The sequence below is a fragment of the Cryptomeria japonica genome, chromosome 1, assembly GCF_030272615.1.
Source record: "Cryptomeria japonica chromosome 1, Sugi_1.0, whole genome shotgun sequence".
In the NCBI taxonomy this organism is placed as follows: Eukaryota; Viridiplantae; Streptophyta; class Pinopsida; order Cupressales; family Cupressaceae; genus Cryptomeria; species Cryptomeria japonica.
In genome coordinates, this window is record NC_081405.1 from 381188987 (window position 1) to 381261075 (window position 72089).

At 35.5% G+C, this 72089-nt stretch overlaps 1 protein-coding gene across 2 annotated transcripts; it reads left to right on the forward strand.

Annotated features, from left to right (window-relative positions):
• Window positions 1-30588: 30588 nt before the first annotated feature.
• Window positions 30589-32179, forward strand: LOC131070863 (uncharacterized). Of its 2 annotated transcripts, none has more exons than XR_009112415.2 (2): window positions 30589-31173; window positions 31272-31354. XR_009112415.2 is itself a non-coding variant. In XM_058006528.2 (2 exons), the coding sequence occupies exons 1-2, from the start codon at window positions 31006-31008 to the stop codon at window positions 31810-31812; spliced, it is 582 nt and encodes a 193-aa protein (XP_057862511.2). In that variant the 5' UTR covers window positions 30589-31005; the 3' UTR covers window positions 31813-32179. The 2 variants fall into 2 exon arrangements, 1 of the variants encoding a protein (XP_057862511.2); XM_058006528.2 differs by having other exon boundaries at window positions 30589-31046; window positions 31272-32179.
• Window positions 32180-72089: the final 39910 nt, after the last annotated feature.

Genomic DNA, 72089 nt, shown 5'->3' on the forward strand with positions numbered 1-72089 from the left:
TCCAAGAACGTAGGAGACGGGCTTGGATGAGTGTATACGAGGAAGTAGACGCAAGGAACCTTGAGGATGGAGGTATGTGAGGCTGTGAAAACAGCTAAGATCCACTACCTACCTATGAGTGGTGACTATCTCTTGGAGGCTAAACACCTTACACAACAAGGGATATTCACGGGGGACTTGTATGGAAGGTGGCACCGCTATGGTGTACCCTAGCACCATCAAGCCCTTGAGTGAGATGATGGATATTTGTTGATCATGTATGTATTCTGAGAGCAGACATAGAGATGTGGATCATATATGTTACCTTTGACTGAGCATTAGACATGCTCACATGTGGCCTATTGTGTTGTACAAACCAGTATGGTGGATGGATATTATGTGTAATCATGGATTAAATGGTATTAACTTGTCACTATGTTATGGGGCATAGTCATTGGGAAGGATCTTGTATGTCTGAAAAATGTAAACAATTGAGTTCTTATGTTGTTCTTTTTGTTGAGAAGTTAACTTGACCCTGGAAATTGTTTTATGTGAAACTAGTTCTATGTGATAAAATCTTGTGAAAAAGAGGAATTGATGGAAGAAATTGACCTTGAGAGCCTGTTTTCTTGTCATGATTGATAAATGAGAAGGATAGCTGTGTCTATGTGTATTTTAATTGCTTTAATTTGGTGTAATAAGGAGGGAAAAGTCTCGTATCTTTGCTATAATTGTGTGAAAATTATAGAATATTTGAAGGTGTGAATGATGTTAGATGCATTTTTACTGGTGAATAATGTTTTAAGTTGTTGACAGAATAGTTGTTTGTGTAAATTGATAATTGTTAATTGAGTTTAAGGACTAATAAGTGTTGCAGGACTTCCGTTTAACTTTGCGACTTCCAGGAGTAAGTCGGAACCTAGGGGGGGAGAATGTAATGCCCATACCCTAGTCGGACTTTTAAAACCCGTTTAACCTTGATTGACTTCCTATGTGGCATTCTTGAATGGTAGAGTAACTGATATGCAATGTGTAGCTTAGATAATATAAATAAATTGTGCATGCTTATTATTGTGCTTTTGCATCGATTTTCGTGTAAATGTAATTGTTTCCTAACCCCTATGATAAATCTTGAGCTAACGTCTTCATTGAATATGTATTTGTATATGCATGCTTGAATGAGTTCATGGGTGCAGGAGATTGCAGGTACAACACCGCTTAGGGCAAGGTTCACCTCCTTTGGAACTTGCAAGGTTGAGTATGCTCTTTCATCTTTTGAATTCGGAATTAGTGGTCATATAACGCTCGTCTTGCCTTAGCCATGGTTAGGTGAGCATCGTGCGTGAATTCGTGGAGCTTGCCTTTCATTGGGATGCGTGTCGAGAGATTTGGAGGACTACCTCGATTTGCGTGCCTTGCACGAGGTAAGTGAGGTTTGTTATCCTAAGTATTAAATTTAAAATTATGATTAAACGTACACATTAGAGATATAGAAATTTAAATAGGTAGCTTCTTTATACGATTAATCAGTAATTAAAGAGATTTGCTTTAAATTATTATTGTAGCAAGTTTAAGGTATTTAACTGAGGTTAGTGTGCTCATTTACGCATTTGTAACTTTTATGCATTTGTAGTCGAGAAATTAGAATAAATTAAACTCTTGCATTAGATTAGTCATTTATTTAAAAATATCGCTTTATTATGTTGTAGCGAGTTAATTTAATAGTTAATTTTAATAACTGCGATTTTAATAAATTATGCATTTTAGAAAGGAAAATTTTTAAAGTCGTTTGGGAGATAGTAATAAATTACTCATTTTCGCATTTTGGAAGAAAGGGGATAAATTATTATTATTTAAACGAAACTATTTCTTTTTTTCTTGTATAGTTGACATAGTATAAAAAGATTGATTCTTAGAAAATTAAAAAAATTAATTAAAACGCCTTACCCGGTAAGTAGTCCCAAAACATAAATGTAGGCCTAAATCGATATTAAGAAATTAAAAATTTAAAACTCAATAAGAAAAAGAAGCATTTTAATTTTAATAAGGGAAAACAAATAAGATTAATAAGTAATGGAAAGAAATGACTTCCATTTGGGACTTTCAATCATTTTATTCTTAAAAATAAATACCTAATTTCGAAATTGAAATTAGGGCAAAAAATTAGGGCTTTCTTTTTAATCTTGTTTGGTAAGCATTTTGGGGGTCTTCTTGGCCTTTGGTTTTTTTTTTGGAAAAACATGCTTCTTGCAAGGGAGATTGGGGGATTTTGGAGAAGGATGAGGAAAGAGAGCAGCTGATTTGGGAGCTCATCTTCATCAAAACCTCTTCCCAGAAAGCGTTTGGAGGTAAGAAATTTTATTTCAGTTTGGTTGTTTTTGGTTCTAAGATTGGCCATGGTTTTTGGGCTATTTTGAGAAAGAGAAAACCTTTCCCATTCTTAGTTTATACAATCTGGAAATTCTTCTTATGGCTGTTAAAAAAAAGGGTATGGGGTTTTTACATTCTTGTTTTGTCAATCATTTTGGTTCATTTCAAAATTTTGTTACAAAAAAAAAGAAAGAACTGGCTGAGACTATGTTTGTTTTCAAAATAAAGAGAGAGGGCTTGCTGGAAAATATTGCAAGGTAGTGTTTTCAAACTGTGTGATTGAGGAGTCAAACTCCCTTTTGAAATTTTTACATATCATGTTTTTTTTAAAAAAAATATATATATATACATTTATGCAGAAATTTTTTGAACTGTTCTGGGTCTGGTTTTATTTCTTTTACCAGTGAATTCCTTTTTTTAGTTAAAACCAGAGACCTCTGTTAAAAAAAAAATGAAATAAAACAAAAAAAAAATATAAAAAAAGTAACATTTTATGCCCCCCCCAATCGCTGGGAGGAGGCACCGCTACCATGGTAGCTACTGCTACCAGCTGGTAGCAGCGCTACCAAGGGTAGCGGCCTGCTACCAGTTGGTAGCAGCGCTACCAATGGTAGCGTGGCTACCTAGGGGGCCCACGTGGTATTCCACGTGGGTAACCCCACTTCAAATTATGCATTTTGTTAAAACAAAAAAAATAACTTCGTTATTAATTAGATTTTTTTTTAAATTTATTTTCAATTGTTTTAAAAGAAAGAAACAATAAAGTAATAAATTCCGGATATGCTTAATAAATTAATAGAACAAAAAAAAGGGGAAAATTATATTGGTTTTATTTGAAGTTCCCTTTATTATCTAAATTTAGACTTTTCTCTTTATTTAGTTAATATTATTTACGCTGAGTAACAATTAAAATATGGCATTTAGAATATTGGAAGCTCAAAAAAAGCATATAGAGATACATGCTTTCTTTTGCCACATTCGGATTTATATATCTGGCATTGACAATTACTGATCATAAGCTATGGTTAATCGTGGGGTTTATTTCTAACTTGGCTAGTAATGATTGGGGTTCCTGTATACTCGTTGTTCTATTTATGCAAGAATCGTAGAGCATTGGGGGGTGTCTTCTTTTCATTTCAAAGGTCCCTTTTAAAGTATTTTTCCCTTGATTTGGGTGCCAGTGTAAAGACCCAGACCAACATGTTAGTGATGTGTATCTAAGGAGTTAGTAAAATACCCGAATGAGAAATGCTTACATTTATGTGAACTTAGTTGGAAAACCTGTAGAGTTGTATTTACTGATTGAAATTGTCATTTGTAGTTGGTTGTGATCGCCTAAAAGGCGAGATTGTAAAGACATGTAAATTTGTAACCTTAACTATATTATATACCAAAAAGGGTCTTGCAGTTGAGCAGACCCGGAGATGTAGCCCATCCGGGGTGAACTCCGAGATCATATTCTGTGTCATGCGATGTTTATAGCGTACTTTGTTTTATGTTTTAAATTATCTTGAATGGTTGTATTCTTGCGTAGTGTAAAGTGTAAATTAAATGAATTCAACTTCAAATGTATAACATTTTTCATATGGATAAACGTAGTTATTCAAGTTCATAAAACATTGTGAATTATGAATATGGCATGGTACTTATATATTGAAAATTAAAGTGTGAAAAAAAAAAAAAAGGTAAATTGGAAACGTTAATTTAAATGGTAATAGTGGCAGAAATCTAATTAGAATTACTTTATGGGATCATCTTGATATTAAATATATAAATGGGATGGATGTAAAAAGGAAACAAAGATAAAACTATGTCACTATTCTTTAATTGAAATCTAAAAGATGAACATAATAGAAATATCTATCCTTTACCTTAGTAAACGAACCTCGCCATGTCAATTATGTTTCATTGCATTGGGTAAATTTGTTAAGTTATTTCACGATTTAATCTTAACAATAAACCTCACCAAAGTAATTCGATAACCGTGTGGGCTTAATTAGGTATTCATGTTGTATAAGGGATGCATATACTTAGTAATCCATGTTGTAATTAAAAAACTATAATCCTCACTAAATTCTCTTTATAATTGTGTGAACCCAACTAGAAAACCCGTATATTAATCTTATAAAAAGGAATCCCTCATGCTTGCTAAGATTGAACTAGAATGGGAAATGTCATGTTAATTATGTTTCAATATATTGGATATAGTTGTTTGGTCAAATACGTTTAATCTTAACAAATCAACCTTACCGAAATTTAACTTGATAATTGGTGAAACTCATTTAGGCATTTACCATCTTACCCTTGTAAATGAACATCGCCATGTTTATTGTAATTCACTTTATCAAATGAAATTACTAGTTGTTTACATTTTAATCCTAACAAATATGCTTTATCAGATTTATTTTATACAAGAGTGAACTCAACTAGTATCTATATTTGTAACCTTAAATAACGAATCCCTTATGAATGCTGAAATGGATCTAAAAAGGGAAGTTTTGGTATAGTTATTTAAACCTTAATCTTAATATATGTACCATCTCATATTAACTTCGTTTATAAGAAGAGATATGCAAAAAGATAATTGTATTCTAATCCTAATAGAAGAACATCACTATGGTCTGATTACTCAAACCTTGAAATGATGAATGTAATCTCGTTAACGATACTTTAAATTGAAGGATGCTCTCGGGGGTTCTAATGCATATCCAACTTAATGAAGTTAGTCCATTTATTGCATTATAAAAAAGAAAATTCAAATGAGATCTATGGCTACTCATAACTTACCCTTCGTATAAGCACTACAACTCATTAGTTGAATATGCATGAAACCAAATGAGGGGACTTCCCTCTATTAATTGTGGTTAATCCTTAAGAAATGAATTCCTCTCATCAACCATGCTTTTAATATTAAAAAAAAAGGGGTAACAAATGTGGGTGAATATCTTAAAATCAAATGATGGCATCCTTGTTTTACTAATCGAAGTATAACCCTACACGAATGAATCTCGTAAAGCATATTTATAGTATTAAAGGATGATGTCAAGTGTGGATGGTCATTTTAAAACTCTAATGAATGAACCTTGTTATATTTATAGGCGCTTGAACCCATTTGGAGACCTCCTAATGTAATTATGAATTTAAAGTGCAATGAATAAATAACTTCTCAATGGCTCCCTAACCGTCTAAAGTAAATGATCTCTTCCTAAAATTATAAGACGTCAAACCATTGAACACATTTGTAATTAAGATCTATGCATTGTCCTCGTAATTAAGTTATCCAGTTTAATGGATCAAATGACGCAAGTTGAGTTAGGTGTAAAGTTGTGTAATCGCGTTAGGAAACTCCTTAGGATTGTTTGAGCCTTCCGCTGTGTTATCTAGATAGAGATAACTTGAGATCACTTCAATCTATCTTAATATTGTAACCCTTTTGTTAACGCACTTAATTATATTTTAAAAAAAAAAAAAATTACACTCTATTTGAGTGTTTTTAATTTAAACCCATAGGGGTTTCCTGGCGGGGCATTACATTTGGTATCAGAGCCCATGTTGCAACACTGGGATCTCTGGTTTCGCTTGTGCCCTTAGTTGTTATGTATGTGTCTATCATATGTTGTATGCTTGTCCACCTTGATGTGAGGGTGTGATTTAACAAACCCTATTTGTGTGTAACATGTGTGTTCGCACTTTGCTTTCACCTTATTGATGTGGGTGTTTTGGAAATAATTATGGGTGTTTTGTCTGCTTATTGAGGTCTCGGTCTATGACTTCTCTTACTTTTAAAAGGATTCGCATGTACCTTCGTTCTTGCTTGGTTTTACTCTTTGACTGATCCATCTAAGTTGATTGTTAATATCCTGAACCTAAAAGTACGAATTGTGTTTGTTTGCGGTTTTGGCTCTATCTTAATGATTGCCCACTTTAAAAACTAGTATGGCAAATATTGATGCTTATTATGTAGAAAATTTAGAAATTATGACTCTTCCTCTTCTATCTCTGGAAAAATTAAAAGTAATTGCTATGTGTAGTTACCTCTTAGTTAAGTTTTCTAATTGCAAGAGAAAGGATGATATTTCTTGAGCCTTGTGTGAGTTTCATAATGTTTTTGCGCTTTAGATTGTGTAAAGGAATGATTTGGGAGTTGACTTTTGGTTAATGATAGGAAATTGTATATTTGCATTAAAAGGTTCTCCATGTGCTTGGTAGGAGTAATATAGTTAAATTTTATCTTAAGCAAGGTGCATCAATATGCGTATAGTTGACTTTGTGAAAATTGCTTGATGTGGAAGGAAAACCAAAGAGGACATGTTGTAGTAGTTTCAAGAGTAAATGGATGTGCTCCTCAAAAGATTGTTTTATGTGCTTATTCAATTAGTGTGATTAGGACCTATTAAATGACGCACCATTTAACTTGTTTTGGAATTAGATAATTGCCTTGTTATGTTTCGAAAGGAGTAAATAAAAGACTTGTGGAATTGTATTCACTAAATGTGTAAAATCTAGTAGATAGCTCTTTATTTACCTCCTTATCATATTATGAAGTTTCAATGTTAAAATTGAGGTATTATTGTATTGTAACGTATTACGAATAGTGATTGTGCTTTAGAGGACTTGTATTACAAAAGAAAAATTGATTGTTTTGAATTCTTGTTCGGAAAACTAGAACATTATAGTGCAGCAATAATGATTAGAAATGTCATGTTAGGATGTTTTGGAACCTTCCTAAAGGATAGAAAATGAAAACCGTGCAACTCAAATGATAAACTTATGTCCGAGCATATGGAGTGATGTTGAAATTCTTGTGTATTCGTAGGAAATAGTTGATTTTCCAACTCTCTTCCTCCTCTCATTTAAAATATAGGAATTGTTGTTTTTGAAACACTATATAGTATGCAGTGATTTAAGAAGAAGTTTTGCTATAATGCATGTGAAATTTTATGTTGCTTTGGGCTTCTAATTGGAAGGGGAAAGTTTTTCATCTTGAAAAGGGAAATTGCATAGTTAATAATGTGAATGAAAATACTTAGGGAAGATTGAGAAAGATATTAGAATGATGTTATCTCGTTGTGTAAATTTGAATTGTTGAAAATTTTAGTATGTGGATCAAGAGTAAACATTGTTGGTGATTCATGTGTAAAGCATAATTAAAACTTCCCTTAAGTATATGTTAGCATAATGTAAAGTGCTCCCCGTAAGTGTGACTAAACCAGTAATAGTGCTATTCGGTGTGTGTCGTGAGAAAACCCGTACTTGCTTTGTGTGCCCATGGGATGGTGAAGTAATCAACCATGGGGAATGTGTTTGTTTATGAGTATGGGAAACCATACCTATCTATGTGATGTTGCTTGTTTGTTTCCCTTACTGAGTGCCAACCCACGGGTTGTTGATAAGTCAGTATGTGAAGGGGTAGTAGTAGAAGTCACCATTCCTTGAATAGAATGAACAGCGTACGAGTAATATCGACGCGAAGCGACTTTAGCTTCCCTATTTCGAGGAAAAGCATGGTTTTGTAACGAAACTATAACATAGGTGTACTCAATACTTCCCCTTGGGATGAACCGATTTATGAGGTTCATGTGTGCCAGCCTTATTCCTATCCTTTATCTTGAGCATATAGATGACAGTTTTTGAGCATATTGTTGGATTCCATTGGAGCATTTGTTGCCTTGTCTTCATGAGAGGCGTGGTACTTTCTTACATGTTGGAGCATTTGTTGCCTTGTCTTCATGAGAGGCGTGTTATTGTTCTACATAAGTTACCAACTGGTTAGTGTTGGTAGACTTATGGGTAGACCTTAGCCATGTATACCTCTGGCTTACGGTGAATATCCTGAGAGGAACATCGCTATGCGGAGTGTGACCAGCGCGTGCCTTATCCGCGGGATACACTGCCATGCGGGATACGTCCATTGCGTGCTTTGTCCGCTTGGAGTATTGCCATGCCGTGCTGAGACACGATGCGGGATGTAGTAGACATTTCCATGCGGTCTACCGCTATGTATTGGGTAGAGCCATGCCACGTGACGACGTGATGCGGGGTGATGCCGAGGTGCACACTGCCATGCCATGTGGATGTGTGACTTGGTCACACCACATGATGAGCTACTAGGATAGCTAGACGATTGTTCCTTCCTTCCTCGTTGGTGGCTAGCTATTAGTCACATAGTGATGTAATGTGCACTTATGAATTTCTTATATTTATTTACTTATTTATTTATTTGTGGGCCAGCAAATTTATTTTACTTTGACCTCGACAGTTTAGCCACGATCTTGCGATCTTGAATTTTACTTGATTTGATGTTGCAAATCCGGAAATTATTTTCTTGTTTTATTGTTGGAATTGACAAATATTACCCTTAATCTTTTGTACTTTGGTGGCTAAATCGGTTAATTCTTGTTGTTTTTGAATGCTGGTCTTGTGTTGTGATGTGAATTCCTCTCCAAGAACGTAGGAGACGGGCTTGGATGAGTGTATACGAGGAAGTAGACGCAAGGAACCTTGAGGATGGAGGTATGTGAGGCTGTGAAAACAGCTAAGATCCACTACCTACCTATGAGTGGTGACTATCTCTTGGAGGCTAAACACCTTACACAACAAGGGATATTCACGGGGGACTTGTATGGAAGGTGGCACCGCTATGGTGTACCCTAGCACCATCAAGCCCTTGAGTGAGATGATGGATATTTGTTGATCATGTATGTATTCTGAGAGCAGACATAGAGATGTGGATCATATATGTTACCTTTGACTGAGCATTAGACATGCTCACATGTGGCCTATTGTGTTGTACAAACCAGTATGGTGGATGGATATTATGTGTAATCATGGATTAAATGGTATTAACTTGTCACTATGTTATGGGGCATAGTCATTGGGAAGGATCTTGTATGTCTGAAAAATGTAAACAATTGAGTTCTTATGTTGTTCTTTTTGTTGAGAAGTTAACTTGACCCTGGAAATTGTTTTATGTGAAACTAGTTCTATGTGATAAAATCTTGTGAAAAAGAGGAATTGATGGAAGAAATTGACCTTGAGAGCCTGTTTTCTTGTCATGATTGATAAATGAGAAGGATAGCTGTGTCTATGTGTATTTTAATTGCTTTAATTTGGTGTAATAAGGAGGGAAAAGTCTCGTATCTTTGCTATAATTGTGTGAAAATTATAGAATATTTGAAGGTGTGAATGATGTTAGATGCATTTTTACTGGTGAATAATGTTTTAAGTTGTTGACAGAATAGTTGTTTGTGTAAATTGATAATTGTTAATTGAGTTTAAGGACTAATAAGTGTTGCAGGACTTCCGTTTAACTTTGCGACTTCCAGGAGTAAGTCGGAACCTAGGGGGGGAGAATGTAATGCCCATACCCTAGTCGGACTTTTAAAACCCGTTTAACCTTGATTGACTTCCTATGTGGCATTCTTGAATGGTAGAGTAACTGATATGCAATGTGTAGCTTAGATAATATAAATAAATTGTGCATGCTTATTATTGTGCTTTTGCATCGATTTTCGTGTAAATGTAATTGTTTCCTAACCCCTGTGATAAATCTTGAGCTAACGTCTTCATTGAATATGTATTTGTATATGCATGCTTGAATGAGTTCATGGGTGCAGGAGATTGCAGGTACAACACCGCTTAGGGCAAGGTTCACCTCCTTTGGAACTTGCAAGGTTGAGTATGCTCTTTCATCTTTTGAATTCGGAATTAGTGGTCATATAACGCTCGTCTTGCCTTAGCCATGGTTAGGTGAGCATCGTGCGTGAATTCGTGGAGCTTGCCTTTCATTGGGATGCGTGTCGAGAGATTTGGAGGACTACCTCGATTTGCATGCCTTGCACGAGGTAAGTGAGGTTTGTTATCCTAAGTATTAAATTTAAAATTATGATTAAACGTACACATTAGAGATATAGAAATTTAAATAGGTAGCTTCTTTATACGATTAATCAGTAATTAAAGAGATTTGCTTTAAATTATTATTGTAGCAAGTTTAAGGTATTTAACTGAGGTTAGTGTGCTCATTTACGCATTTGTAACTTTTATGCATTTGTAGTCGAGAAATTAGAATAAATTAAACTCTTGCATTAGATTAGTCATTTATTTAAAAATATCGCTTTATTATGTTGTAGCGAGTTAATTTAATAGTTAATTTTAATAACTGCGATTTTAATAAATTATGCATTTTAGAAAGGAAAATTTTTAAAGTCGTTTGGGAGATAGTAATAAATTACTCATTTTCGCATTTTGGAAGAAAGGGGATAAATTATTATTATTTAAACGAAACTATTTCTTTTTTTCTTGTATAGTTGACATAGTATAAAAAGATTGATTCTTAGAAAATTAAAAAAATTAATTAAAACGCCTTACCCGGTAAGTAGTCCCAAAACATAAATGTAGGCCTAAATCGATATTAAGAAATTAAAAATTTAAAACTCAATAAGAAAAAGAAGCATTTTAATTTTAATAAGGGAAAACAAATAAGATTAATAAGTAATGGAAAGAAATGACTTCCATTTGGGACTTTCAATCATTTTATTCTTAAAAATAAATACCTAATTTCGAAATTGAAATTAGGGCAAAAAATTAGGGCTTTCTTTTTAATCTTGTTTGGTAAGCATTTTGGGGGTCTTCTTGGCCTTTGGTTTTTTTTTTGGAAAAACATGCTTCTTGCAAGGGAGATTGGGGGATTTTGGAGAAGGATGAGGAAAGAGAGCAGCTGATTTGGGAGCTCATCTTCATCAAAACCTCTTCCCAGAAAGCGTTTGGAGGTAAGAAATTTTATTTCAGTTTGGTTGTTTTTGGTTCTAAGATTGGCCATGGTTTTTGGGCTATTTTGAGAAAGAGAAAACCTTTCCCATTCTTAGTTTATACAATCTGGAAATTCTTCTTATGGCTGTTAAAAAAAAGGGTATGGGGTTTTTACATTCTTGTTTTGTCAATCATTTTGGTTCATTTCAAAATTTTGTTACAAAAAAAAAGAAAGAACTGGCTGAGACTATGTTTGTTTTCAAAATAAAGAGAGAGGGCTTGCTGGAAAATATTGCAAGGTAGTGTTTTCAAACTGTGTGATTGAGGAGTCAAACTCCCTTTTGAAATTTTTACATATCATGTTTTTTTTTAAAAAAAATATATATATATACATTTATGCAGAAATTTTTTGAACTGTTCTGGGTCTGGTTTTATTTCTTTTACCAGTGAATTCCTTTTTTTAGTTAAAACCAGAGACCTCTGTTAAAAAAAAAATGAAATAAAACAAAAAAAAAATATAAAAAAAGTAACATTTTATGCCCCCCCCAATCGCTGGGAGGAGGCACCGCTACCATGGTAGCTACTGCTACCAGCTGGTAGCAGCGCTACCAAGGGTAGCGGCCTGCTACCAGTTGGTAGCAGCGCTACCAATGGTAGCGTGGCTACCTAGGGGGCCCACGTGGTATTCCACGTGGGTAACCCCACTTCAAATTATGCATTTTGTTAAAACAAAAAAAATAACTTCGTTATTAATTAGATTTTTTTTTAAATTTATTTTCAATTGTTTTAAAAGAAAGAAACAATAAAGTAATAAATTCCGGATATGCTTAATAAATTAATAGAACAAAAAAAAGGGGAAAATTATATTGGTTTTATTTGAAGTTCCCTTTATTATCTAAATTTAGACTTTTCTCTTTATTTAGTTAATATTATTTACGCTGAGTAACAATTAAAATATGGCATTTAGAATATTGGAAGCTCAAAAAAAGCATATAGAGATACATGCTTTCTTTTGCCACATTCGGATTTATATATCTGGCATTGACAATTACTGATCATAAGCTATGGTTAATCGTGGGGTTTATTTCTAACTTGGCTAGTAATGATTGGGGTTCCTGTATACTCGTTGTTCTATTTACGCAAGAATCGTAGAGCATTGGGGGGTGTCTTCTTTTCATTTCAAAGGTCCCTTTTAAAGTATTTTTCCCTTGATTTGGGTGCCAGTGTAAAGACCCAGACCAACATGTTAGTGATGTGTATCTAAGGAGTTAGTAAAATACCCGAATGAGAAATGCTTACATTTATGTGAACTTAGTTGGAAAACCTGTAGAGTTGTATTTACTGATTGAAATTGTCATTTGTAGTTGGTTGTGATCGCCTAAAAGGCGAGATTGTAAAGACATGTAAATTTGTAACCTTAACTATATTATATACCAAAAAGGGTCTTGCAGTTGAGCAGACCCGGAGATGTAGCCCATCCGGGGTGAACTCCGAGATCATATTCTGTGTCATGCGATGTTTATAGCGTACTTTGTTTTATGTTTTAAATTATCTTGAATGGTTGTATTCTTGCGTAGTGTAAAGTGTAAATTAAATGAATTCAACTTCAAATGTATAACATTTTTCATATGGATAAACGTAGTTATTCAAGTTCATAAAACATTGTGAATTATGAATATGGCATGGTACTTATATATTGAAAATTAAAGTGTGAAAAAAAAAAAAAGGTAAATTGGAAACGTTAATTTAAATGGTAATAGTGGCAGAAATCTAATTAGAATTACTTTATGGGATCATCTTGATATTAAATATATAAATGGGATGGATGTAAAAAGGAAACAAAGATAAAACTATGTCACTATTCTTTAATTGAAATCTAAAAGATGAACATAATAGAAATATCTATCCTTTACCTTAGTAAACGAACCTCGCCATGTCAATTATGTTTCATTGCATTGGGTAAATTTGTTAAGTTATTTCACGATTTAATCTTAACAATAAACCTCACCAAAGTAATTCGATAACCGTGTGGGCTTAATTAGGTATTCATGTTGTATAAGGGATGCATATACTTAGTAATCCATGTTGTAATTAAAAAACTATAATCCTCACTAAATTCTCTTTATAATTGTGTGAACCCAACTAGAAAACCCGTATATTAATCTTATAAAAAGGAATCCCTCATGCTTGCTAAGATTGAACTAGAATGGGAAATGTCATGTTAATTATGTTTCAATATATTGGATATAGTTGTTTGGTCAAATACGTTTAATCTTAACAAATCAACCTTACCGAAATTTAACTTGATAATTGGTGAAACTCATTTAGGCATTTACCATCTTACCCTTGTAAATGAACATCGCCATGTTTATTGTAATTCACTTTATCAAATGAAATTACTAGTTGTTTACATTTTAATCCTAACAAATATGCTTTATCAGATTTATTTTATACAAGAGTGAACTCAACTAGTATCTATATTTGTAACCTTAAATAACGAATCCCTTATGAATGCTGAAATGGATCTAAAAAGGGAAGTTTTGGTATAGTTATTTAAACCTTAATCTTAATATATGTACCATCTCATATTAACTTCGTTTATAAGAAGAGATATGCAAAAAGATAATTGTATTCTAATCCTAATAGAAGAACATCACTATGGTCTGATTACTCAAACCTTGAAATGATGAATGTAATCTCGTTAACGATACTTTAAATTGAAGGATGCTCTCGGGGGTTCTAATGCATATCCAACTTAATGAAGTTAGTCCATTTATTGCATTATAAAAAAGAAAATTCAAATGAGATCTATGGCTACTCATAACTTACCCTTCGTATAAGCACTACAACTCATTAGTTGAATATGCATGAAACCAAATGAGGGGACTTCCCTCTATTAATTGTGGTTAATCCTTAAGAAATGAATTCCTCTCATCAACCATGCTTTTAATATTAAAAAAAAAGGGGTAACAAATGTGGGTGAATATCTTAAAATCAAATGATGGCATCCTTGTTTTACTAATCGAAGTATAACCCTACACGAATGAATCTCGTAAAGCATATTTATAGTATTAAAGGATGATGTCAAGTGTGGATGGTCATTTTAAAACTCTAATGAATGAACCTTGTTATATTTATAGGCGCTTGAACCCATTTGGAGACCTCCTAATGTAATTATGAATTTAAAGTGCAATGAATAAATAGCTTCTCAATGGCTCCCTAACCGTCTAAAGTAAATGATCTCTTCCTAAAATTATAAGACGTCAAACCATTGAACACATTTGTAATTAAGATCTATGCATTGTCCTCGTAATTAAGTTATCCAGTTTAATGGATCAAATGACGCAAGTTGAGTTAGGTGTAAAGTTGTGTAATCGCGTTAGGAAACTCCTTAGGATTGTTTGAGCCTTCCACTGTGTTATCTAGATAGAGATAACTTGAGATCACTTCAATCTATCTTAATATTGTAACCCTTTTGTTAACGCACTTAATTATATTTAAAAAAAAAAAAAAATTTACACTCTATTTGAGTGTTTTTAATTTAAACCCATAGGGGTTTCCTGGCGGGGCATTACATTATCAAAACCAAAAGCCGCCAAAACCTTGAGAAGAAAATTCTAGTTCGCTCTATCATATGCTTTGAATAAATCAAGCTTCAACAAAAAGCCCTATTTTCTAGATTCCACCCAGGAATGAATATTTTCATGCACCGTTACAATCGAATCAACGGTTTGTCTCCCAGGGACAAAGCCAGTTTGCTAGGAATAAATGAGAAGAGGAAGAATAGTCGTCAACCTAAAGTGATGACTTTATAAATAATCTTGTAAAAGGAGTTACAAAGGCTTATGGAACGGAAGACATCAAAAGAATATTCTCCAAGAATTTTGGGGATAAGAACGATGAAAGTAGCACTAATCTCTTTTAAAATTCTCCTAGCTCCAAAAAACTCCATCATAGCATTACAAACATCATCAGTAATAATGTCCCAAAAAATTTGAAAGAAGAACATTGGGAAACCATCGAGACCAAGAGCTTTATTGCCTTCAAAAGAAAAGGCATCTTTTTTAATTTCTTGGCTAGAAGGAATAGCCGAAATAATTTTATTATGCTCTTCATTAAGGATGCACAAAATGGCATCAATGAGGCACTGTTGAGAATCAAGATTCAATCTTAGATCAACAAATAATAGCTCACTAAAGTATTGAACCGCTTCATATCTAATCTCTTCCTTAGACTCAAACTTGACGCCATTTCTCAAAATGTAGTTAATTCTATTGGATGCCCGATGTTTCATAGTGGAGAGGTGGAAAAACTTGGTATTTCTATCACCAGAAGCTAACCAAGTAACTCTCGACCTTTTCTTCCAAAACTCATCTTCCTTGGTAATAATATCATGGTATTTGGAAAGAATATTTTCTTCCTGGATTTTGTCTTGGATCTCTTTAATTCCATCTAGATAACAGTCTTGTTGATGAATATGTGCCCAAAAGAATCCTTGTTCCATTTTTTGATATTCTTCTTTACCTCTTTGAGCTTCTTTGCAACTCTAAACATGGCAAAACCATTGATTCCAATATTCCACCACTATTTAACTTTATCATGAAGAGAAGGATGAGAAAGCCACATTTTCTCAAATCTAAACGGGAAATTTCTTTTCTTTGAAAAGGAGTCAGCAACAAAATTGATTGGATAGTGGTCATAAACAATTCTTGAAAGTGCTGAAAGAGAACACAAATAATTACACAACCAATTATTAGAAACTAGAGCTCGATCAAGTCTTACCTATATAAGATCCTTACCAACTCTAGTTAGTCCAAGTGAAGGAGGCGCCTTTGAGTTCCATGTCAATTAGGCCATGGTTATTTATAAACTCCAAGAGGTCCAATTTACTATCCAACTGCACTTGGGATCCACCATTTTTTTCTAAATCATTGATCAGGGTGTTGAAATCACCCATGACAATCCAGTTTTCATTAGGGTATTTGACTCTAAATTCAACTAAAGACTTCCAGAATTTTCTTCTTGTAGATTTATAGTTTGGGGCGTAGATATTTGAAAAAATCTAGCTAAAATTATCTTTGACATGATGAAATTTCGTAGCAACATGATTAGAATCTTCCCAAACAGGGATACCACTAATAATATTAAGATTCCAAAATGAGACAATTCCTCCAGAAGCCCCCTCAGAGCTGTTACCATGAACACCATTGGAGATGAAAAACTTTAATTTGTCCACTCTATCCTTTGGCATTTTTGACTCTTGGACTAGAACAATATCTAGTTTGTGATCTCTGATTAGATTGCACAAAATTTCTTGTTTATGAGATCTATTTATCCCTCACATATTCCATGACATTATCTTCATTTCTTACATGGAGTTAGGTTCTTATAAATCTCAGGGATAGTGCGTTGTATCCCATCTACAATGTCTTGGCTACTATCTTTCTCTTTATGCCATCTTGAAGATTTTCTCCCAACACTTCCTCTCAGCCCCACATCAGCTCTAGTTTTGTTCCTAGTGGTCATACTAGGAGTTGGCATTTTCTTATTCCTTTTCTTCTTGATGACTGTAGTGAACCCTTTGTCCTCTTTGTAATCTATTTCTTCCATACTCAAGTTCTCTTTGCCCAAATCATAATCTCTCTTTATACTTTTCATCTATTTCCTTTTTCGGCATTGAACTCTGGATGTGCTCCTCAGAGGTAGGATGAACAACATTCCCCAATATATGATGACCATCATGAGGGAATGTAGATTTGACACAGCTGACAGATTAATTTGATTCATGAGACACATTCTCACTCTGACTATTCAAAGTTTCCTCTGAATACGGGATTGGAGAATCAAGGATTGCCTCATGGAAAGTCTCTTTTCTATGTTCCTATTTTTTAGTAGGACAAGGGACCTTATCTTCATTCTGAAAAGAATCGCTACCATTCTTTACCCCTTTTTCACAAGAGATCACATCAAAATATTTTCCTTCAAGATGGGCATTTCTATCTACCTCCTTTGGATGCCCCCCGCCATCAAGGGTAGAGCTATTTCCAGCCAACACTTCCTTAGTACCATGAGTATCCTTAGGGGTTTTTCTTTTTGGTGGATCACTCTTAGCTTTCTAGACTTTTTTTACCTTGCCTTTTGGTTTCATAGCATTGTTCAGACAATTTTTTGCCCAATGACCCAATTTTTTACAGTTGAAACAAACAAAAGGAAGGGTCTTGAATTCAATTGGTTGAACCAATTTCCCAAGCTTAGAGACAATCTCAATCGAAGAGGGGAGATCAGTGGATTGAACAATACTTACACAAATTCTGGCAAAGACCAACATATTCCTAGTAGCAGTCACTTGATCTATCTGTAATAGCTCCCCAAAAGAGCTTGCAATTCCTCTAAGCACATCTTCATTCTAGAATTATATGGGGAGCCTAGGAAGCCTTACCCAGATCAGGACAACTTCATAGAAGTTTCTAGAGTCAAGACCATTAGGAGCCCATTTTTTTAAAGCCAACGATGACTTGCCAATAACCCAAGGCCCTCCACGACAGATAGTTGAAATATCCTCTTCTCATGAAAATGAGAAGGAGAAGAAGCCTTTAGGAAAAGCAACAACCTCCACTTGCCCTTTCAAGCATCATTTCTTTCTCACAAACTCTCTAATAGCTTCGATATTTTCCTATGGACCCATAAACTTCCCAACCAGAGATAAAGCCATCAGGGAAATGTTGTGGTCGATCACCGAGTCTGGGACTGATATTGAAATGCAACCATTTATGGGGTCTAAGGAAACCTTTACAGGTGGAAATGGGGATTTACCATTTGGTTTAAATCCAAAAAGAGAAACCCAAGATTTTCTTTCCCCAACCTCTTTCCCAACCAAATTAAAATTTTAATTCTAAGGGTTTCTATTGGAAACATAGTCATCGACACTGGGGCCCAAGGTGGAACCAGCTTGTGCATTGTTAACAGGGCCCCTGGTAGCACACTAATCCCCTGGGAAAAGTTCAAACCATTGTTAGAAGTCAAATTCTTACCTGGGTCTACTTGAGGCGATGGGTCACGAGAAAAAGGAACCTTACTCTTTGTTCTTGCTCCTATGACAGCTCCAGCAAACGGTGGAAAACCAGCTGTCTATCCTGGATCATTCCTTCCATCTCCATCACCTTCAGTACCACCATCTTTCTGCAACCCGCTACCATCTTCGCTACCCTCACCCGCTACCATCTTTGCTCCCTCTTCAATCATTGAAAGTAAATATGTAATATTTGTTTAATACACTAATGTTCTTCTATGAATTAAATTTATATTTAATTAAATCATTTTAATCCTATTCTTCTAATTTAATTAAATAAATTTCATAAATTTATTTAAATTAAAATTACTAACTATATTCCAATTAAATAAATTTATCAATTTATTTAATTCCCCCTTTCCTCTCATTTAAATCAATTAACATTTATTTAAAATCCCTAAAACAAATCCCTATTTAAATAAATCAATATTTATCTAAAAATCCTCCCATCCACTTGCATTCTCCTACGAATGCAAGTTACACCATTATTTTGAATAAAAAAGTTATTTATTTAAAAATCCCTAAATCTTCACCCACTTGCAAAACCCACTTGCTCACTAACCTTCTTCTAGATTCTTTAAGCCCTTCTAAATTAGCCTAAACCCCCTTCTAATCACTTGCACAATCCTAAACCAAAATTAACCCCCAACCCATCATCTCACCCATTTAAGGCTCTTGGAAGGCCTTAAAGGCTTCCCTTCTTCAACAAGTTAACCCACATGGGGCTTGTCCCTTTATTCAAGGCCTAACCATGGGTATTAAACCTTGCACAAGAGTTTACCCATTGGATAATATCTTTATCCAGTAACCCAATCACATGAGGTTACCCTCATGTCTCCTCAAGCATTTAATTCTTATTTCCTCTCCTCTCAAGCTCTCTCATGATGCCACTTGTCACCATTGCATTGGTAGAAGTTGTAAACATAGATTGAGGATCATGCAATCCTAGCCCTTGCTAAGCTAGAACAATCTTGACCCTCCAATCAACCATTTTGCCTATAAAAGGAGCCTCATTCCTCAAAACAAGGAGAACACATTGTGAGCATTGTTACTATAGTTGCATAATCATTTTACTTATCTTTCTAATAGCATTTCTATTTGTGCATTTTCATAGCAATAAAACTACACTTTCAACCACATTCAATCCTTCATTTGGCATCCATGGATTCATGCTAAAAACCGAGGGCTACACTCAAGCAAGCTTTTTGGATCTTGGAGAGGAGAAGAACAAGGGAGAGTCATCAAGTGCACAATGGGAGCTTCTTAGGGAGTCTTTTCTCTCTTATTTGGATTGTTATTTACTTCTATTGTATGCTTTATTCTTCTTTGATATGTATTGTGAAGGTTTGAAGTTCATTTGTTTTAGTTTTGGTTGAGATTAACTTATTGATCACTTGAGATTTGGTTTTATTTGTCCCTTTTCATGTGCATCAATACTAATGTTGCAATGAGAGCCTTTATGGTTTCTTAATTTGATATGTTAATATTTTAGGCTTCACCACTTTGCGGTAGGTTTTGTTGATTATTATAACATGGATTCTATAGTGAGGGTTGATATATTTTATTCTTTGTCTCTTCTATTTGAGTATGTAGTGGCACATGTTATGAATATTTCTAATTGTTTTCATATGCCACATTGAAGGTCTCACAAACTACTTGTGCATCTACTAGTTCCTTATTAAGATAATCCATCTCATGATTGATGAAGTTATCCATATCTTTATAGGCTATGAAGATAGGCTCTTGTTTATGGATTTTATATTTTATTAGCATGCATTTAGAAGATGGTTTAGGTTTGACTGAATAACCATTTCATAGTATAGGCTTGACATTAGTTTGTCAAAGGTGTTCTAATCTTAACTAGGTGATATGCTTTGTTATTGCTCTTGATAAACACTACCAGAGGCAATATCCTCATAGTCATATCTATTTATTATAGGGATTGGAGGATTAGAGGAACATAGTGATTGGATGCAAGAGTGAATTGTTCATGGAAAGGAACTTGCCTTTGAGTCCTTGTTTAGCTTAACATGTTTGAGCATATTGCTAGTGAAAAGGTGGTGGAATTGGTTTCACTAGTCTAAACATTCAAACTAGGAATCAAATCCATTCACATCAACATTCATTAGTGAGCAACAAATTAGGCCCAACTTCAGACCCTTGGGAGAGTTGGATGCTTTGGTTTATTGTTCTTTTTTTTTTTTTTTTGTTGATATGATTGGATAAGATTAGAATATGAATGATGCAAGAACTAGGGATTTTGACAAGAAACAACATAAATAGGAAGGTACAAAACTATAAATAAGGAAACAAGATTAGTATTAGAAATGTGATACATCAAGCAACCTGTGTTTGCAATCTGGGCTTGAAAGTGTCAGTCACTATGGATAGGTATCACTATCCAAGGGGTGTTTTTGCTAGCTCACGTGTGTATAATCTATCTCAAGATGCTTTGTAGATCATCCTCTCAAAGTTTCATTAGAAAAGTGTCAGTTATTACTCATAGTGACCAGGGTTTTTCACCTAGTCTAAATCTAAATTATGTATATTTGTCTGCACTTTCTAGATTTGTAACTCTTTGGCATCGAATCTATCACCTACACGTAAAAATGAGAGGAAAAGTGTTGGGTTGTATAGGTTTTTTCCTAAGTCAAACCCCAGGTAGGTGTTAACCTCCACTACAACAATGATTGATTGAAAAGAAAGCTTACTCTTGTAGGCAGAGGCTAAAAACCTTAAGGAGATGCAAAATTGACAATGTTGTATATTTGCTATGAATCTTCTTGCCTTGAAGCCTCATGAAAGTTTAATGTTTCTTGATAGGATTTAATGCATGCCTTCACTCATGGAGGAAACACATAAACTTGATCATAGATGCTAACTTGAATGCTTGAATGTTTGAATCATCCTTCACTACCTTGAAGATGACTAATTGATTTGCTCAATTGGAGTGTGATTGGAATTGAATCGCTTTATGAGAGATATTCAAATGAGGAGAGGGGATTTGTATTTATACTCAAGTTCACAAAATGTGTTGAAAATTTGAATAAGACTAACATCGGGGAGCATTTTGACACTCAAAAACTTTATGATTTCTAAGGATTCAATTTTGGGTCCATTTTGACTAGACTATGGTGTTAGGTGCCATAAACCAAGAGGTCTAGAGTGTTAGGTACCACATTTTAGGAGGACTAGGGAATTAGGTGCCATAGACCTGACATTTTGAGCCAAAGTTTGGTTAGTTAGCATGAATTAGTGTTGAGCTTCTGGATTTGACATTGGCTTGAGCACAATCAGTCAAATTTGGGGGCATGAGGGGGAAACCACCAAAGTGAGCCCCAAATGAGTGTGAATTGTATGAGGATACAATTCATACAATTCACAAAACTACACACAAGTAATACAAAATATATGAACAAGGTAGGAAAAGGATAAAGGAGGTGAGGTTAAATAAAAAAAGAGATAAATCATCCCAAAAGGATTTGTTCTTCATTCCAACATCAAAAAAATATGTGCTCATCAAATTTTACTCACCACTACTATGTGTGAATTCTCAAGGATGGGCATTCTTGTGGTTCATGTTGATTAGAAAGGTGGTGTACTAATATTGTTTTTTATAACAATAGATGTAATGGTAGGAAATTGAGTGGACCATAATTTTCATGAAAAAATGATTAACCTATGCATGTCAATAATGTTTGGTTAATATGTGATTATAGAGGCATGGGTGATTTTTCCACAAAGTATTAATTTCCTAACAATTTTTTTTTTAGATTCTTTCTAACCAATTCAAGGAGTGCGTCATAGCATCTTTCTCAACAATTCTATTTAGCTGGGCTATTCTAATTTCTCATATTAGGTTGTTTTCCTTTGAAACTTTCTCTAATGATTGAGCTTGTTCTTCTTTGATGGCTATGAAATTGATAGTTTTCCTTAGGATCACTTAAAGTAATCTCTAGCCAGTCCTTTGTAACTCTTCAACACATAAATGTAATGTGCCAAGTGTAGTCAACATAGAGAAAATGAAGAAAAAAATTCCTTTGAAGCCTAGTTTGTTTGTTTAGTTGAATTTGATTGTGGATGGTTTTTGAGTTACATGCATTCTTATTGGTGTTTGAGTGTTAAATGTGTGACTAAGTTTGGGAGCTTATTTTGATTGAAAAGTGTCCTAAGAGTTTTTTTGTGTGTAGCTGTAATAATGTTTAGAGTTAACCTACATGTTGAATGATAATGTAAATGAGTTGGTTTTTTAAGTTTTTGAATGTGTTTAAATGTTTAAAAGGATTGAATAAAAGTGTTTGAAACTATGCTAAATGGTGAGATAAATAATATTAAAGCAAATGATAGGATAAAACTGGTCTTTTTTATGTTTTTCTATGCAATAATGCTCAAATGAACTTGATCTAAAATGGCTATGTTTTTGTTAAAAAAAAATCATAAACTTGTATGCATGTGAAAGAAAGATTTCCCTATACTAAAATGATGAATCTAATATAAAAAGTGACGATATGAACTTCTTTATTCTCTTATTTTAAATGTAATTTAAACAACAATCTTATGAATGCAATTAATCACACTAATAAATTCAATGTTTTTTATTAAGCAAGGAAGGGCCCAGATCCGATACAAGTTCAACACAAAACTACCACTTGAACAAATAGCTAGCAACCCCTACCGACCAACATACATACATAATAAAAAATAATTTGAAATAACAGAGTATCTAAACCGGCCATTACTACTAAAGTCATTAACTAACCTTCCTAACATAAAGGTGGGACATAGGCCAGATATTAATAATAGCATGTCTTAAAATTATCATCATAAACACTAAACGTATAGCTAAAAGTAACCAACATTGCAAGCAAAATAGGAGAAAGCAACCTAATCCTTAAGGTTTCAATAAAACCCTAGATCTGTTCCAGTCATCAACAACAAGGTCATAGTTCTTAATCTCTTTCCCTTTCTTATGTTTTCTTGTTAGCTTTCCCTAGCTTGAGACCACACTAAACACTCCCTTCCTCATTATACCATTTGTTATCAAAGTGTTAGAATTCATTGCTTTGATCGTGGAATTTTTGTCAGCCCTTAGGCTTTCCATAATAGATTTTGTATTCCTTAGTCTCACCTGCAAATCAACCACTCGGGCTTTGAGATTAGCCATCCTATCATTAGCATCTGAAGGGGACTTCTCCTGAGCCAACAAATTTTCTTGCATTCACTGTATATTCGACATTCCTATCTCATGTATCACAACATCCTCCCTGACCTCCTCTTCTAATCCCCTGAACCACCATTGTATCCTCAATTTTCTCTAAACCCATCTCCTCGTCACTGTAACTCAAATCATCATTGTCATCATCAAATTCTAGGAGGAATTCTTCTTCTGATGGCCACTCAAGTTCCTCATCTTCCTTAGGTTTCTCTTTACCTTTAGTGTCTTTTTCTTTTAGGCGAGCAAACCTATGACCCCCCTTTCCTTCCCCCTATTTGACAGAGTCTTTCTAGGGGCTCTCCTCTTCAATAGGATCTTTCTCATAATTGTCCAGATCAATAATCACACTACTAGCCTTAAACTATGCTTCCTTTTTTTTTACTTTTGACCCCTTGGTCTAGGACCAATAGATTTCCTTTTGGGGGGGGGGGGGGGGGGGTCAACTTAAGGAAATCATCTTCCTCCAACTCAGTATTAGACTCAACACTCTTCTTTCCTTTTTTCTTCCCAGAAGAACTAGGTTTTTTTGGGGTATGCACCTTGGACTAAACCAATTTAATCTTAACAGAGCTGAGATTCACATTAGGGTTATTAGAAATTCAATGTTTCTTTGTAGTCAAATTAATACTTTTGCCAATTGAGATAAGATGTGAAAGTTCTTATTTTTCTATTATAAATGTCATCAAAGATAGGTGTTTGTTTCACTCATTGTTGTTGGTAAATATTTAGTTGTGATGCAATTTTTATTTGATCATTTGAATGGTTTGAAAGAGGTTTACAACATTGTTTAGGGAATGAGTGCTAAAATAAAATAAAGCTAATTGAAGAAAATGAACTAGTTTATCTTAAATTTGACTTTTGATGTAGATGCAACAAAACTTAGAGAAATAACTAAGATAATCCTAACACCAATTATTATGATTTATTTTAAACAAATAAACCAATCAGTAATAAATTAAAATAGATTCCGCACTTGATATATTAATAGTCCAAAATGTAAAGTTGATTGTTGGTGATGACATATTTGTCCTCAGGGACCCAACTTAAAGGCATTGATTGTTTTCTCAACTTTGAACACTTTTTCTAATGAAAGAAATGCAAAATACTCCAACATAGGAATTGGGGGAGATAGAACAAAATGGGATGTCACTATTGTGGCTAATTGTGAAACTTTGAAGTTGATTACAATGGTGATTTGAAGAGTTTAGAGGTAGTATGAAACTTATATTTAAAGCCAACTTATAAAAATGCTTGGACCTTTGATGCAATTCTCCCAATGAGAGCTTAGACCTAGTATTGCATGTATGTGAAAAGATGCAAGAGCAAAAACATGAAAAAGAGAGACCAAAAAAACCTTTGCAAAGTTTTTTGTCAAATCTTTTAATAATACTAGATCCATAATTAGTGAAGGGAACTACAAGTTTTCTATGTTGGATACATTGAACTATAAATAGATTAAGAGCTCTTAAGTCAAAATTAATGCAAGAATGATGCATGTAAAATATAATATATGCAAAAGTAACAAATAAAATTCTAGTTTTGTCAATAACAAAATAGCCAAAACATTTCCAAATTCAATAAATAAGTGATTATATGAATCAACAAGCATAAATAAAATTTTCATTGATAGAATACAAACGCATTGTAAATAGCTACTAAACACAAAATCACAAACAAGAAATGTCTTATGAACTAACTTAGCACTTTGGGTTAGTTGGGTTAATTGAGAGGACATTTAATCATACCACATGAATAAATTATTGAGTCATCATCAAACTTGCCATGTATACTTGTCCAATTTTAAATATTTAAATTAAGATTTACTAAACATGAAGAAATAATGTTAAGGATATCCATTCTACAAATTTCACATAAACATAATTCCAATGTTCATTTAAAATACATTTAACAAAGTTTAATCCACTTGAAAACTTTTTATAAGTTATTAAATTCATCAATAAACAAGTGCCACGTTTTTTTTAGTATGTCGTCCTTTAGAATAAAAAAAAGGAAAGAGGGAGCGAAGAAATGTCATGACTGTACTTCAAATTCTCTGCAACGTATATAACTTCTCTCGAACGTCAGACTGTTTTTCGATCCTGTGTCTTGGAATAAGGTGGGCCACTGCAGTCTTTTCCAGAGCACCAATGCTCATCAAGTTTCAAACTTTGGTGTTGATTATGTGGACTGGGTACATGTTGTAGACATTTCATCTCCGTGACAATTGAAAGAACATGCATCCACACTAGGAATACGGACCTCCAGTTAAATCTGTCATCACCTATGGAGTCTGACAGAGTGGTTCCCCACTAGAACTTGGGTTTTCTTTTATAGTTTTGAAGTTCGGATCTGTTGTGAAAAAACTATTTGGGACGTACCATCTGAAAACCGAAACAGAGTAAAGAATTCACTTCGTAGGCATCGGATATTGGCAGTTCGAAATAACCTGGTTGGATGGCAGAGCATTCTATTTGGTAAGATTTGAAGCCTTGAATACCTTACATTTTGCCTTTCTTTTATGTTTTTTTGTGATATTTGTTGGGGTTCATTCACTATTAGTGCAAGATATTAATTAGTATGGTGTTTTAAAATCATTCCCGTGGTTATGCATTTGAGGGTTTAGATTGTTGAAATTATTACAGCATCATTTGATTCGTTATGGTAGATGAGATATCCCTGTTATTGTGAGTTCTTGGAGTTTAGTACTTGAGAAAACGAACATCAGTCCTGTTGAGCTACTTTTGTCATCCATAAACATGTTTGATTCCTGGGAACCATTCCCTGAAGGCTGACAAACAAACTTCTAGGTATCCTACCCTAGTGAATTCTGCAAATTCCTAGAGAGGAGTCAACAAGCCGTCAACCAATTTCTAGAAGATTTTGGAATTGTTCTGCATTGAAATTTGACCTTAAATATCTCAGAACAGTGGATAAAGTTTCAATACCGTTTCCAGGAGCTCGGTGATTTTAATACCTATTCAGGAGTCTTGAGAAGCTTCTGCTGTTTTCGTTTGCCGTTTCCTGCCAATCCCGTTTTCTGCCACCTTCTTTATGATGCAGTAAGGAAACACTCCCACCTGCCTCAAACACACTCACAAAATGCACACAAGAGATCCTCTCTACTCTTAAATTACACAATACCAAATTGCAACATATTCATTGTCATGCCCAAACTTTTAGGCACAAACGGAATTAATTAAATTTACATTAATTGATAGGGAATAATAATAATCCTCATGTAGTTCTTTATTTGCCTAGGGTCTAAATTAATTTGCCCTGGCTCTTAGATTAAATAAATCTATTAAATAAAATTTTCATTATTTAAATTACCTTAAAAATCTAAAATTTAAAGAGGGGGTCAACTTGACCCTACATATGTCATTTTAATTCCCTAAAGATTTATCCTCCCAAAGACTTCTTATTAAAATGCTTCTTCATACATGAAATAATTGAAAAAGAATTAATTAACTTTACAATTAATCATTTTGTGTCCATTTAATATGTATAATTTACTTACATATATATATGGGTGTAGATAATTATACATTGAAGACACATATACATATTTATACATTTAGGAAGTGTGAGGGAATGTAAGATTTGCATATCTATTCCCCCACATATATATATATACTTTTAAACATATTCCAAAGAGAAGGGGGGGGGGGGTTTCTTTTCTTTTTTTTATTAATTTACTTTTAAAAGAAGTCACATGCTAACCCTAACTTCCTTTTAACACCCATCCCACACATATTTTATTTTTTTAAATAAATCCAAGTGTGTTTGCCCTAACCCGAAATTAGGGTTAGGGCATGTGTGTGATAAAGTTTTTTTTTGTGTGTGTGTTGTGTGTGAGTGAAATTTCTTTCTTTTTTTTTTTGTGTGTGTGCAGGTGTGGGAGCGGCGGCCATGGGAGGCGGCGCTTAATTTTCTACACGGCGGAAAACAAGGGATTCACGCAGGGCCGAACCGCGTGATCCGCGGGGGAGGAGGAAGGAGGTGGTGCGGTATACCCGCGGGTTGCGGACAGCGCCGCCCACAGCTGCGGTGACCCGCAGACTGTGAACGACGCCGCCCACAGCTGTCGGCTCCCACAAACTGTGGACGTCGCCGCCCATAGCTGTGGGCTCCCTCCTCCTTCATTGCAATTTTTTTTTAGGTTTTTTTTTTTTTTAAATTAAAAATTCTATTTCTTTAAAATGTATTATATATATATATATACCCTTTTATTCATTTAAATATCTTATTCTGAAGTATATATATATATATATATATATATATATATATATATATATATATATATATATATATATATATATATTGTTGTTTTTTATTTATAACTCATTTAGGCAAACATATGAGTTTTCTTTTTAACTTAAAAAAAAGAGATTTTTCTAATATTACTTGTAGCATGTTAAAGGGAAAATATCCTTTTTTTTTATAAGGCTGGAATATGTATGTTTTATATTCTGTTTTTTTTGTTTAAAAACATTCTGTAACTAATGTCTACAATGCATTCTAACAGCAAGCTAAAATATAATATTTTCAGGTATAACAATAAAATTAAATCTAAATGTTAACCCTCCTTTTTAAAACTTAGGCTACTACTATAAGATTTAATTTTATGCATTATATGAAAGAACAAATAACAGATTTATTTTATTTGCAGCAGCATAAATAAACATAAATGAACATGTAATAACAGATTTAATTTATTTGCAGAATATACATAAATGCAACAACTTTATTTCTCTTTTTTTTTTTAAATGAAGATTTTAATACAAGCTCATATATTTCATCTTCCCTTTTGCAAAACTAACCAAATAGGAGAAATACATTTCTTTAAGCAAATTAAAATACAAAGCAAATAATAATACAATGGGTTTGAAACCCCAACTAGAATTTCCCTTCCATAGGAATATGAATAAAATAAATACACTTCTTTTCTTTTGGAAAATAAATACAACAATGGCTCTCTTCTTTTTTTTACAAGCTACAATATTAAATACATTTTTCTTTTAAACTTTTCTGCAATATAAAACAACAACAAAGCTCTTCATCTTTTCTTTCCCATCCCAAGCAACTTGCAATAAAAAATACAACTTGACCATGGAGTGTTCACCTCCCAGCCTAGGCTTACTAGAAGCCACCCTCGAGCTTGGAGAACCAAGCACTAGACAGGTCACAAACAAACAAACAACACAACAAATAAGGGGCAAACACTCAACATGCATTTTCCCATCCCAAGCTACACTCTCACCACAACTTGTGATGAACTTTCCATGGGTGGAAGTGGACCAAATACCATTGGGAGATTGCGAGCATAATACAACTCAAGCCACCTCATGGCAAAACAAAATACAACAAATTCACCTCCACTCCCTTATGCCCCCCAAAGGCATAAAAGTCATATTTTCTCCCTTTATGACCCCCAAATGCATACACAAGGCTATGCAGCAAGGGTCACAAAGGACACCCTTGAGATCACTCTCCATAAGGAGAGCCTCTCACCCAAGGCTATCATACTTCTTCCACCCCAAGACTACCCTACTCTCCCAAGAGTAGGAGGCCTTAGACACTCCCAAAACAAGAACACATAAACAAGAATAAGGAAAGGAAAACATTTACACTTTTCTCCTTCAAAACAAATTACATATACACATCTCCTCATACAAGCATTTATTTCTTTCAAAACAACATAAACAACATAAACAAAAGGAAGTAACACCAACCTTAATATGTCAATAGGTATGTTAGACTTAGTTGGGGATGAGCTGCCCAAATCCACACAAACTTTCCACCAACATTTCACCAAAATTCTATCCTACAACTAATTTTCAAAAAAATGCATAATCTCCAACAATGGAGAGTGGGTGATTACTCACTAAGTCCCTAATCCTTGCCTAAGAAGGTCTCTCTCACACTTCCCAACCTCTTGGGTAAGGTGAGAGTTTCCATTGGTTGCTCTTCCCAACCTCTTACATGTTGTTAAATCTGGAAAGAGAAAAGGTGAGAGAGGATGGGGAAGAGAGTTTGACATCAAACGGGAAGGTTGTCTATCCTAGGAGGAACCTTCTAAGTTGAATTTTCGCTTACCTTGGAAAAACCACTTTTTGAGGTGACTAAACAGTCACATGGGAGTAGTCACATGTTTAAAAATACCCCTAACCCATAGGTATACCTTTTGGACTTTTGGAAAAGCCATAAAACTGACCCTAGGAGTCCATTTGACCCCTTAGAAACCCAACTGAAGTTAACCTACGAGTCAAACCTGAGTTGACCACTCCCAAGACTCCCTACCCAAGGCAAATTTGGGACCACACTCATGTGTTTGGTTGGCTTTGGTAGAAACAAACCTCCCTCCAAGAGACAAGTCAAAATCAATGACACTAATCAGCACATGTGTCAAGTGACACAATAAAATACAATATAAAAATCATACATGGAATTTGTCTCTTGTAGGTTTACACAAATAAATAAAATCAAATTAACACACATGCATCATTTAGTTTCACAAATAAAATACAATACATATGGGGTGTTGTCTCTCCAAATAGACAACCCCTGGCTTAACAAACGTACATTGGTCTAGGTTTGGTTCTCCATATTATTTCCATGGTCACATGGATAATTTTTCCTGTGCATCTCAGTTAACACATTAGTAATTCCAAATAATCACAATCATATATATAATTAAACACATGGATTTCATTGCACATCAAACACTCATACATTTGGCAATAATAATTCAATATCCCATTCATTTAAATTCGATTTCACATAAGCAATTATCATACTCCTCAAAATTGAACCATGCATATAATAAGCATCCTAATTCTATCATCAAAATGAAGTCCTGCAAATCTAATAATGACATACATCATTTCAAAATAATTCTATTCTAGCAACATATAAAGTTTCATAATCATAATGCATAAAATGAAGCATCAATATACGTCAATGTGATCCAAATCATGGAATCATATAGGTTCTAAATCCATAATGCATAAAATAAGCATCCATAATAGTCTCAATATGAAAATAACAGAAAATGCCACGATGAGTCGAGGTAGGGCCTCACATTCATGATGTTAAATTCTCAAAACAAAACAATAAGTACAGGCAAAGACTCTCTGCAACAATAATATTATTCATCTAATCCACAACAAAATAGTCACATTTGGTGCCCTGTCAATGGCCTCTCCCCTCTTTGACTAGTGCCACCAAAATTACAGCTATCGCTGTCTCTATTTTCCTTCTACAACACCAATTCCCCTTCTCTTTCCACACAACTCCATTTTAAATTTCCCCTCTCCCTTCCCACTATCGCTGTCCTCTCTCCAACCACTACCCTTTAACTCCTCTCACCACGCAGCTTCTTCCCCCCATTCCTTAACGCATATCCCAATTTTATTCAGTATTTGGTCATCCCACAAATAGCCGGTGTTCAGCCAACATTTATTGCCTCTTAAATTTTTTTCAGTGACCGTTAATCTTAATATTCTCCAACAGCCGTTTCAACAAACCTATTTCTTTAGGCATTTTGGAAAACAATTAAGGAGCGCAGGCTTTGATTTCCCATTTTAAACATCTGACAAAAACCCCCTCCGTTATGTTTTGATGGATGTCCATAATCTATTTTGGATGCTCCCTATTTTGCCATGGGTAGGCAAAATGCTCCTGCATCACTTTAGAATCCTACCCTCAGAGTTCCTTTCCTTTTATGACCTAGTTGTCTCTTTTTTGGATACTTGTTTCCAAATTACTCCTCACTGTTTATTGTGCAGCATAGGTATACTTTCAGTTTTATTTAAATGCTCGTACAGAGCACCAATTTTAGCTTCACTGCTCGTTTGTTAATATAGAACATTTTTATGTTGTTATATGTAGGTCGGATGCGCCTATTGAGGAGACACTGAACAAGGGAACAACGACTATTCATGTTACAGCTCTGGATGGCCTTGTCGATGTCAATTCCCTGTTTACGGTTGCAGTTTTTGTTGGGCTATCTTTGGCAAAACCTGGCCAGAGAAGCTTAGATGACTCAGGTACCTATAATGCAGGTGAGGATATTGCTAGGAACCTTTTGATATTTGAGGTGGCATCATTCAGTGCATTTCTGTTTTCAAGGTTGATTGCACAGGGTTTGAAGTTAGCAATCATGCTAATCAATAGCAAACAAGTTGATGATGCATTCAGGGCTCATATCAACAACAAGATGTTGAGGCTTGGAATGCTTGCTTCTGCAATTGGATCTGTAATGGGATGTGTTTTTTTGATGATATCAATGGTCAATGTTATACAGATCAGGCTTGGTGTATTGTCCTGTGGGAATAGCTCCACTGTAAAGGCGACTGTAAGTCTGGTTGCTTTAGTTTCAACAGCTCTGATTATCTATATCTCTACTGTCTTTTATGCCTTTACTCATTAGAGCAGCGAGATTCAGCCACAAGCCAGACATAAATGTGATGCACTGCTATTCCCAAACTTGAGAAGAATATTGTAACCTACATCAAGATGCTTGTTTTTTAATGTCCACGATTTATGTGATGAGGAGCAGGATTCCCTCTAAAAGTGTCACTATTCTGGTAATTACAATACTGCGAATGTCAAAACATTTGCGGCCTGCAGCCCTTGCACTACCACCATTGATAACTTCTGGTTCTGTTCCTAGCCGAAAAGAATGGCAGTTGTCGCTTTAATATCAACAAAAAAGATACGATGATGGGGATGTCCTAGATGAGTTTATACTTTATTTTGTATGTTTCAGGTCTAAACTCTGTGATGAGTACAATTTTAATTTTCATGTTAGGTTTGTCATGGTCCTGTTTTTGCATTGAGTATACTTCGAAGTTGTATGATCACTTGATGTATTGGCTTTTCATAAAGTCTCATCAAAAACATATTTCTTATGAATTTTTTTCATAAATTTTGTTATCAAAGTTCACTAGCAGCTTGTCCTAAATTTTCCTTTCGGATTTTAAGCATGGTGAGACATTAGTATTTTAAATTTTTTTCTCTAATAAATAAATTGTTGGGGTTCTATAAGTGGGGCCCCATCTCAACTACAAATACATCAAAATAGAATAAAAGACATAACTATGATGTTGCATTAACCAACCCTATCTAGGCATAGCAGGCAACATCAAAATAGAATATCAAACATTTTATGCTGCCTTTCCTCTTTGAGATCGAAGAACCACATGACCGAAAAACTGTTTCTTGCACTTGTCTTACTATTATTTATTTCTGTCCATCCAGTTGTATCCTCTCCTTCATCATATTTTGAAGATGTCGACGCAGCAGATAGTGATTTATTGAACGTTTCCAGTAATGAGTCTGGGATATTGGCTCCAATTCCCCATCCCTCTGCATTAGTCAATTCAGATGGCCATGCTGCGGTAGACATCCTAAAGGGGCATGGAGTAAGCAACTTTGGCCTGATGAGATTGGAAGCGTCCGCTTGAGATAGCCATTTTTCCTTCAGAGTGTACTGAATCCTTGCATTCCATGTCCTTATTTTTCTTTTGTTTGCCTGCATCCTCTTTATTCTACTAATCAACCTGTGGCTGTGACTGGGAACCCCAAACTACATCAGAGTATTTTGGTGGCAAAGGAGCGGGTGCTACCAATTCCACCTCTGCAGAGATCATGTCTTCTGAATGCCTAGAGAATAATCAGTTTCAGAATTCTCAAAAGCATCTGATGATACAGGAGCCACAAGTTTCACAGATAAATGAGAGAAGTGAGTGCCTTTCCAGTTTCCACCATGTAGTATTTTTTGAAATTTTGGACTTTTCCACCTTACATTCAAGATGCAATTTGCCCTACCTGAAAGCAGCTTCTGCACCTAAATGAAATGTTTTCATGGTCTAAAACTTACTTCCAGATCCTACAAAAACCATATCTCATCAGGTAGCCCTTTTGAGATATTTAATTCAACCTTTATTTTTATTAAGTTAAGAGGATCAATCCGTCCATTTTCAGATCAAGAGCCATAAATCTACCTAACATATTCTCTACACCTTGAAAGCAGGTATCTACCCAGAGGTGAAGAGGCAAATATGGAAGTCTTATCCTTACTGGCATAGCTGTCAATGACTCTGTCAGTCATAGGATTGAATGCTGGGAACCAAGATTTACGTGCAACACATTTTAATCCCACAACCAAGGCCCCCTATCTAAAATAAATTCTTTATCTTCTATGTTTGACACACAGGCACAAAAAAGTATGTGCACTTGGATAAATTTCATTAGTACCTTTTATTAATCAAGGTTTAAGTATCTGAGTATTTAAATCAGCAAGACTCGGCCTTAACATATTGAATTTATAGAAAATAGTAAAATAACTTCTTTGAAAAGTTTTCATCCTCATAAAAAACTTCCTTATCCAGTGACAGAACAAGGTGCTCTCCTGTACATTATTTGAGTGTTCTCATATGCTAGGATCTATCTCTGCCGGCCCAGCCTTTGTTTTCTGTGTTATCCTGATTATGTCCAACCTGATCCTGTTTACAAGGTGCGACAGACAGACGCCCAATTCCCTGGCAGAGAGTGGCCAAATACTGTTTTTTCTGTTGCACATTATTCCACATTGAGCAAGGCATCTTCTCTTGCCACAAAAATCACCCGAACTGGGTGACCTTGCAATAACATGTCCATTTTGGCATAGAACCTTAGGGTTAGCAGGAAAAAGAGTGGGAGTGGACATTTTGGATCCTACAAGACTCATAAAAAAGAGCAACATTGCTAAGGCTTTAGTATTACTCTTTTATATTCATTGTAATTCTTATATTATTGATAACTTGATGATAGGGTCAAGTCTAATGCTTAGCTCATTTTCAGAGTTACAGATAGAAAACCATTAATTACATAAAGATTAAAATCTGATCCATAGCATTACAGGTATTTTAAAAAATAAGATTTTGAACTCAGAAAGGTTTTTTTTTTTTTTTTTTTTTTTTGGACGCTATGACGTGTAAAATTGGTGTTTTTATAATAAATAGCCTCTATTTTTTCACTATTTAATGATTAAATGACTAGTCTAGAAAAGACAAAATTGTGGAAACGGCTTAAAGATATGGTACCTTTTCTGGCTCTTTGGACCTTTTTTGTTTGTATGAAATGGTTTGTCCCATCTATCATTCTGTGGTTTTAGCACCAATAATATACTTGTTTATAGAAATCCTGATGCAATATATTGTCCATAGGTAAAAAAATCTTATGTTGGTGGTTTTACCCTAATGATTGTGCAACCAAAATATACGAAAAAATCTCCAAAATTGTGGGTGAATGGACCCCCCAGAAATTGTACATTTTTTGTCTTGACATCCGTAATCCTTAGTACCTTTACAATATCCTTAGGGAGCCTTGCAGTTTGGAACCCCCAACATCCTATTACCTTCATGACAAAATGACAAAAAAACGTAGAGTAATTGGACCACCTGGACCTCTTATCCCAAACTTGGGTCCACCTTTGAATTGGCTGAATCAAGATCAAACAAATTTATCTTAAAAAATGCATCCTAAATAGTTTTGTTTTGGAAGAGAATTAAATGGCATAACAAAAAATAATATTTGAAATCTAATGGGGTCTTCTCATCCCTTGCACTTATTAACCCGTCATGCAACTGATCTTGTATGTATATTGAAAAATCATACAATTCATTAGATTGAGGATGTTGGATTTTCATTGCTATCATCATAAAGTCCACAGGCATCTTAGATCTTCCACAATCCATCATGTTGGGTCTCAAATCAATAGATTGGATAGGTTCTAAGGAAATACCAACTCCTATGATCAAACCCTCCAATTGACTTGGCCAACTTATAGAGTGAACCTATTTGGTTACTAACTCTCTCACTTTAGGCTCTGCAGGACCTAGGCGGGTATACCTACTCACTAGTTGTTCCTTCAACTAATGCTTTTTATAGCAGATTTAGTGTCTTGATCTGACTTCCTCCTATCTCAGAATGGCATAAGCTCCTAGGATGGAGATATGACAGATGAGTTCAAGATTGTTGTTGTAGAAGCTATTTGATCTTTGTGCTTGAAATATATATATATATATACACTATTGCTAATTTATTCTAGAATTCCTACTCAGCTACTCCTATTACTTTTAATGTAAAAGTATGAACTGATGAGTTGTGTTTTATAGATGACCAGTGCCTTTCTTTGTTGTTTGGGCTACAGAGTCTTTATATTTCTTTAGGACTTATTGTGTAAACTTATGATACAGTTTTTAAACCCACCCCCTCTCAATGAGTCTATCAGTTACTGTTTCTTATGAGCTCTACTTCAATGTCTATATTGTAAACCGCCTGAATGAATTTAACTCTAACCTTAAGAGACCATCCAAGGAAGAAATACAAGGAACAATTACAATTCACAAGTAAATCTTTTTTATCCAAATCTACAACATGAAACACAAAATTTTACTGGAAGAACACAAATAACCTTATCTCTTTTAGATAATATCATAAGCAACTGCCTGCAGAAAAATGCAGTAATCCGCAACACATATGCAAAGGAAAACAATTGATTATATTATATATATTCACCAAAATAGTACAGTGGTAAGCCTGAGGCTATAATCTACTTCTTCTCTCCTTATTATCCATATTACAAAAGCTCCCTCCTTTATATGAGAGTATATATTATCACCAAGCATTGTGGCTTTTCAACATATAATCGTTAACTAACACTTTTGTTTCGAATATCACTTCGATCAAGTATTTCCTTCATTCATCGAAATAATGTATTTGGTCATTATTGCCGCCTCCTCATTGATATATATCTGATGTCCATCGGGTTTCATGTCGAAGAAACCTTGGGCTTCGGTAACTTCCTTTATCCTTCCATCGAAACACTTTTTCTATCGACATCACTACATTCCTTTGATGAATGGGTCTATTGTTTCATCAAGGCCATCTTTCTTTTGATTTGCTTCCACTATCATCTTTCATCGATGAACTCATTAGTAATCTTCCTCGATAAAGTTGCATCGATAAAACCACACATATCGATAACATGCCTTTTAGCCTCCTCGAAACTCATATTCTTATCGATATCTTTTATCGATGTAGCTTCCTTCTGTTTGATCGATATCATTTTTTGGATAAGAACGCTTCTTTCGGTAAGTTTCCTTCATGTTGCGCCGATGGTATTATTTCCCTGGAAGCCTTTTCCCGTCGATGAAAATCGTCTCTGCTTTCTTCGATATCCTCTTTTGGTGGAATCATTGCTTTCGATGAGTGCTTTTTACAGTTCATCGGTGTTCCCTTTCCTTCGATACCCTTTTTATATCGATGAGACATCGCTGGGTCTCATCGATACTATTTGAATTTTGGATATTTCGATAGAATGCTATTAGACTTGTTCAATAACTTATGGGTTATTACGGTATCAATGAAAATGATGATTTCTTCCAAAGATAGATGGCTTCTATGATTTAATTTCTCAAATCAAGATATTTTACTTAATTCAGATTTGATGCTCAACAGTGGCTCTGACTGGGGATGGGGGTATTCTACAGATACCTTCAAGAATCTAGACTCTCTGGTTTATATAAGGGAAAGGAGATTTGAAGAAAATGTGGCTTTTTTACAATGGCAGTGAGACCTAAACTATTGTACATGAGGATGGTTTCCCCTTTTCCCTTTAGGAAAAGAAATTTTTTAAGAATTTTCCGTGCACTGGCAGTTCTTGGACTTCTCCTATAACATTTTGGAGAAAATAGGAATCCTCTCATGCTCTATCCATAATCTTATAGGGTCCAAGCCATAAAGCTTCAAACTTACCATGTTTACCTTTATCTTGACTCTTGGCATTCCACATCAAAACCAAATCACCAATTTGAAATTTCCTATCTGTTGTTCATTTGTCATACAACCTTTTCACTTGATTCTGGATTTTAATGTTTTGTTCCTGAGCTTCTGCCCTGACTGCATTGAGCTCTATCAACTACATCAGCCTTTCTTGTAAAGGGTCATCAATCTCTATCCCTCCTTGTGTTATGAATTTATATACCACTAAGAGGTTATCCAAAGGGAGTCTAGCCCTTTTACCATAGACCAGTTCATATGGAGATTTCTCTGTAGATTTTTTTATTGTCACTCTATCTGCCCATAATACTAAATTCAATTTTGAATCCCATGCCTTCTTATTTTGTCCTAACATCTTTTTGATGATTTTTAGGATGCTTTTGTTACTTGACTCGGCCTACCCATTACCTTGAGGGTGATATGGGGATGAATGAGATATTGTAATGCCATAATCCCTGCATAAAGCATTGTATTCTTCAGACCTAAAGGCCATGCCATTATCAGAGATGATCCTTGTAGGAACACCGAATCTAGTGATGATATTTTCCAGTATGAATCTTATCACCACCTTATTGGTAGCCTATTTAGTAGGTATTGCTTCCACCCATTTGGTAAAGTAATCTGTGGCGACCAAGATCCATCTATGTCCCCCACTCGATTTCTCTGATATTTCTCCTATAAAGTCTATTCCCCACTATTGCAATAGTTCTTCAACTTGCATTGGTCTTAGTGGGAGTGATCCTTGATATTTTATTTTTCCTGAAAATTTCTGATAGGCCTCATACTTCCTAACATAAGAATAGGAATCATTGAAGACTCATGGCCAAAAATAACCAGCTCTCAATATCTTGTGTGCAGTAGTTTTGGCTAAGAAATGACCACCGCAAACCCCTTCATACATCTCTTGTAGGATTTTCTCTGTTTGATGTTCATCTAGGCATAACAATAATATCCCATCCCTATTCTTCCAATACAAGTCTCCATTGATGATCACATATCTTGCGGATTTTAATTTCGGTGTTCTCTTTTGATTATCAGTCATATCATTTGGACATTTTATGTGTTTGAGATAGTACATGATGTCTATATACCAGGCTATATTTTCAATACTGAAGTTGGCTTCATCCATGCCAGCCTCATTTACCTGAAATTCTTCAACCTCTACTCCTGCCATAAGTTTAGCTAGTCCCTGGCATTTGATAACTTGGGAAATTTTGAGCTCAATATTGAATTCTTGAATCTGATTGATCCATTTGCACCTTTTCCCTGTGACCTCAGTCTGCCTGAATATGTCTTTTACCGCTGCATTGGGAACATGTGCTATGACTTCTGCACCTACCAAATATGGTCTGAATTGTTTTACTGCCTTTACCAGGGCATAAGCTTGCTTTTCATTTAGGTCATATTTAATTTCGGATGAATTCAGTGACTTACTGAAATATGCAATAGGGTGTTCATAATTATCCTGGTTCTTTTGTAGCAAGACTGCCGCTACTGTATGGCATGATGCAAATGAAAAAACCAAGAAGGGTTTATCAAAATCTGGGGATATCAATACTGGTGCCTCAGATATTGCCCTCTTTATGTTTATAAATGCATCTAGTGCTTCTACATCCCAATCAATTCTAGCTTCCTTTTTCAACATCCTCACTATAGGTTTTGTGATATCTGCAAAATTAAGGATGAACCTCCTGACAAAATTGATTTGTCCCAAAAATGATTGAATAGCTTTGACAGTCTTTGGGATAGGCACTTCATTTATTGTAGCTACTCTTTCGAGGTCAATTTTCACCCCTTCCTTGGATACTATGTGTCCCAAGAGCTTCCCTTCTTTAACTGCGAAGTGACATTTCTTCGGATGGAGGGAAATTCCATATTCCAGGGCTTTCTTGAATATCTTCTCAAGGTGACTGCAATGGTCTTCAGCCTTTTTTGAATAGGCTGTTAAATCATCTTGATACACTACCATTATTACATCAATCAGTTATGCAAACGCTACATCCATTGCCCTCTAAAATGTTGCTCCTGCATTTGTTAATCCAAATGGCATTCTTGCATACACATATGTGCCCCATGGTGTTGTGAAAGTTGTCTTATATTGTTCAGCTTCTTTAACTTTCACCTAATTATACCCCAAGTATCCATCCATCATGGACAATAAATCACATCTAGTTACTTTCTGCAGCATATTATCCATGTTTGGCAAAGGATAATTGTCTTTTAATGATGATATGTTCAGATTTTTGAAGTCCACACATAGTCTTATGTCCCCATTTTCCTTTCTGACAGGCACCAGGTTTGAAACCTAGGTAGAATATCTACAAGGTTTGATTATCCCTGTATCTTTCATCTTTATTATTTCCTCTTTCATTTTAGGTAGTAAAGTCGGATTTATAGGTCTTTGTTTTTGTCTGAATGGTTTAGCATCATGTTTGAGAGGTATCTCATGTTGGAAAAGATCTTCATTGTATGCTTTGAGGTCATCATAAGACCATGCAAAGACATGCTTATATTTTTTGAGTAACCTTACTAACTGCTGCTTCATTTCAAGGGTCAATTTATTACCAATAAAAACATGCCTTGGCGATTATTTGCTTCCCAAATCAATCTGCTCAACATCAATCTCTTTGACTGAGGCTCCTTTGATCTCGACTTTGTCTTGTATGTTGAAATCTCTTTCTAATGCGACTAATCCTCTAGGTATCTTATTAGATTTTAACTGTATGATTTCTTGCCCCAACAAAGTCTCCTTCCCATTTGTCATCTAACAAAGTTATTAAAAAATGATAGCCTATGCCTGGTAGTGATCCACACAGTGCAAAAACTTTAACAAATCGTTGTCATCATAAAAAACTTGCCAGTTCTACAAATTATCCGGAACAGAAGGCCTGACTTTTATTTCCATTTCTAAGACTCCATTCAGTGTTATATCATTCTCCTTTAAAGCAACATTGGCCAAGAAGTCAGCCATGATGTTCTTTGATCTGTCAATCCATTTTATTTGGAAAGCATCAAATAGTTCTATGGTATCCCATACAACATCCCTGTATTGTTTCAACCTGAGATGTTTGGAGGCATATTTTTGTTTGATTTGAGATATTACTAATTCTGAGTCTCCAAAGACACTGAGCAATTTGATTCCATGCTTGGTAGCCACATTTAGTCCAGTGAGTAAAGCTTCGTATTCTGCAATATTATTTGTACACTCAAACATCAGTTTAAAAGAATATTTGAACGTTTCTCCATCTAGTGAAATAAATACGATCCCAGCCCCACTTCCTTCCTTGTTGCATGATCCATCAAAGTACATCTTCCATACTTGATCTTTACTCTCCTTGACTGTAGACTCTATTGGGGTCAATCCTCTCAATTTTGTTTTCGTCAACTCTACTTTGAAGTTGTCCATATCTAACTGGATGAAACATACCAAATCAACAGGTTTCGCCTCCTCGATAATGTATTCAGAGCGAGGTTCTCTCTCAATCCTTACCTCTTGTCCATTTACTAGTATAATAGCATATGATAAGTCTAGCTGGACATGGCCTCCTATCAGATTCAACCATTGTCTTGACAATAACATACCATAGTTAGGAGGGACATCAACCACAGTGACGTCTGTTTTATAAGATGCTTATGGACGCTGCCAATTTGAATTTAACATCCTTCATGACACCAACTACTGGGATGGAATGGTTATCCATGGCATAGCATTTACCAAAATTTGTGTCCACTGACATTCCAAGTTCCCTCATGACTCCTACTAGCATAACATTTATAGCAGCTCTGAAGTCAATCATGCAATTTTTTATCATCTTGTTATTGATCATCAGGGTTACATAAAATGGGTCTACTTGAGAGGGATTTTTTGTTATTATTGACCCCAAATATATGGTTGGAACATGGTTATCATTATTTTGGCTATTTTGTTTATGTTCTTTGGTCTCTTCCTTAGATACACCATTCATCACCTTCAAGGTTTTTCTCGATACTCTGGAAACTTCATCATCTCAAGTAGTGGGACAGAGACCTTCATCTGTGTCAAGGTGTTGGCAATATCAAATGATGTTGTAGTAGGCAGTACTGAAGTGTCCATCGTCCCGTCCTTATCACCCTTTTGCATCCTATAAACTTGCAACTCCTTTTCCTTAATTAACTTTGTGTTTTCTCCCTGGGTTCTACTCGGCTTAGTTATTGGTTTAGATGTTTTATTAATCTCCTTCATGAACATGCCTAATGGTTTTCCTTGTTCAGGGTTTATAGTTCTGTTTCTTAGCATATAAGTCCTTTTGGCTTGTTCAACAATAGATGTAGTAATCCTCTCTCGTTCTTCTTTAGTAGGGATCCTCAACCTGACTTCATCTTCCTCATCTGAGAATATTTGTTGCATACAACACTGCTGATTAATCCGCCTAGAATTTACATCATTTCCTTCAGTCCCCTCAGATGAGTCACAGTCCTCAAAGGATACTAAGTTTATCGCATGATCATCTGCATATTCTTCACATTCTTCCTCTCTTCCCTGCAACTTCATTGCCACCGCACACTGGTAAGGAGAATGAGGCATATCACACACTAAGCACCACATATCTTCATCAACCACCTGGTTCACCACTCTTCTCAAAGGATCTGATATTTAGTTACCTTCTTTTGGGTTCTTGTCCACTGGTTTTCTGTCTTTCCATGCATTATTATAAGGCATATCATGCAATCTGGGCCTATCATGGCGATAAAACTATTGTTTCTCTGTTTTATTCACTCTGACAGACAAATCCTTGAGAACATTCAACACCTTGTCCAACTTGTCATCATCCTTTGTTTGTTTAGGGGCCTTTGGATTGAACAACCTTGCATCCTCCCTTCTTCCTATAGTTCCAACTGCTTTTCTATTATTCTCTATAGTTATGGCTGCTTTCATGACTCCTTGAAGGGTTGTAGGATTCTTTGTCCTAAGCTCATAGTTTGTTTTACTATCAAAAGCATTCATGTAGTACAAAATGCTAACTTCAGGAACCGGTTTTATTCTATTAGGGATTTTATTCATAACTCTATTAAATCTCTTATTGAAATCAGCCACTACTTCATTTTTATCCTTCTTGATGCTTATGATCTCATGTAAGGCAAACTCTGGGCTATTGTGGTCTCTGTATTGTTCAAGAAAAAGTCTTTTGAATTTTGTAAGGCTGTTTACTGAAAAATTTGGCAGCACTCTGAACCAATCTCGGGCGTCCTCTATCAATGACTGCATGAACAACTTCATCTTGACATCCTCATATGGGTGACAGAAATCCTCCATAACTGTGTCAAAAGCTTTGCAATGTGCTTCCCCTGAGATGGCATTACTCCCACTGAACTTTGGTATCGCAGTCCTAATTTCATTAGGGATAGGATGAGGACACACCATCATCCCTGAAAAGTCAAACTGTCTTATGCATTCTGTATTCATCAGCCCGTATCCACCTTGGAAAAAGTTTCCATAGTTTGGTCTCACATTGTTATTACCAGGAGGAAATTGGTTTTGTGGTTGAAAGTGGTTTTGATATGTAAAGGCATTGAACCGGTTATGCTGATACTCAGGAGGTAAATTGGGGTATGGGAAGTTTTTGGGGTGGTTTTGTTGGTGCTCAAGAGGTATATTATTATATGGGAAGTCATTCGGCCTAACATCATATAAAGGGTTTTCAGATACTCTGTAGGTGTTGATTTTTGCACCAGTCTTATCTGTGTTGCTTCTTCCTCTATTTGGTCCTTGGATCGCACATTCACTTCTCGCTCTATATCTCTCCAAGTCATGATTAATATCATCTTCATTGATATTTATACCCAATTTAGCACATAATTCTACACACTCTTGTACCCTTCCATCATCTCTCATCTCAATGGCTACTTCAATCATTTGTTTCATCAAGTCTGCCATATGGTCTGATGCATCCACCTTGCTCGAGCTTGAGGAGCTCGAAGCCCCTGCCCTTGAATTTGGACGGTGATTCTCAAAGCCAGGAGGGTATTTCCCTTTCCACGCTCTATCCATAGCTGCCAAATCCTCATCCTTGGGGTATGTGGGAACTGTATAATTCTGTTTACTCAAGGCTGGATGTGAATAGTTTTTCAGAATAGTGTTGATTATACTTCCTATTCATAAAGTCATTTTTAGGTTCCATCGGACTATCTATTGATATCTCCTTTGGATTTCTTTTACTTCTCTTCCGATCAAAGTTTAATTGGACTATGGGGTGGCCTTGTGTTATTGACCTCCTTCCGTACATAAAATTTCTTATTTCAGAGTCGCCACCTTTCTTCTCGAAAGGAATTTGTATTTTGTATATGAGTTCCTTCCCACAGCAGAGTACCTTTTAAATGAATCTCCCCAGCAGAGTTGCCAATCTGTTGGGTCTCAAATCAATAGATTGGATAGGTTCTAAGGAAATGCCAACCCCTATGATCAAACCCTCCAATTGACTTGGCCATCTTATAGAGTGAACCTATTTGGTTACTAACTCTCTCACTTTAGGCTCTACAGGACCTAGGCGGGTATACCTACTCACTAGTTGTTCCTTCAACTAATGCTTTTTATAGCAGATCTAGTGTCTTGATCTGACTTCCTCCTATCTCAGAATGGCATAAGCTCCTAGGATGGAGATATGGCATATGAGTTCAAGATTGTTGTTGTAGAAGCTATTTGATCTTTGTGCTTGAAATATATATATACACTATTGCTAATTTATTCTAGAATTCCTACTTAGCTACTCCTATTACTTTTAATGTGAAAGTATGCACTAATGAGTTGTGTTTTATAGATGACTAGTGCCTTTCTTTTTTGTTTGGGCTATATAGTCTTTATATTTCTTTAGGACTTATTGTGTAAACTTATGAGACAGTTTTTAAACCCACCCCCTCTCGATAAGTCTATCAGTTACTATTTCTTATGAGCTCTACTTCAATGTCTATATTGTAAACCGCCTGGATGAATTTAACTCTAACCTTAAGAGACCATCCAAGGAAGAAATACAAGGAACAATTACAATTCGCAAGTAAATCTTTTTGATCCAAATCTACAACATGAAACACAAAATTTTACTGGAAGAATAAAAATAACCTTATCTCCTTTAGATAATATCATAAGCAACTGCCTGCAAAAAAATGCAGTAATCCGCAACACATATGCAAAGGAAAAACAACTGATTATATTATATATATTCGCCAAAATAGTACAGTGGTAAGCCTGAGGCTATAATCTACTTCTTCTCTCCTTATGATCCATATTACAAAATCTCCCTCCTTTATATGAGAGTATACATTATCACCAAGCGTTGTGGTTTTTCAACATATAACCGTTAACTAACACTTTTGTTTCGAATATCACTTCGATCAAGTATTTCCTTCATTCATCGAAATATTGTATTTAGTCATTATTGCCACCTCCTCATCGATATATATCTGATGTCCATTGGGTTTCATGTCGAAGAAACCTTGGGCTTCGGTAACTTCCTTTATCCTTCCATCGAAACACTTTTTCTATCAACATCACTACATTCCTTCGATGAATGGGTCTATTGTTTCATCAAGGCCATCTTTCTTTTGATTTGCTTCCACTATCATCTTTCATCGATGAACTCATTAGTAATCTTCCTCGATAAAGTTGCATCGGTAAAACCACACATATCGATAACATGCCTTTTAGCCTCCTCGAAACTCATATTCTTATCGATATTTTTTATCGATGTAGCTTCCTTCTGTTTGATCGATATCATTTTTTGGATAAGAATGCTTCTTTCGGTAAGTTTCCTTCATGTTGCGTCGATGGTATTATTTCCCCGGAAGCCTTTTCCCGTCGATGAAAATCGTCTCTGCTTTCTTCGATATCCTCTTTCGGTGGAATTATTTCTTTCAATGAGTCCTTTTTACAGTTCATCGGTGTTCCCTTTCCTTCGATACCCTTTTTATATCGATGAGACATCGCTGGGTCTCATCGATACTATTTGAATTTTGGATATTTCGATAGAATGCTATTAGACTTGTTCGATAACTTATGGGTTATTACGGTATCAATGAAAATGATGATTTCTTCCAAAGATAGATGGCTTCTATGATTTAATTTCTCAAATCAAGATATTTTACTTAATTCAAAATTGATGCTCAACACATCCCTAGAACCTGACAAAGAACATGGTATGTTTTCACAAAGTAGTTTTCAAATGTCAGTTGGTTAAAGGACTCCTTTTCAATATGTAAAATATAATTATTGCCCATTTGATACATCCTTTTCCTATAATGGGGGAGCTCTTCATCTCTCAAAAAGTTTTTCTTGATACCATATTTAGTCTTCAACCTCTTCAAATCAACTAGCTTGAGTGCACTTCTATTCAAACCAAAACAAGTAACAATGGCATCCCTGGCCACATCAACCAAAATGTGTCTAGTTGTTGTTCTCACTATCATGGTCTCATGATGATATTGCTTCCCCAACTGTCTAATGAGAAGTGGCTCCACAAAAAAGTTGGGGATAACAAGCTTGCCAAGTCTAAGTTCCAAGCATTTGAAACAGGTGATGGCATGTCCCTACTACCATAGAAGTAGTAGAAGATATCCCACCCCCTCTTAGTGGTGATGGCATCTCGACATTTTTTAGCTCTTGTCTGAGAAAACAATTTTAACGGTCTCCTACATTATTGACCCCATGAAGAACTCCAACAGATCTTGATGTAGGCCCCTCTTCTTCTTTTTCTCCATTTCTTCCAATCTTTTTTCAACCTCCTCAACCAGTTCTTCAGTAGTTTTGGCCGAAATTGATGCAATGGGGCCTTCTATGGGTGGCACATCCTGAGTGGGTGGAGGGTTTTTTGCAACAGATAAAGCTTTCTCTAAGGATGAAGGGGTGGTTTTCTCGGTGGAAGCTCTCTTCCGCTTTGGCTTTGGAGTCTCAGCTTGAGCGGGTAGGTTTGGCTCAACAGTTGGAGGGTTTTTCTCAATGGATGGCTCATTGGTAATCAAGGGTGCAAGAGGGATTACAACAACTGGAGTTGCTTCAATTATTTTTGGGGTAGCGGCTCTTTTTCTTTTGGGTCTTGAGGCCTCCCCTTGCTCAGGAGCCTTCTTAGTGGTAGGACTGGTCATCTCCTTTCTTTTGGGTGTCATGGCTATGTCCTAGGGCTTCAAATTATGATTCAAACCCTACTTACAAGATCGACAACACTTCTACAAGTTTCAACTTAAATATAGTAACAAGTTTTCAATTACTTACTTGGCCTTTGTAAATTCACAGGCACAATTGAGCTTCTGAAACTTGTCTCTGGTCGCCTAAATTCGCTATCTTCTCGATTCTTGGAAGAAGGGTGCACAAATAATTAACAGAATTGGTTTTATTTCTCATAGGGTGTCACCATTAATTTTATTTGTGCAAGCGTTGCGAGCTGGTGGCCTTGAAATTTGAACTCCACCATCGATTTGTAAATGGATGGCCACTATCGTGCCTTGACTTTGCTTGACTGTTGATGTGGCACCTTCAAATTTTATCTCTATCTCTTTTTTATTTTTCTTATTTCCAATAGTTCTACCTTTGCTATCCTCTGCCACCTTTCTTCATATTAATTTTCTCTGTGAGATAGCGAGGAGTCCCTTTTTCTTTCTTTAAATTCCTCCCACAAGCCCGCGGGGTTATCTTCCTTTTGTTTTTCTTGTTGTAAGGTGGCAAGGCCTTCCATTCTTCATTCCTTTATCCTTCTATCTCGCACAACTTTCTTTATGTTGATATTACCCTTGTGGGGTAGCAAGCACCATTCTATTTCTTTGTTATCCTACTAGCTTGTGGGGTCATTGCTTCTTTCATTCCATCCCCATGGGGTGGTAGGGATAGCTTCCCCGTTTAACATTCTTCACCCCGCCAACCCGCGAGACATATTTACCCATTGAAGAAGCCGCACGAGGTGGAATTTTCATCATTGCTAACATATACCCCGCAATGCTATATTAAGTGCTAGATGGACCTTGCAGGGTGACATTGAAAGGCACAAAACTTAAGCCCTCACCATCTCGCATGATTTTTACACTATCTAATATGGCCCTGCGAAGAGAAATAAGACCCTCACTTAAGTAAAAAATTTCAGCACGTGGTTTATTGCTTCAGGGTAAAGGGGTCGTGGAACACATAAGCACTAGGAGAAAAGAATATTTAAGGACTTAGGAAAATTACTATAACCCCTTATATTTCAAAAGGGTAACCGACTCGAAAGACAAAATCTAGCACGTGGGGCCAGTCATAAGATGATAAACAACCCTTCGAGACACAACATAAAGGGATTGCAACCTTCCCTAGCCCATCAATGAAGAAAAAGAATGCAGGGTCATAACTCTACACCAAAGACCTAAGGGAAATGAGCCAATTCATTTTTTTGGAAAAAACCCTAACCCTAGAAGGGACTTAGGAGACAAAAAGCAAGCACAAGTAACAAAATTTACACTCCTAACACATTTCTTTGTCCAATGCAATACATCCTTGACCCTCAACTCAATATCCTCTTTCTCTATTAGATTTGGATCAAAAATATGAATTGGGATATCAAAAATCTTCTTCTTATCATACAAAGAATGTAAAACATTCTCATCATCAGCTTCCTTGATATGCTCAAAAATCCATAAATTAGTTGCCTCAGATGCCAAATCTAAGCTCAACATACAATAGTCCTTGACATGGACTTCATGATCATCTATACAATTGGTCCAATGATATTCAATGTGTGGTACATTTTTAAATTGAGAACCGATGACTTTATTGAATGTGCCCACTGGATCAAACTTATCATGATCGATTCTCAACAAGTCCAAAGAGAACTCAAGTAACTCTACTTCTATATTCTTATAAATCTTCATATCTAAGTGCAAGTGTGCTCCTACACTAACTAGAAGTTGAAAACATGGCTTATGTTTTCTTTTCACCAACCTATTGACATCTTCTATTTGTCTACAGAATTCTAGCACAACTAATCTATCGCAAGGGTGTCGAGGTAACTTGTATGGTAATATAGTGCAATTGGCAACCCTTATATAAGTGAAAGTCTTAAACTGAGTGAAATAACATCCCCAATCCTTGCTTTAAAATAAGCCTTTTGGAACTTTTCAAGGGTCAAGGAAGTCATCACCCCCAATCCCCAGTTACATAATATAGTGGTAGGGGTAGGGGTTGGGGATATTACCATCCCTAATCCCCGTTTCCAAAAGTATCGGGGGTCGGGGAAGGTGACATCCCCAATCTCATATTTGGGTTGTTCAATCCCCAATCCTTGAAAAAGGGGAATTGGGGATTGAACATCCCTGATCCCCAAAAAGGATCATGTAGAGAAAAATAAATTAAAAAAATCTCAAAGTGAGAAAAGAAGGAAGGGAACCCTATCTCGGGCTTCAACTTTCGTCGATCCCCAATTTGGGTATCAGTCCATTATAATGATTTGCAAAATTTGACTAAGGTAAAGAAACTATTCCTTGAAATGAAAGCAAATGAACCAACGTTAAAAGAACTAGGGAATGCACCCAGCCTCACTAGGGTCACAGGGCAAACACAAAATTAAAGCCCTAACACAATCCTAAAGGGATGGGTGGAATGATGGGGTTCAAAGAATCCCAAACACAAAACAAAAGAACACAACAAAGAGGGAATAAAGAAGGAAAGGAAAACCGACCTTGACAACAATCCTCGAATCTACTACCATGCTCTTAATGCTCCTAAACTCATAATTAAAGCTCCAACACTGTACAAAATTACTGCAAATGTTGGCATGATTGGCATAACTGATGATGCAGATGGAGAATATTGGTTGAACTAGTAAAGGACTGTTGGTGATGATATAGTTGAGTTTTGATGAAGAGATTGAGATTGATTGGCTTGATGACATTGATCAATTATTTATGTTGTCATTGATGGAAACTGATGTTTACTATGTTGTATTTTGTCATCTTAGTCGTTTTGGTCTATCGAAAAGAGCTAACCAGTAAAGAAACATGAAACTGGGAATTGGGACCTTAACCGGTAAACGAGGAAATATTTTGATTAGATCTGGCGATTGGTGATGAATGAAATGTTGCAGTTTGGAATGTGAGTTTGTATCATTGCAATATATATCTGACCAGAACCGCATCATGTTTTGGTTATAGGAAGTCATGTTTATGATTTCTATTATATTTTTGCTAGGGTTTAAGAAGGGTTTAATGACCGGTAAAGAATTCACTTAACCAGTAATGATTTTTGGTTTGGCGGTGATCTACATCAAGCTCAAATGTTGGAGGTGACATGGCACAACCCACGTAGATGGATGAATTGATGTTTTGGCACGTTTCTAGATGGAATTTCTTGGGATTCAGTGAAGTGCTTAGAAGAGTGTTCTAAGGGTTTGACTTTGTATCAGATGGAGTAGTGACGAGTTACGATCACTCAACAGTTGATATTGTCTTGTAAAATGTTATAATGATCTAATATGATCTGTGATGATTTGTATTATACATTCTTGATGTATCTAGGGTTTTGTAACTAACCTAGTTGTAAAGGTTATTTATGTTGGTTAGTTGATGTTTGTTGTTTTGGTGATTTTGAGAAGAGTGTGAAGTCGAACCAGAGTGTGAGAAATATGTTAGAGTGTTGCAGATTTGGAGCAGAATTGGATCTGATGAAGCAAACAGCTAAGTGTTATACCAAGAGCATTCACTGTTGTTCTGTAACATTTGCAACAATCAAAATCCCTTAACCAGGTAGGTCCTAACATGCCTTACATTGTAAATCCCCTAACAGGGTGGCTCAACATTTGAGTTCTAAATCCTCTTGCGAGGTTGATCCTAACAGGTCAAAGCTCCTAACAGGGCTAATCATATTAAATCCCTTAACCGGGTGACTCCTAACAGGGTCTGATCCTAACAGGGCATCATTGTAAGCTTCTAACCGGGCTAAGCTCCTAACAAGGCGCATTCCGAAAGAGTGCACAATTTTAGTGGGTACCAATTCCCACCATGGTTTTTCCCTATTTGGGTTTCCACATGAAAAACATGGTGTTCATATGGTGAATGTTTTTATGTGTTGTTATGTTTTGTTTTCAGTTAATGCATGGTTAATGAACACTTAATGTGCAGACTTGATAAATCAGTTTAGCAGATGATTATCAACAGATACCAGTACTAGTAAATGACTTTGTTATTGGTTATTGTTTGATTTGGTGAAATTTTTATAAGGTTGAGTTTCAGATTTGAATTTTTTGTTAATATTGATTCGCTCCACCTCTCAGTATTAACTAGATCCTCTAAGATTAACAACAAAAGCATGAAGAAATGCAGAGGAAGCTCGAGTGAAAATGAGAAGAAGGACAAGGATACAAATTATATATGCCTAAAAGGACTCATTAAATATAGGAACAAGGTTGGTGAGACTAACACAGATTAGGGGTTGGGGATCATGAGGGTCACCTATCCCTAATCTTCAACTACAGAGAGGCGGGGGTCAGGGATAACAAGATCCTCAATCCCCGCTAATCCCAAGTGAAACTCAATATAAAACAAAGGTGAGGATTGGGGATTGGGATTATCCCTATCCATCAAAAGGGAAAAGGAAAATGGAAAGCCCAATCTTTGATCCCCGAAAGGATAGAAAGATAAAAAATAAAAAATAAACAAAAAATAAAAAACGAATTTAGAAAAGAGGGCAAGACACACAAAAGAAAAGGGGAAGAGAGGAGACAGGAAAGACAACAAGGAGAAAGTAATAGAAAAAGGGAGAAACAACAAAAAAGAGGGGTTCTCCTTTTCTCGAAATGAGAAAAGGGGTGTGAGTTGTGGAGGCACAACAAATAGCCCCAAACAAACTAAAATGCCTTAAGCATTTTACCCTAAAAACTACTTAGACCACCTTCAATTGAAAAGATTAAAAATGCAGTACTCGATCTTGAGTTGCTATCCCTTATGTGAAATTGAAATCCATACCAACATATGGATGCCAAGTGTGTGCATGATGTATTCATATATACCAAAACTCCTAAAAGACTATTCTAGGGAGGACTCAAGTCAGAATATGCTTTAACACAGTGTTTCTCAAGATTCTTGGGCACAGCTCTACTACCAGCCAAGCATCCATAGCCTCAACAAAGATACCTATGATTTCCTCATAGCATAGCTCCACTGCCAGCCAAATGTCTATAGCCCTGGTGGAGATGCTAGAATCGCCCTGGTGTGCTTGAGTTACACAATTTAAAAAAAAAAAAAAAATTTGCACAATTTCACATCTTATTTTTTGATCTTTATTGTATCATTTTGTCATTGCATTTTTCTCTTCTTTAAAATCTGAAATTTCGTATGAAGTTCCTTTTCAGGGTTGAAACCATGGTAGATTATCAAGAAATTTTATGCGAATGATGTTCTTCTGACTTGAGTCTACCCTAAGGAAAACCTTCAAGAATCTAGTATTTAAGTGTATGATAGTGTAGATAAAAAATGTCAAACAAGACCGCAAGTCACAAACAACGAATATCCAATCAAGCACAAGGCACGAACAACTTATCTTCCCAAATAATGGGTAAACCATAAATAGCCTTTCAGATAAAAATAAACTAATTACATCAGTTAGCTGAGGTATTTGAAAGCCTAATCTATCTGGGGGAAGCCCTGAAAAAACTCACGTACCTAAAAAAAGACATAAAAGGGAAACAAGAAATAAACCAAAAGGAAAATAAACCTAAAATCTACTAAAATACAAAGGAAGGAAATCCCTTGTCCAGCTAGGATCCAAAATAATGTTCGAGGAATTATTTGTTGATCAACAATGGGACAAGATCCCCATCTAAAGTATTGATCCTAAATGAGTTGTCTCCCAAGATCTTAGCTATTGATAAGGGCTAGTTCACAAGCATTCAAACTTTGCATGACTACCAAACTTTTCCTTGGAATTATCCCATATTAGAACTAAACTTGAGATCTTGAATGCCTTCTCTTTAGCCCTCTTGTCAAACCAACATTTGACTATGACTTTATGCTTGGTGACATGTTCCAGAGCAACATCTCTCTTCTCTTCCAATTCCAGTAATTTCATTAACCTGATGTCTGCCTAATCTTCTCCCTTCACATATCCCTCCATAATCCTAAGGATGGGTATTCTAAGGTTCATGGGAAAAACAGGCTCAAGACCATATACCAATTTGAATGATGATGTCCCTAAAGAATTCCTGATTCTATCTCAGTCTATCCATAACATGTATTTAAATTGAGTGTGCTAGTCTTTAGGATTTTTCTCCAACAATTTCTTAATTGTCGTAATTAAATTTTTATTCATAAATTCTACTACACCATTTTTGTGTGGATAATAATAATTTTTTTTTTAAATTAGAGTTACCACATTTTCAAAAGCCAATTGAAGTAAATGCACAAAAGAGAAAGAGGGGCCATTATCACATACCAGATGAAAGGGCATTCAAAACTTGGTGATAATGTATTCCTCCAAAAATTTGATTACTACCTAAATGGTACAAATTTTACATGCTAGTGCTTCACTCCATCGAGTACAATAATCAATAGCAGTGAGAATATATCTATGACCTACAGAAGAAAGGGGGTTAATCATTCCTATGAAGTCTATAATCCATTGGTCAAAAGGACGTACCATGTATACAGGTCATAGGGGAATCGTGATATTTCACTCTCTATAAGTAGTAGTTGTTTGACAAATATGACATGATCACACATGCTCGTGCATGTCCTCCAATAGGGTCAGACAATAATATCCCAATCTCAAAATTTGATGTGCAGTAGCTTCGGTAGACCCATGTCCTATTCCATACTAATCATGAAAATCTTTCAAGACTCTAGAACTTCAACTTTATCCAAGCATCTTGGATACAACCCTTTGTGGTTCCTTTTGTAAAGCTTGTCATATTTAATCATGTAAGAACCACTTTTTATCTTCAAGGCCCTTCTCGTGGAACACATCATTCCATTAGGGCAGTGATTATGTATCAAATAATAAACCACATCTTTATACCATTCATCAGCTATGATATACTGAAGCATGTAATGCTAGCATATGAAATGCTCATCAACTCCTACTAATGTCTTTAAAATCCCTTGTCCTCAAATGAATTCCATGGGTTGAATTTTAATTTTGAATTCTTGTAGGATCGCCATCTATTTTCCTCTCCTTTCCCCCAGCTCATTTGCATCAACATAGACTTTAGTGTTGGGTCAAGGACAATAGCAATGACTTTGTTTCTTAATATGTAGTGTCAAAACTTCTTTAATATCTTTACTAAATCAAAATATTGTTTGTCAAGATTGAGATACCTTAACTCAACATCCTTAAGAGGAGAGCTCATGAATTTGATTGGTCTTTCTTTTGACTCATTCCCCTTTTGGGCGAAGACTGCTCTACACATAAATGTTCTAAAGAAAAGGAATATATCTTGAAAGTCTTGGTATAATTAGGACTAGCAAGCACGGGGGCACTAGCTATGGCGACCTTAATTTCATTGAATGCCTTTTTAGTTTTTGATGTCTACTCTATCTTAGTATCCTTTTTCAGCATATCATTCAAGGGATGTATTATCTTAGCAAAGCTGCTTATATTTTTTTGTACAAAGTTAATCTTCCCATAGAAGGATTTGAGTTCCTTCTTACTATTTGGCAAGGAAAGCTTTTGGATAGCTTCAATTCTCTCCAAATCCATGGCAATTTCCTTCTTCGATATTATATGGCCAAGAAGTTTTCCTTCCATCATCCATATAGCTCTAAACAATGATGCATTTTCTGCCTAACCCAGTGAAAGCTATATCCATTGCTTGTTGGGAATTTTCATCGATGTTTATAAGTCCAAACAACATCCTTCGATATGCAAAGGTCCCCCATTTTATTGTGAACTTCATCTTTGATCAATCTTCCTCCTGGACCATTACTTGATTATAAGTAGAATATCAATCAAGGAAATACATCATTTGGGAGTTGTTGACTGTTTCCAAAACTTCATGCAATGAGGGCAAAGGATAATTATCTTTCTCTAAGAACCGATTGAGATTGCAAAAGCCAACACATTATCTAATTTCCCCATTTTTCTTTCATACTAGGACCATATTTGTCACCCAAGTGGAGTGTCACACTAGGAATATGATTTTGGCATTCGACAGCTTTTGCACTTTTTTGAGGATCAAAGGTTCTATAAGGGCATTCACAAGACATTGTCTCTATCTAAATGGATTTGTTCCAAGCTTTAAAGGAAATGTGCACAATCACGGAAGTGTCATAAATTTTCAAGTCTCCATAACCCTACACTATCACTTCCATGAAATCCTTTAGCTCATTGAGAATCTCTTGCCTGCCTTCAACAATATAAACCTTTTTCATCAACACTTCCTTCTTTTCACCTTTAGTACCCAGTTTGTGGAGATCAACTTTATCACCCTCTAACTTTGGGAAAGGTCCTTTCTTGTGAGATGATTCATCTTGGTTAAAGTTCCTTTCTAGAGTGACCATTCCTTTGGGAATAGAATTAGTCTTGATATTAATGATTCCTTCATCTTCTACCTCATCTAACTCATGCAAAGTCTCATCAATCACTTGGTTTTCAAAATCTTTAACAAACATGATGAATTCAAGTCTATGTTGATCATCCTCAAACACTTGGTAGTTTTTAACATTATTTGGAACTGTAAGGGTTGCAACCAATTCCACAGAGAATATTTTTTGTATATAATTCCCCATGGGCTCCAGAGAACTAGTTGCTACTACCAAGGAATTTGCTACACTATTTCTTCGATGAGGTATGGACTTGATATTAAATGCATCAAAATCATCTATTAAGTCCCAAACTCTATTCATGTATGCATTGAAACATTTATCATGACAAGCATACTAACTTCTAATTTTCTTGATAACTAATTGTGAATCACCTCTGACACTTAAGGTCTTGAATTTCTTTTTATGTTCCATTAGCATTACATGAATCAAAGCTTCGCATTCTGACATATTATTTGTACATGTGAATTGCAGTCTAAGGGCAGCGAAGAAATATTTTCCTTTTGGGTCTATCAAATCCACTCCATCTTTGTTTCCTTTCTTTTCTAACAATCAAACCAGAACTTCTAAATACTTTTCTCTTTACAACACCAAGTTTTAGTTTTGCTCTACTGCTTATTCTTAAAAACTCATTCATTGGTCTTTGGAACTGGCTGAAATAACCGTCAAACTGTTTGATGTTGAAGGTCTTATTCTCCTTCATTATCTACTACTTCGAGAGTTGATTCTATGGTTGGGACAACAACTATTTATTGACTATCCTTATGAGCCTTTGATTGTCTTTATTCATGTTTGGTCGGATCAGTTATGGTCAAATCTTTATAATTTGTTACCTCTAGGATCAAGCTATGGTATGAAGAATCAAGTGTTGATTAGATATTTTTATTGGGTGAATCCACTCTCTAACCATTCCTAAGAATGATTAGCTCATTAGAAAGGGTAACTTTCTAATCCAATCCAAAGCTTTCTGAACTATCTTCATATGACTCATCGTTAGATTGACTAGACTAGGAAAGGTATAATTTGGAAGAGGATGGTAATGGATTGTTATCTTCTTGAAGCAAACAAATTTGGACTTGAGCCATCACATCTTGGCAAGTAGGGCAATTGAATTCTAAATGCTCATGTCTATGAATGTGACACCAATCTGGCAATAGTAACATTGATGGTTCTAGGTCCCCTCCCAAATGCTTTATGCTTATGACCATTTTATCACAAATTTATAAAATGCTCATCATTGGGAATGAATTCTTGTAGGCCTATTATGAGGCTTCCTTCTGATTCACCTCCCTCCTCATGGATAAATATGATTATTTGATCCATCCTATACACTACAAGGTCAACTTCCACAAAATTTATTGCTTGGTTGGGGGAATTTATTTTGTTATCATCTTTTTGAGCTTGGGCTCACCATCAATCTTAATTTTATTATTTACCCCTCCATGGTACATACAACTGAGTAAAGTCTGTATAGAACCACCCTTTCAAACTCTTCGTCTAGTTCCAACTTATGACAAATAGAATATGGCATAACATTACATGAAGCTCTCGAATCAACCAAATAATTATGCACGTTCTTTTTGAAAATTCTAACACTCGGGAGAAATGGAGGCACCTCTATTGCATCCTTAATCATCATGGGCATAACCTTTGCTGCATTTATATTGAATGTTTTCTTTGTAGGGTTCGGGGAGGTAACATCCCTTTTTGTAGGATTCAATGACTCAATCAGGATCTCTTTGTGAACTAGACAATTCTACAACATTTTGAATATTAACATGTTGGATTTTACTCTTTTTAGCTCATGCATTGCACTGTATTTCTCCATTTCCAATGCCAGTGGTCCCATGATAGGAGTATATGTTGGTTTGGGTACAAAATTATCAAGTCCTCTAAGGGTGGTAGGAGTTTTACTCATGTGTGGATCCAGTTGCATAGGTTGAGATCCAAGAGGAATTCCATCAATTAAGGACTCTTTCTTGCTTTTGAGATTGTAATGTTACAAGTGTGGTTGTCGTTGCACCAAAAGATCGACCTGTCAATGCCTGATACAACCACTAGACTTATAGAATCCACAGAAGGCGGTTAAGCCATGTCAAAAACCCGAACGCTATGTTGCATAGCACAAGGAGACTAAGGGCACACACCTTGCAACAATCCCCCCCCAATGCAAGTGAGGGGTTTGAATCTATGACCAAGCTCTGATACCACTTGTTACAAGTACATTTGTTGTTGCACCAAAAGATCGACCTGTCAATGCCCAATATAACCTCTAGACTTATAGAATCCACAAGAGGCAATTAAGCCATGTCACAAACCTGAGCGTTGCACTACACAACACATGGAGACCAAGGGTGCACACCTTGCAACATGTAATTAGTTCAATTCTGAAAAGCATGTACCTCTAAATATTTAAATTCATTTTGAAAGGGAAATATTAACTCTTCTTTTGCATTCTCCAACAACTAGGCAGTTTCACTCATGCACACGTAGGAATCCAATATCATTACATTCATGGGATGGCAATTTTTACCTTTTTCCACAATGAATCTCCAGGTGATCGAAGGTCTCTTGTAACCTGCATCCTTTAGTAGACAAGTTAGCATCAGTTAATTCACATGCATTGGTTGTTTTCGCTTGGTTTGGGAGTGTTCCATTATTGGGTCTAGTGCTATATTTTCTACTGTGTTTTGACTATCTAAAGTCCTTATTCCTAAATTTTTTGGTTATTCTAGTTATAATTATGTGGATTAAAATTTGAACTAACTCTTGAGGTAGTGTCATGAGTGTTTTTCTAGTGATAAGGAGTGGGATTCAATCTCAAATTGGCTAACTCACCAGTTACTTGGGATACTTTTTAATAGCTTCCAACTTAGACATAAGATGAAAATTGTGTTTCTTTTTTTGCTCATCTTGTTGTTGAAACAAAATTGTCCCTGGGGGTTCATGATTTGAGTATGTCAACAATATCCTCCATGTACCCTATATTGTGAGACGGGAAACTCCCTGGTTCATAAGGTTTTTGGACCTTCAGGGTGAGAGAGAAGGTGTGTCGGTGGCAAGTTGGTGCAGCGGATGCCACCTAATCTCTATTTGTCCACAATGTTTGTGGTATTCTATTGTGAGGGCCTCAACAAATATCAGTCATTTCTAGCCTAGGTTGTGTATGCTTTCAAATATTTTTAAATTGTCAAGACCAATAATTTTCACAATGGGCTAATCTAGGCCCTTCAGATGTCACTCTGATTTTTCAGAGTTAAACAACTATTCTGCTCGAAATGTCTTATGTGATTGTCAAAATAAAACTTTTGAGCAAAAACGTAACTCAATCAAAACAAAATGGTCTAAAAAATCTGTCAATCAATTTATCAAACATAATTGTCAAAACAAGTTGGTCTTAAAATTGTCCCAAAAACTGTCTCAAAATTGTCTCAAAGTTGGTCTCAAAAACTTGTCTCAAAACTATCTCAAAATTTGGTCTCACATTGGTCTCAAAACTATCCCAAATTGGTCTCAAAACTATCTCAAATTGGTCTCAAAACTAGTCTCAAAATTGTCTCAAAACATTCAAATTTCAACACACATGAGAGATCAAAATATCAAAACGTTAGAATCTCTATTCAACATTGCATTTCAAAACATAGGTGTCATCTTAGGTTAGGCCTTGCATAATCTTTCATTATGGCATTGTCTCAAACCTACGTCATTGCTTGGTCCAAATCTCAAAATCATTCATTATTGCATTGTCTCAAATCTAAGTTATTGCTTGGTCCAAATCTCAAAATCTTTCATTATTGCATTGCCTCAATCCAAGTCATTATCTTAAAATATGTCATTATTACATTGTCTCAACCTAGGTCTTGTTGACGAGTGTTTTGACACACTCCCCAACAGTCATGTAGGATATGAGAACATATACCACCTCTCTTGAAAAGGATTCAATCTTAAGACTAACAACTCCAAGGTCTCTATTGTCGAGTCACGATGATGTTAGATAACTCGGTGGCTGATCTAAATGTACCTGTCAAGGGGCCTGCTAGTTGGAACAAAACAAACAAAATCCTTATTTTTTTGTATTTTCTGATTTCAAATCAATAAAGAAATGTTAAAAGCAAGGTAATGAGAGATAGTAAAATCAATACTAACAACTCAGCTAATTACAAAGTTGGTGTATCACAGAGAGGTATTATCAATAACACTTAAAGTAGTAGTTACGTAACATTCCAATAAATATGCAAAGTCAATCAACTCACATACAAACAGAATTAGATATAAAGAGATCATAAAATTGCTCTACTATTTCATCCTCATATACCATTTGAATGCATAGTATGATTCATAAAATAATAAAACTGAAAGGACAAGTTGTTGATTAAAATGAGAGAAGATACCATACTATGAAGAACATCAACTACTAACACACATATTGTAGATCGGGTAATCCACAAGCTGCTTTGTATTGATCTTTAAAAAAAATGGCTAACAAAATAGATTTGAGTAAGAAATTGCAAAAAAAGCATAAATTCTCTAGCTAAATGGCCTTGAATCATCAATTCATGGAGCCTCTAAATAGCCCAAACTTTACAATTTATAGTGTTTCATCCCTACACCCTAGGAATAAATCATGCCAAAATTTAGGTTACAAAATGGTGGGAGTCCCAATCAACATGCAATTTGTTGCCTATGAACTCCACTTAACTATTACTAAATTGGTGTTTGTAGTTCATGTTCTTGATGGTGCATCAGCTCCAGGACCTTTGAATCATGCAATGGTGGTGCAGAAGCAAGGCAAGTGTCACATGAAGTGTTTGTTGATGTTGTAGTGATTTATGGCGATGAAATTGCTTTGACATGAATTATGTGACTAACTACCTATTTGTCTTCTATTCTTCTTATAGTTTTGGTAGTTGTTGATGAAGCAATCTCTGAAAGCAGCAGGCAGGTCAGCAATATACCCCATTCTGAATTTGGACACTCTAAGTATCTCCTTTATACTCTCTAGCCTACTAACCCCTTCATCCATCATTTCATTTTATTGCTGACATTGAAAGACTAAAAACATGTATCTATTCATAAGGTCAACATTAAATTCGACCGTAGGTGCAAAATGTTCTACTACGTAGGCATCCCACTGACTAGGTATTGTCTCTTGATGAAGTGATCCATCTTGCCGAAGACCGAAACCATACATGTCCAGCAACTTAGAAATAAATTGCTCATACTGCTCCAACAAAGTGAGAAGAGGAGGGTGTTCCTTAAGAACCTTGATCTTGCATTGCTAAATCACCTCTATTTTCAAATCTAGAATATCAATGCAAGATTGTAAGCCTTTTATATTTTCTCCTCCTAATCAATCTTCTTTAGTTATTACTTCTTCTCCTAGTTCTTGGATCTTTTTCAATGTCTTTTGCTTCTTTGAGAACTCAGTGAGTTGTTGTTCCCACTACATTGAGCAATGTATGAGGACCTTCTTCGTGAAATGAAATTCTTTGTAGAGTTCCATTGTATCTTGCAATATCATCCTGATTTTAATCAACTGATCTTGAGCCCATGTTTTAACCATTGTAGCTACTTTCTTCATCTCGTATAATTATTTTACATCACTATGTGGGAGAGATGAGGTAGATGGCAAGGTGTCATCTATTCTGGAGTCGAGTGGCTTTGTTATTTCCATGATCAATTGCTTATATTGCCTTAGTTGTGCTTTGACTTCTGTCTTTGTCTTATGCTCTTTCTCTATTCTTGTCTGAATGGTAGAAGTTGCAGCAACTAAAGTAGCTACCTCGTCCCACTTGGTCTGCTTACCCAGATTAACTTTTGACACTTGGTACTTTGGGGTAGCTTGGGGTTGTCCTTCAGTCTCGAGTATGGGAGCTACTACACTAGTGATTACGTCCCTTGAGTCACTTCTAGAAAGATGATGAACTATCTTAGCCTTCTTGACTCTCCTTGGGGACTCAGTAATTTCTTGTTGAAGAGTGATGCTTGGGAGAACGACTTTCTCCTTTTTCTTGAAAGTGAAATTTAACCATTGGGGCATATACTATCGTCTTGATCCCTACCCTGTACTGTTACTTTTGTAGCTACCCTATGTGATTCCACATGTTTCTCTTCTTCCTATTGTTCCTATTCTTCATCTTGCTGCCCTCTATCTTGAGGTTGCTCATCAGTCTGTTGCAAAGGAATCTGAGAACCTATGAGCCAAGTTGGCTTGAAGTATCTGTTCATGATGCAACTATTGTCGTTTAGCCAACTCTTCTAGATTTTCACTCACTTCCTCTTCAAACACCCTTGTTTTATTTGCTTAATTTTGTCCATCTCCCTCCAATTCTTTGAGTAACGTCTCCTGATCTTGATGTGTGAGGATGAATCTTTCATCTTGTTTTTCCTACCCTTCTACCTCCATTGTTTGTATATGCACCTCCATTGTTTGTACTTAAGCTTCATGTTCCTTTTGATCCTTAAGTGCATCATGAACTTGTTTAACAATAGGTTGCTTTTGTGTTGCTCCACCCTTCTTTTTCTGTGTAATGATAGCAATGGGATCATCATCTTGATCACAATCGGACTCAATGTTATGTATGGTTACTTTCTCTTGAGTTGCAACTAGAGCAGGTGCGGGCTTTGGTGTTGTGGGAGAAGCTTGCTCTTCAGTGGTTTCAACTTGAGATGTACCTTCTCCTAGAATGATCCCAATGGCAGGATTCATTGGATCGATGGAACCTTGAGGGACCACTTGTAATCCAGTGGTTATCCCATGTCCAACAGTTGCCTTTAGTAATTGTGATTCTTTCATTTTTGCATCCAATTTCCTTTTAAGTTCTTTATTATCAATTGTTTGTGTAGCAGCTTTAGAATCAACAAGAGTATTATTTCTTGATTCCGATTGTGTTCTCCTTGTGTACTCCTTGTGCATTTTGGTTGAGGATTATTGGTAGCTTTATCTTTCTTTTTTTTCCTTTGTGGTGCTTGGCCAAATCCTTGAACTTAACCACAACATTGTTCTTTCAACTAATTTCTCTGAGACTGTATCAATATCAACAATTTCCTGACCAGATCATCAGATAGGAGAGAGTGGTCTTTTATCAATTCTAGTTTCCTTATATACTAGATCTAGCAGCTCGCCATCATCTCACAAATCCTTGGGGGGGTTGGTTTCTATATTAAAGTTCCTAATCTGAGGAACTATCAATCTATAATATCTTATGTCATGTGCCTCAAAGTCGTCCTGCATTTTTGCCCAAAAGTCTTCTAAAGTTGGCTGGTGAGTCGGATATGAAACCAACATCATTTGCTTCATTTTTCCAAATGGATCATATATGTCCCTTGCATAATCAAACTCCTTTAAGATGTGATCATGTAGCTCTTGTTCGGTTCCCTTAGCTATCTGTATGTTTTGACATGAATAATATTATAATGAAATTGGAAAATCAAGCCCAATTTTGTGCTCGAGAGTTAGAAGTGATTGTAATCCCCTAATTTGTTTGGTATATTAAAGAATAATTATCTTATTGCTGCAATATCGAGGAAGGAGGAATGGCTAGAGAGTTAGAAGTGATTATAATCCCATGATCTACCTGGTATGTTCAAGAATAATTATCTTATTGTTGCAGTATTGAGGAAGGAGGAATGGCCTCCTAGTGAATCCACTCACCCTAATGTAGGTAGAGTGCTGGTTTTGAATGAACTAGCAACCCCACTCTTTGATCACTGCCATAGCCTCAAGTGGGATTCTATATCCTATATCACCAATCAATTTGCATATGACTGCATATATGAATGCGTCATTTATCCTTTTAAAATGAAATTTATCTCGTGTAATAGGAAACCGGGTATAATACTACCCTTTTGTCAATCTGGGGTATCTGCCAGCTCGCGCTACCACCCACATGAAATAAGAAGTCATGAAGAACTTCTTTGTTTGAAATACTGTGGTTAGTTGCTTATGGATGTTGTTAGAGACAATATGTGCCCAATCAAAATATTATTTCCCTATTAAGATTGTATGCATGTAATGGAACATCCATAAGTGATAATGTCGACAATCTAGTTTACCAAAGGCACGATTCAACATAATGATCAGGTCCATTTGTGCTTCCTTAAATTCTACCCTGAGGATGTTATCACTTGCCTTGAGACCCGACTTCTTGGGCTCTTCTAGCCAAGCCTCATTTATGTACCATTTGTAGTTATAGGAGTTCCTATTGAAAATAGTGGTTGTCTCCTCGTCTGAAGTTTGAAGAACTTTCTCTCTCTTTGGAATACCTAATGTCATTCCAGTCATTTCTGGAGATAGATCCACAATCACGTTCTGAGCTGTATCAACGTGTTTCCTTATTTCTTGGTTATAATATTGAGCTATTGTCATGATAAGCTCTAGATATTGTATGGCCTATGAGAAGATTATAGCTTCCACCAATCCAGATCTCTTGATCTGTCTATAGGGTGCATCCAAATTGATCTAGGCAACTTGTTTTCTGATTTCCTCCATTTCAATATGACCTATTTCGGTATCAGTTACCCACTGCACCTCATTGTCTAGTTTTGACACCAAGGTCTGACCTTGGTATTGGTATTTCATTGTGGGTGGTTTTTTCTCCAATTTGATGTCTCCTCTAGTCTTCTTTTGAGCTGATGTGGAAGGTTCCATAAGCTTGCTTTAGCTTGGAACATAAAAAATACATAATTAGCTTAATCACATTGCAAAATAAAGGAGACTCCAAAACTCTGGGGTTCTAGGGCCTCTAAAGAGCTTATTACAGTCAACTTTGGGATCCCAGGGCTCTGGGATTCTAAAGTTTAAAGCGGAGGAACCAAGACATGTTTCAGAGTTTCAAGGTTTTGAAACCCCAAAATAGTATAAGGCATCAAAATGAATTCACTTTTGAACTCCAAGGTTTTGGCATGAAGAAAGCTTCAAAAGTTTGGATTTTGGGACTCTGGGACCCCAAAATTATGAAGTGCTTACAATAGTTTCTTAAGATGGTCTCCAAGGTTCCAGGATCCCGAAGAAGTTTAGACTCAGTGGCATAAGGATGCCCCAGACTCCAGGGTTCCGGGATCTCGAAGGATTTCAACTTGGGTGCGAAAAGGAGATTTTGAGATTCTGAAATCTCGAAAGACTTGAGACTTGACTAAGAGGGACTTCAAAACTTCTGGAATCCATGAGTTCTGAGGGGTCAAAAGGTAGTTCGGGATCCCAAAACAACGAAACAAGGTCGTCCAACCCTAAGGATCAACAAAACATTGATTTTTAATGAAAGCATGAAATATAACTCTAAAACCCTCAACTACGAAAGCAAGAAACACACAAAAGAAAAATGAGAAAATAAAGGCAAGGACACAAAAAACCAACCTAGAAAAGAAAGGTCAAAGGGAACACGCGTGTCGCAGGAAGCTGGATCGCCGAAGTAGAGAAAAAAAATCTGAAATGATTGAGCACAAATGAGGGGAAATGACCCATTGGACACTATTTATACCCCCCTTGAGCAACCATTCAACCATTAATTCAAAATGACTTCGGGATTTTAGGACTCCAAAAATCTGAAGCAGAACAAGACAGAGAAGCTCGAGATTCTGGGGTTCCAAAATCCCGAGGCTCTAAAAGACGAATAGAACACAACCTCAATACTCTAGGGTTTTGGAGTTCCAAAGCACAAAACAAAGAGAACCTGAGATTTTGGGGTTCCGCAATCTCGAGGCTCAAACAAGACAAGTGAAACAAGACTTCAAGATTTCAAAAACCCAAAATTTTGAAGTTAGACAACAACAAAACAGGGCAAAGGCAAAACATGACCTTGGAACAACAAAAGGAAGGAATAGACTTCAAGGTTTTAGAAACCTGAGATCCCAAAGCAAAACAAAGAAAAAGGATGAGGAAAACAAAGAAGCACTTAAAGGTTTCGGAAACTCGAAATCTCGAAGGGGCAAAACAAAAAGGGAAAAAAAGAAAACAAAAGGAGGACCTGCATTTTCAACTAAAAGAAAATGATGGGGATAGATATGCAAGGCATAACAGGTCTTAGTTTAGTCCAAGTTTCAAAGTCTTTCATTGCATAGTGCGCATTTATATTCTCAAAATTAGGTTTTAGAAATCCCAAAAAATAATTAAATCTTAAATCATATCCTAAGTTATTGTTAGGGAAATTAGACCTTGTCCAAATTTATCCTTTGGATTTCCCCTTGTCAACCATGGTCTTCCTATGTAGAGAGTTCAATGAATTCTCGCTTCTCGAGGCTAGATTTGAGAACCCATTGATATCTTTTAGGTGAGAAAGACACTATATTTTCCATCGTTTATCTTATGCCCCTCCCTCTAGCACCAATTCTATTGACTATAGTGTTAGCACTACCAACAAAAAGAGATCCAAAAATGAAACTTCTCTCTAGAAGAATGCACAAAGGTATGCTCCAAGGTTTTAGAAGGATAGGTCTTAGATGCATAGGATAGATCAATGGAAATAAATATATGCTATAAACAAGGAAGCATGTTGGTTCTACTACTGGAAATATAATTATACACACTAAAAAATGGTTTGATACTTGGATCTCCCTTTTTAACATGTCTTTTTGTCACTCAGTCTTCACCATTTGTTGATCTTCTGTCATTTTTTTGTCCTCTAATTTACCAATTTCCTATCATTTTCTTGTCTTTTGACCTAAACCAACCTTCTTGATGTCCTGATTGAACAATTTTCTCATTTCATTGTCGTTGATGTCAATTTATTCCAATTTCTATCCTAGTAACATCATTTTGTCACAATTATCATCCTACGATGTCAATTTGTCCCAATTTCAAGTATAATGATATCAAATTGTCCCCGTTTCAGTCCCATGATATCAATTAGTCTCAAAAGATGCCTTAATGATATCAAATTGTCCTAAATCATTTTGTCCTAATTTCATGTCCCTTGGTATCAATTCAGCCCCATTTTGGTTCTATGACATTAATTTGACCTAATCTTTGTCCCTTGGTGTCAGTTTGACCTAGTTCTCCTCTTAGGGTTAATTAATCATTTAATTAATTAAATCTCCTTCATACTAACATATCCCTTTTTGAAATATAGATTTATTAATTATTTATCCTAATTCTCCTTTTCATAATTAAGTAAATATTTAATTGTGTAATTTGTTGATTTCAAATGAATTAATAAGCATCCTCTCCTTCAATCTTGTCCATTGATTCAAATTAATCTTGTTCATCCATTTAGTCTTTGAATGCTATAAATTGAGATCTCAGTTCTCATTCTTGTAACTATGCTTATTGAATACCCTTGCGATCATGCCACATTAATCTTGCTTTGTCATATGTGCACTCAACCCATTGAGAGCTACACAACATTAGAGGAGAAAAAAAGAACAATGAAGCAATGTCAAAGGAATGCGTTTTGGTGAAATCACTTTGAGTTCATGTTGTTTAGTTTGCATTTCATTTTGATAGCTTATTTGGTTTGATTAGGATTAGTATGCATGTTGTTTAGCTTCTTGGTGACTTTTGAATTTCATGCTTTGTTTTAACTATTTTCCTAGTCGATATTTAAGTGAACCGACATGAATCACGTCCAAATATGATAAATTTGTGAGTTTTTGTTTGCATGCAAGTGTAAAACAATGGATTTCTACCTTTTATGCATCTAAGACCCAGAGTTGTGCAATTGAGCCCCAAAGTTGCACAATTGAGCCCTAAAGCTGTGTAATTGAGTCTTAAAGCTAGGCAATTGAGCCTTAAAGCTAGTCATTTGAGCCTTAAACCTACACAATTGATCCTTAAAATTATGCATTTGAGCCTTAAAGTTGCATTGTTCAACCTTAAAGTTGTGCACTTGTTAATCTTGCTCAAATTTCTAATTCATGTTTGCATGCAAGGTTTGCACATTTTGATTTTTGTCATACAAGGTTTATATTGTGAATGTTTATGTAAGATTATCAAATCTACTAATTGGATTGGTTAAAATGAACTACAAATTGCATCTAGTCTAATTAGGGGGTTTCAATGATCCACGATTCTCATATAGCCTAATTAGGTGATCAATTGAAAAAAAAAATCATTTCAATTTGTTAAATGGTTAAAATGAATCTCAGATGGTTTAATTAAGGGTTGAATGAACCACAAATTTAACATTTCTGTCATGCCCAAACTTTTGGGCACAAGCGGAATAATTTTTTTTTTTTAAACTTAACCTAATAAAACTAAATTTGCTAAATAACGCTTTAACAAGTCTTGTCTTAACTAAGTTTGGTTTCTTTTCAACTAATAGTAATCTAAACATTAGAACAAGTAATCGAGATAATCTAAATTAAATACGGAATATTAATTCTCCAAAGAATTATTATTATCTCTTCAAATAATAAATAATAATAATTCCGTTTAAACAATAATCTCTAAATAAATTTGCAAGAGATATTACTAATCGCAAATTGCCTATTAATTGCCTAGGGACTAAATAAATTAGCCCTAGTTCTTAGTTTTATAAAACCTATTATCTATTTTAACAATAATTATAATTTGCCTAAAATTTGACTCTAAGGTCGATTAATCCCATAGTGTAATTGTGCTATAAAATTTTATTAAAGTTGGCCAATAAAATTTATCTTCTAAGGCTAACTATTTCCAAACTATTTATTATTATTCCCCCAAAAGTTCAAACCCAAAAAGGGTTCTAAAACTAGATTTGAATTAAAGCCCTAAGAAAAACTCTACTTAATAACAAAAGTGATTTCACTAATTGAATAAATAATCCAATTAAAATCTAAATTTATAAGTCATTTTCTATATATGTGACTACATATATAACTATGTACTATTACTCCTTGAAGTTATAAAAATATATATAAATATATATTTATATATATACATATATATAAATGAATATCTAACTACATATAGGGTTACAAGGAGTTGTTAAATAAAAATATGATCATGTTCAAAGTCTATGGGGGGATACCCTATTCAAAATTCGAATAGGGTTTCCCCCTCTTTTTTTTTTATAATAAAATAATAAAACCCTAACTTTTTTTTTTAAGACATAACCCACCCATGTTTTTTTTTTGTTTTTTTATGAATCCATGTGTGTTTTGCCCTAACCCGAAAGTTGGGTTAGGGCATGTGTGTGTGTGCAGGTTGGTGGAAGAGGCGGCAGCCAAGGAAGACACATAGGGCGGCGATTTCGCAGAGGAGGGCGGTGTTTTTAATTAAGCACGGGGGGCGGTGGAGTTGTTTCTGCGCAGGGCGGCGGTTAGAGCAGGGAAGGCGGGGCCTCCCGCAGCGGCGCCGCAGCGTCTCTGCGGGACGCGGCCCGCAGCGGCGCCGTGGGCGCCTCTGTGTGCCTCGGCCCACAGGGGTCCCGAGCCGCCGGCCTCCCACCGAGAGTTTCAATGCAGACTTTTTTTTATATATATATTTTTTTATAATTAACTTTTTTTTTGAAATAAAATAGAAACACTTATATATATATATATATATAAATATATATTTTTCTGGGGGATTATAATAATTTAAAGTATAAGTTTTCCAGGCAAAAACTATATTTAAATAAAATGACTAGTTTCTCATAGAATATATATATATAAACATACTTTAGCATGCTGTTTTTTTTTTTATTACATCTTTTAATTCATACAGCAAACTGATAAAACAATGACAGCATGCAATAGATGAGATTTTCTTTCTTTTAATAAGTTAATATGTATGCTTTAAATTATGCTATCATTTTCTTTTTATGCAAATCAAAACTAAAAATCTCCCTAGCACATTACAGTGGAAAATACTATTTTTTTTAATTGATTAAAGCATTCTGTATATTTCTTTCCTACTTTAAAAGAACATTAACAGCAAGCTCTAATATATATTTATTTTTAGGTCTAGATGCTAACTTTAGAAGTAGACTATTTCTTTCAGAATTATTTTCTGCAATAAATAAATAAAACATAATGAAATAATTTTTAATAGCAACTATATTAATCTAGAAAACATTTTAAAACCAATTTAGAGTTAGACATAATAGACCTATTTAACCATAATTTGTATTTTTTTTTTTTAACTAAATAAATCTAGATGCAACTTTTACAATTACCATAATTTCATTTTGCATGATGGAATAAAATGAACTTTTATTTTCCAATAACAAGAAAGCAACAAATTTATTAACTCAACAACTATAGAAACTTAATGCATAAATAACATTTCCTTTGCAAAAATAACTTAATAGGGAAAATACATATTTCTTTCAAGAGCATCTAGAATACAAAGTAGTCAATATTACAAGAGGGTGTGATACCCAACTAGCCTCTTTTTCCATTAAATGAGGACTTGAAATAAAAATGAATACATATCTTTTTGAAATAAATACAATATATTTAACTTTTCTTTTTACATTGCTACCATTAAAATATACAATATTCATTTTCCCAACTTGTCTGCAAGACAAATAAAAACCAGCAACTCCTAGCTTCTTCTTTTTTTTCTTCCTCCCAAGTAACCTGCAAATAAAACATAAGGCTTGACCATGGAGTGCTCACCTCCCAGCCTAGGCTTACTAGAAGCCATCCTCGAGCTTAGAGAACCAAGCACTAGACGGGTTACACACATACAACCACAACAAGCAAAGGGTGAACACACAACAAACAATTTTCCCAACCAAGGCTACACTTCACCACAACTTGTGATGATTTTCCAAGGGTGGAAGTGAACCAAATACCATTGGGGAGACTGCAAGCATGGAACATCTCAAGCCACCTCATGACAACCAAATACAACACAAATACATCCCCACATCCTTATGCCCCCCAAAGGCATATAAGCCATATCATCTCTCCTAATGACCCCCAAATGCTTAAACAAGGCTATGCAGCAAGGGTCACAAAAGAACACCCTTGAGATCACTCTCCTTAAAGGAGAGCCTCTCACCCAAGGCTGTCAAACTTCTTCCACCCCAAGACCATCCTACTCTCCCAAGAGTAGAAGGCCTTGGATACTCCCAATACAATAAAATGCATAAAAGAAATGAAGAGGAAATCACATTTTCTTTCACAAAGTAAAATACAAATAATCAACACTTTCATACAAGCATTTCTTCAAACATGCATATGCAACATAAACAAAAAGAGAGTAAGAACCAACCTTAATCTGCCCAAAGGTTTTGATAGATCTAGTTGGGGATGAGCAGTCCAAATCCACACAATCTTTTCACCATTACTTAGCCAAAATTCTATCCTACAACTATTTTTCAAAATTGCATAATCTCCAACAATGGAGAGTGGGTGATTAACTCACTAAGTCCCTAATTCTTGCCTAAGAAGGCCTCTCTCACTCTTCCCAACCCCTTGGATAGAGTGAGAGTTCCCATTGGTTGGTCTTCCCAACCTCTTACATGTTGCTAAAATTGGAAAGAGAAAAGGTAAGAGAGGATGGGGAAGAGAGTCTGACATCAAAAGGGAAGGTTGTCTATCCTAGGAGGAACCTTCTAAGTTGAATTTTCGCTCACCTTGGGAAAACCACTTTTTGAGGTGACTAAACAATCACATGGGAGTAGTCACATGCTTAAAAATACCCCTAACCCATAGGTATACCCTTTGGACCTTTGGAAAATCCCTAAAACTAACCCTAGGAGTCCATTTGACCCCTTAGAAACCCAACTGAAGTTAACCTACGGGTCAAACCTAAGTTGACCACTCCCAAGACTCCCTACCCAAGGCAAATTTGGGACCACTCTCAAATGTTTGGAATGGGCTTTGGTAGAAACAAACTCCCTCCAAGAGACAAGTCAAAATCAATGACACTAATCAGCACATGTGTCAAGTGACACAATAAAATACATTATAAAAATTACACATGGAATTTGTCTCTTGTTGGATTTACACAAATTAATAAAATCAATTTAACACACATGCATCATTTACTTTCACAAATAAAATACGATACAAACGAGGTGTTGTCTCTCCAAATAGACAACCCCTGGCCTTACAAACATACATAGGTCTAGGTTTGGTTCTCCATAATATTCTCCTGGTCACATGGATAATTTTCCTACGCATCTCAATTTACACATTAGTAATTCCAAATAACCACATATATTACTAAACACATGAATTTGAATACACATCAAACACTCTGCATACAATTGACATTAATAAAACAATATCTCATATATCCCAATTAATCCACATAAGCAATTATCATGATCCTCACAATTTTGATCCATTCATAACACACGCATCCTATTTCTATCATCATAAGAAAGTCCTGCACATCCAATCATGACATACATCATCTCAAAGTAATTCTATTCTAGCATCATATAAAGTTTCATATCCATAATGCATAAAAATGAAGCATCAATATACATCAATGTTATCCAAATCATGGAATCATATAAGTTCTAAATCCATAATGCATAAAAATAAAGCATCCATAATAGTCTCAACATGAAAATAACAGAAATACTAGGATGAGTCAGGGTAGGGCCTCACAATTTTAATTTGCAAAGTGGTTAAAAGGAATCTCACATAGTCTAATTAGGGTTTCAACTCGGTTTCAATTTCTCATTTCAATTTGTAAAGTAGATAAAATGAATCTCGTCTAGCGTAATTAGTGTTTCACTTTGGTCTGAATTTCCCATTTCATTTCATAAGTTGGTTAAAATAAACCCTACAATTGACATCTAGCTTAAAATAGGGATGAAAATTGGTCAATTTGCACTTGGATCTCTTCAATTTTGGTCAGTTGCAATACATAAATATCTCACTTATGGTTTCATTCAAGCATGTTCATGTTTTGAGCAGTTTTGTCTTTATGTTACGCAATTGAGCTCTATTTCAGCACAATTGGGTCATGTTTCTATGCAATTAGGCTCCGATTCTATTTAATTGGGCCCTATTTCTATGCAATCAAGCTCTTTTTTTCACAATTGGACTCTTTTTTTGTGCAATTGGGCTCTTTTTCTACATAGTTGTTTAGTAAAAAGCAATTTTTTATTTTGATCTATTATTCCATGAAAAGGTTTTGATGTTACTAATGATTACTTTAGCATTGTGGCAATCATGGGATGAATATTTAATGAGGAAACTACTAATGAATTTAATGGAGGATGCTTGACAAAGACATTTGATATCCAAACAATTGTGTGCCTTCTTTCATAATTTAGAACACACTTATTTTCTTAAAGGTTAAGGAACAAATGTTTTTTTTTTTTGTCTTGTGTGCTTGCATTGTGTAGGGTGGGCCTACTGTTGCATTGAGTATCATCTCCCCTTTTTTGGGTGTAAGAGAAATGTGTCAATGATGCTCTATTTTTTCTTTTGTAGAAAAGAGCATGCCTTGGTGGGAAAAAGTACTCTCCCCAAAAAATGACTTTAAGTGGTACT

Bases quoted from the DNA above. Each gene is read 5' to 3' on its own strand.
- LOC131070863 (XM_058006528.2), top strand. From the start codon at position 31,006: ATGTCCATAATCTATTTTGGATGCTCCCTATTTTGCCATGG. The intron at 31,047-31,271 runs GTAGGCAAAATG...TGTTATATGTAG, and splicing joins TGCTCCCTATTTTGCCATGG to GTCGGATGCGCCTATTGAGG.